This window comes from Capricornis sumatraensis, chromosome 8 (genome assembly GCF_032405125.1).
Source record: "Capricornis sumatraensis isolate serow.1 chromosome 8, serow.2, whole genome shotgun sequence".
In the NCBI taxonomy this organism is placed as follows: Eukaryota; Metazoa; Chordata; class Mammalia; order Artiodactyla; family Bovidae; genus Capricornis; species Capricornis sumatraensis.
Genome location: NC_091076.1, coordinates 87,826,249 through 87,894,513, shown reverse-complemented (window position 1 = coordinate 87,894,513; position 68,265 = coordinate 87,826,249). Strand labels below are relative to the sequence as shown.

Genomic DNA, 68,265 nt, shown 5'->3' with positions numbered 1-68,265 from the left:
AAATACCTACAAGGAATCCAGCAAAGTTCTCATCCCCTAACCCCACCTCCATGATGACTTCCTTGATGCTTGCTTGAAATTTCAAATATCAAGTTTTTCAACATGGTTTTTCATGCCCTTGCTTCACTAATCCTTAGGAATGTGCTTAGTCTGCCTTTGGGTACCCAGAACTGCCCAATGAACTGATTCATATTCCCTTCACATCTGAGGCTTCTATGACCATAAAACCAGATTTCTGGTACTTTCTCCTTCTCTCCTCACCTCCCCAAACCTCACCGACCTCTTCATTATTTTAATCCCTCTGATTTCATGCCAATAGTTCTCTTGCTAATTACCCTATTATTTCCTCAAAACTCCTTGGCTTTTAACAAATGGTTAATATCTTTACTACAATTTATTCTAATTTATTATTATCATTGAAATACTGTTAATGTTATAACATTAAAGGAAGCTCAGAAAGGGCAAGGTGGGAAGCCACCTGTAACTAACAGAGCAACTTTGGCCTTTTTGTGCTTTCTCTGTAAGACTTTTTTTTAATGTGGACAATTTAAAAAGTCTTTATCGAGTTTGTTACAAAACTGCTTCTGTTTTATGTTTTGGTTTTTGGCCACAAGGCATGTGAAATCTTAGTTCCTGGCCCAGGGATCGAACCTGTGTCTCCTGCATTGGAAGGCAAAGTCTTAGCGACTGGACCAGACGGAAGTCCCTTGTATATTCCTTTTTATTCTAAAATTCTAATTATCCTTAGTCTAATTATCCTTATATAATTATATAAGACTTATATAATTATAATTATATAATAAAAAACATTTGATCTGCTTTTTGTCCCTTACTATCATATCATAACCATTCTTTTGGTTGTGGCAAAGTTTACATAGTTCTAGCTTTTCATCATTGTGTAATAATATCCCACTGAAGGAATGTGTCTGAATTTAACCAGCCATTGCAATTAAATGCAGTTTTTGGCAATGAAAGTTGCTTTCAATTCTGCTATTATATAAATAGCTCTAAAATACACACTTTCATGTATAGAAGAGCCTTTATTTCTTTAGGATTATAGTCTTAAGATATTTATCCAGAACCAGAATTACAAAGTTAATGAATACGGAAATTATGTAGCCTCTGATATTTTATTTATTTATTTATATCACCATGTTATTTCCCAGAGGGATTCCAACAATTTCAACTACCACCAGCAACATGCAATTACAGCAGGCTCACCAGAGTCACACAACCTCTTGGGAATCACCTCCCCTCTATAATCAACCTTGCTAATTCCCGACAACTTCGATACCTTACAGCCATGTTTTATTTAACATTATGATACCCTGCCACCACTCTCCATTTCTTTTTCAAACCAAAATGGGGGAGGGTGCTCTAATTCAGGGGCTACCTATGAATAATTTAATAATAAAACCCTACATGGACATAATTCCTTAGGTTTTCCAAAGAATTTTCACATACACCATCTCACTGAATGCTCGTAGCCACCACTGAGAGGAACAGCAGAGCTATTAAGTGGCCAAGAACTGCCCCGTTTCTCTCTCTCGCTGAAGAGGGCTGTTCCTCCCAGCCAAGCCATCTGTGGTGACGCCTGCCCTGAGCAGGGGGAGAAAGGTTGCACTCAGTGCAATTAACAGATGAAGCCTGGGCATTGTGCGTCAGTTTTTCTCTGTGAACAGGCATATTCTTGGAAAAGTTCAGGAGGACTGCAGTACATGAAATCTTGACCTTGGACTGCTCGCTTCCTGCCAGGTAAACGGCCGGCTCCCCTCCCCTGGCCTCCACAATGGCTGCTGTTTACCAAGCCCTCTAGGAGGTGTGGCTCCGTTTACCTAAAGGTTAATGTTAACTTGAGGAGGGAAAACTGACCCTGAATCTGGCCTCTGGAGTTGCAGGTTGTCTTTGCCCTTTTTCAAATCCTTGCCCAAGTGGTAAAAACAAGTCATGGTTGCTTGTATTTGTCTGCCTCAAAGAGAACAACGACCCTCCCCGACCAAAAACTAAAAAGCCAGTCAAATTCTGTTTACTCTTGCACAAGAGAGCCTCGGGCACAGAAAGCAAGGAAGGGACGGAGCTTGTGTAGTTCTGTGGGTTCATCATGGCAGACCTGCCCACCCTCCTCTGTAAACTAGGCTACATAAGACACACTTGGAAGGCACCCGAGACATGCAAGACAGCAGACAACAGTCATTGCCACGTCTGACTATTTTCGCTTTGTCTTTGGGAGCTTTCTCTTCCCCCAGCCCTCCTCTTCCTGTTTCATACCCAAGGCTAAATCCTGTTGGCTTCTCTCCAGCCCCTAAAAGAGAACAGCTCACTCAACATTTGTCACCAGGGTTCGCCTACTGAATCTCGCCTACAGAAACGTTTACTTGTCCCACGGTGGTGGTCATCACTGTTAGAGGTGTAAGACAGGAGTAGCTGCCAATAACTGGGAAATGTAGACCTGTCCTGAAAATCTAGATGTCCAATTGCTTCAGGCCAGCAATCAACCAGAACTGAGCAATGGCTCCCTCTCTAGACACTTTCCAGTCTGCCTCCGTCCCTATCATTCCCTATTGTCTCCCTGATTCAGGAGCCAAGTGACAGTTACCCTCATGTTATTGTTCTCCATTTAGCAGCATTAAGAGAGAGAGGAAACACCAGATCACTTCTCTTTCATTTAGGCTCCATGTCTGACCCCACAGACATCTGAATTTACTCAGACTCTGTTAGCAGATCTCAACTTTTCTTTCCCAGTCTCAGCAACTACTCCCTGTTAACCTGGGGGTTCCTACCTACTCTCCTGTCTTAAAATGTGGTCAAAAGCAATCTTGCAGCCTCGAGAAATCGAAAGAGGTGAGGCCACAGATTTAAAGAACAAGGTTAAGGAGAATACAAACAAGGGAGAGGGGCTGCTACTAGCATCCTGAAATACAGTACTTATATCCCAGTGGAAGGGCCTGTGCCTGATGCTGAAGCTCCAACGCTTTGGCCACATGAGAAGAACTGACTCTTTAGAAAAGACCCTGATGCTGGGAAAGAATGAAGGCAGGAGGAAAAGGGGATGACAGAGGATGAGATGGTTGGATGGCATCACCAACTCAGTGGTGGTCCGGGAGATGGAGAAAGACAGGGAAGCCTGGCATGCTGCAGTCCATGGGGGTCACACTGAATAACTGAAAACAACAACAAAGGGCCTGTGCAGTCAGGGATGTGGCTTTAAACCACTTACTAAGAGGCAGCTGTAAGGAAGTGGAAGAACTCAAGATTCTGGAGTCTATCTGCCTAGATTTAAGTCCATGCTTTGCCACTTCCTAGGTGAATGACCTCAGGCAATTTACTTATCATAACAGCTTAGCTTCCTCAGCTGTAAAATGGTGTACCCCAGCCATGAGAATTAAATGCAGTAATTCGTTTGAGTTAATACAGTATGCTTAGGAGAGTGCCTGGCACATAGCAGGTGCCCACTATTTGCTATCATTCTCAGCTGTGTGGCCCTGGACTGTGACTTCTCTGATGGAAGAGGCTATTGTGAATTCTCAACGCTTGCCACAGTGTCTGGCACGTAACAGAGATCCCTATGCTTCTTGAATGAATGGACTGGAAGGATGAATAAATGCAGAAACTAGTTTCACCTTTCTAAGGTTCCTTTTCCTCATCGATAGAATAGAAATGTTGTGTGAGCATAAAAAGTAACTCGTAAAGCATTGACTTTGCATCCTTTCATATAGCAGGCATTTAAAACAGTTTCATTCACTATAATAGTAAATACTATTTACAACCTACTTACCAAGAATGCATGCATGTGTGCTAAGTCGCTTCAGTCCTGTGTGACTCTGTGTGACCCTATGGACTGTAGAGCCCACCAGGCTCCTCTGTTCATGGGATTATCCAGGCAAGAATACTGGAGTGGGTTGCCATGTCCTCCTCCAGGGGGTCTTCCCAACCCAGAGATCAAACCCATGTCTCTTATGTCTCCTGCATTGGCAGGCAGATTCTTTACCACTAGCGCCACCTGGGAAGCCCACTTACCAAGTATAACAGGTATTAATTATACTTACCAAGTATACCAGGTATTAATTATACTAAAGCACTTTACATACATACTGTCTCATCTCATCCTCATAATATCATACCATAGATACTCTCTTACTTCTATTACAGATGAGAAGGCTGAAACACAGAGAGGGTAAGAGGCAGACCTGGGATTAGAAGCTATATTCATATTCATCTGACCCCACGGCCTGTCTCTCCTCTATACTCCATCCACTGCCTTTTCCTCTCTGCCAACCACCCGTAAACGACCGTAACCATAAAGTGAAGCGACTGATTTCCTAGCTCCCAGAAGCAGTCTTGGTGATGTTAGCCTCTTAAGAATCAGCTGGTCCCACACCATTTTCCTTTAAACCAAATATTTCCAAATTCCCACTTCCAACAAGGGACCTGGATCTCCCCAGACCTGACATAATCTGAGACCAGCCCTATTGTTCCTACTGTATATGTATTACTCTGTTTCTTTCCCTTCTTTTTGCCAGTGTCCACACTGTACCAGGGCTCTTATTTGAGTGTAATTAGAGCATGTTCCAGTGGAACTCCTGAATATTACAGCTGGGAGGAACCTTGGAAATTGTCCAGTTCAGTCTGTTTGCTTCTTAGAGGTTTTGAAATCCCCTTCCCAGCTAGCGGAAAGGGACAACTTGTAGAAAGCCGGAGAGAAGTCAGCAGAGCCAGGATCAAAGCCCCAGCTTCCTGCCCTTCGACATAGCTTTCCATTATGCCAGTCAGTGGGCAGGCAATATAGACCAAGGGACTTGGGGAGTTAAAGCAAAAACAACATAGATACTATGCTGCACAAATATATGTAGCAAACATAGCAAATATCATCTTCAGTTTTTCTTAATGACACAAGACACAGTCAATTCCCCTTCCCAAGTAAAATAGTTAAGACCATGAAAAAAAACCTGTTTGCATTTTGGTATCGGATTTGATCTTAGGATCTTCCAAGTAGAGGTTGCCAACCAAAGCCCAGTGACAGCATGAAAATGACTTCCATTGGCCACCAGGGGGAGGGGATGAGCACTGGGAGAGCTCTACGCAAGCAAACACAATGCAGGGTACTTGGAGGGACTCATTTCCACTTCTCAAAGACGACACATGTTGACTACTTTTCTGGGCCTGAGAGGTGCTACAGAAGGGTGGGAAATGTTTAGTGCTTTCCTTTGCTAGGCGGAATTAATATGTTTAGTTGCTCAGTCATGTCTGACTCTGCAACCGATGGACTACAACCTGCAAGGCTCCTCTGTCCATGGGGATTCTCCAGGCAAGAATACTACACTGGGTTGCCATGCCCTCCTCCAGGGGATCTTCCCAACTCAGGGATTGAACTCAGGTTTCCCCCATTGCAGGCAGATTCTTTACCATCTGAGCCAGCAGGGAAGCCCGAGAATACAGGAATGGGTAGCCTATCCCTTCTGCAGGGAATCTTCCCAACCCAGGAATCGAACTGGGGTCTCCTGCATTTCAGACAGATTCTTTACCAGCTGAGCTACCAGGGATTAATATGGGGGTCTGTAAAAGGGAGGAAAGAATCATTTGGTTGTTAAGTGTTTCAAATGTTAGCCTAGGTTTTCTAACCCTGACCTTCACAACCCAGGCTTTTCTTTTGGTCTGTAGGAATTTATTCAGCACTAAGAGTTTTCCTACTCTGTGTCTGTCTGTGATTTCCTTCTCTTCCTCCAAATAACAGGTTTTCCTGCACTCCACTCACCTTTTCATCTTTTGGTCCTCATTCCCCTACCAGAAGCATAGAACGCCTCTGCTAGCTCTTAGAAAAGATAGGAGATAGGGCAAAAAAAGATATGGAGTAAGATCTCTGGATCTTGCTTTTAGCTTTGCCTCTTTGACATAGGATATCATATTTAGAAGCCAGTGCTTGTATTTGCCCTCATTTCCTATCTTTTCCATCATTACAGAATCACCAAGAAGATAAAAGCTTAATATCCAGGAAAGTGCTTTGAACTTTGAAGCAGGCAAGATAAAATAAAATGCCTACTATGGTCCTCCACTCCTTCCCCTACTCTAGCAAGGTTTTTTCTTTTTCTTTTTTTCTGCCCCTTGTTACTAGAGTCAATTTGAGCACTATTTGGTCTATATTTTAGTATAAAACTATGACTTCAGAAAGGAAGGGCTTCCCTGGTGGCTCAACTGGTAAACACTCTGCCTGCAATGTAGGAGACCTGGGTTCAATCCCTGGGTTAGGAAGATCCCCTGGAGAAGGGAACGGCTATCCACTCCAGTATTCTGGCCTGGAGAATTCCATGGACTGTATAGTCCAAGGGGTCACAAAGAGCTGGATGCAACTGAGAGACTTTCACTTTCACTATGGTCTTTTGGCTTTTCATTCTATCCACCCTTTGAATTTCAGCACAGGGCCTGAAGGGACCCTTAGCAAAACACAGACTAACAAGGGAGGCACTCAACTATTCAAGGGTTTTGCCAATAAGTGCTGAGAATAACTGGCCACATTCCCTGCGAACAAGAAACTTGCTGACTCAGACGCCATCTTTTATTCTGCTAGAAATCAAGGCATTCTGTAAGACTGGAAGATGCAATTTTCAGGCAGGCTCATACCCAGTCATTTTCTCCACAATAAGCAGTACATAACTAGCAAAGACAGATTGGTTCTGGATCCAAACCCCACCTCTACCGCTTACTGTAACAGAAGGGTGACTGTGGGTGAGTGAGTCTCTCTGTATCTCAGTTCCCTCGTAAGTAAAATGATATTCACCTCATGGGGTTGCTTTAAAGATTAAATGAGTTAATATTTCTAAAGCTCTTAAAGTAATGTTTGGTTCAAAATAAGGGCTATTGTAAAATGAAAATATAATTGTGGCACTGGTGTACACAATAAATAACTTAAGTGCCTAGCACATACTAGGGTTTAGTAAACTGTAGCTCCCTTCCCAAGTTCATTCCTATTAATAAATATGTTACATTTTTCCCTAGGGTTCAAATCCCAAAGAACTTTCCTCAAGCCTAGAAGGGTTTTCCTTCAGGAAGGTGAGAAATAACGCCTAGAAGTGAAAGAAAAAGGAGATAGGTTATTTGGAGAGGGCTGGAAAGGAGGTAGGTTATTTGCAGGGGGCTGCGCTGCCACGAGAAACAGAAATGTCTTTCTGTAAGGATTCTCCAGACAAAGGAAGAAAGGTGATCAGGAGAAGGATACGAGGATGAGGAAGGAGGAAAGGGACAGAGTTGTGCGATTCCCAGGGATCTCTGGTATCTCAGGGGCAGCTCCCTGGGGGCAAAGGTTTGGGGAAATCCAGGGAGGGCAGGAAGTGAGGGTGCGCACAGAGGGTGACCCAGGTTTGGGAGGAAAGGTAGGTTAGGAAAGAGTGAGGAGCTGGGAAAAGAATGGTTGGTGTATGAGAAAGGTCTGGCATGGGGTCCTGAGGACGAGAAAAGGGAGTGAGAATATTTTAGCAGTGAACTGAGTATGGGGCGTGGAAGAGGGCAAGCGATACCTAGACCTGCAGAGAAGAGGCGGGCTACAGCAGAACCGAGAAAGCAGGGGCGTGCGGGAGGCTTTTGCCACAGAATGCCCCCCAGGGAAGGGGAGAGGGGTATCCATGGGAAACTGGGCACCGTGGGGGACCAGGGGGGCATGTAGAACCCGGTTTTCACTGGGGAGGCACTAGGAGGCCGCGGCCTGGGGGCAGCAGCGGGCTCTGGGGCGCTCTTACCCGCAATTCCTATTCCCCCGTCTCGCCCCCGCTCTGCCGCCCGTATAGCTCGCAACCACACTCGTGGGTCCCCTCCTCGAAGGAGACACGCTCCCTCTGGCTGCCAGACAACCCCTAACCCCAACCCGAGCCGCTCCTAATTTGGGGTCCGCCCGGCCCCCCTATTTGCATATAGGGCTTTCCAGGCCTTCGATTGGCCCCTTCGGTAGTTGGCATGCCCCCCGCCTCCCGAATCCAGTTAAACGCTCGGAGAGAGAAGCTCCCGAGGTCGTCCCGGGAGACGCCGAGGACGCTGGGACGCGGGGCCGCGCTCCCGGCGCGCGAGGCGCAACTACCGCTTGCCTTCCGCGGGTCCCCGCCTTACCGGATCCGCCCAGCCCTCCCCGGTCCGCCCCGCCCCCGGGTCCTAGGCGGACCCGGCCCGCGCCGTCCGGGCGTCGTGCGCAGGCGCGGCTTGAACGTCGGGGGCCCGAGCGAATCAGAACGTCTGATTCTGGAGCTCCAGGGCCGTTAGTCGGTCCCAGCGAGGGGCGCCTTGGGCCTTAGGCACTCTGTAGAGGGTAAACATCCACTACCCGGAGCAGGAAACACCGAGCGGAGAGGGCTAGATTGAAACCCAAGTCGAGATCTCAGGTTGCCTGTGTAACCTCGGACAGCCGACGTGACCTGAGACTTAGCTTCTTTAGCAGTAAAATGGGTATCACAAGCCTGTGACGAACCGCTCAGGCTTACTGAATCATGATACATCAGAGGGTGGGGGCGGGGGGGCGTCCTGACCCCGCTACTGAACTGGCCAATAAGAAAGAGCTACCCAGGGCTCAGGGGATTTGACTTCTCAAAATAAGACCTTGACTGTTCTCAGGTGGAGAATCAGAGTAGTGACTGGGTTCAAATAATTGTGGTTTCCTAAAGTTTCCAGCTGTCTGAGCTTAGAGTCCTGCCTGGAAAGGATCGGCAGCCAGTAAAGAATCGCACGACTGAGAGACTAAGCACAGCACAGAGCTGTTTTTGCCTGGGTTAATTCAGATTGGTGAACGATTGAGCAGAGGATTGCTTTTAAGTTTGAACCATAGCGATTCTGAGAAACTCCCTTACGGATTGAACCGAGGGGGGATATACGTCCCTCTTCGTTCTTGAAATTTTTCCAGATGCTTGACTTGATGCCACTGAAATGTAACTGCTCCTGTGAAAAAAGATCGTTTAGTCCCAAGGAATAAGATTTATGTAAGACTTGGATCATTACTTTCTTTTCCAGCAATTGAGGGGAGACATGTAAGAAGGCGAAAGCCTCCTAAGAAAACCTGTAGTCAAAACAATTAAGGGAAAAGACAAAATCCACATCTGTGATGTGAAGCATGCTGAAGTTAGTCCAGGAGCTAAGTTTTAGCAGGTTCACTGGGAACTTTGTGCCCAGGACTTCGTGCCATGCTGTGACAAAATACTGGAGAAACAGCAGGTGAATGGACTTAAAAAAACAAATACCTTCAGGAGAGTTTTTACTTTAAGTTGGAAGTATTTGGGCTACAGCCGATGCAGAAAGAAATCCAATTTGAACTTCCCTGATATAAATAAACCAGAGTTTTCCAAACACCAGTGGTCACAACCCGGCAACCCCCTCCACCGGTCCAGGAAGATCTCCAGTCAGGCAGGCACCACCCAGCCATTTGGAATGTCCATTTTCTTGGACATTCCAAAAAATTGTGTAAACAAGTCTCATTAGAGACTTCCATCTTTTGAATCCCTAACCACCCCCACTCTTATTAAACTGATGTCCAAACCTTAATCCCTAGCTATTTGGGGTAGTTACTCCTGAATGCTCTGGTGTACCTAAAAACTTTGTTACCTTTCAGACCTAAATTGGTAGAGGAAAAGTTTTCCTGCCAACACAGGACACCACCCCTTTACCTGCTGATCTGCTCAAGCAGGAGGCTAGAGGCAAAGGCATAGCTTAACCTGAAGCAGACACTAAAATCCTGCTACTTGGTGCTTAAATTCACACTGGAGGGCCCGAGGTGCACCCTTCCAGAAGCCTCTCTGCCATCCTGTTCTCTTCCTTCTTCCCACCAGGTGGGAAGAAGGGCCATCTTGCCCTTCCCCCTCTCCAGGGTCTTGGGGATCAGGTGACCATCATCAACTGGCCACCCAACAGATGCTTCCCTAAGGCCAACTGTCCCAGCTCTGTTCCCCTCCCCCATCCTGCCTCTTTCTTTCCCCAGTGTCCTACCAATCTGCTCTGGCAAGCTCACGCTTGCTTTGGTCTCCGGTCCCTCTGGAGTAATATTGTGATGGAAATGAGAGAGAGGATGCAGGAGGGAGCCACAAAGATTTACAGCTTCCAGAGGGCTTCCATTAAAATCCCTGACAACGGGTTATTTATGAGAGGGTTGGCCGCAGTGGGAGCTAATAGGCCAGAGCCTGGCACTGCTGTCCTTTCAGGGGTAATGACAGGAACAAACACAGGGTGAACAGTAGAGCTGCCCCCACTGGAGAGCAAAGCAGGGTTCAACCCCCTCAGGCATCCCCTCCAGGGCCAGAGAGTGACAGCCAGGAAATCTGAGAGCATCAGCGATTTGTAGCAGACAAACCAGAAACAGGAAAACCCACATGACAAACACTGGGGTTTTCTGAGCCTAGGTGTGAAGGTTAAAGCAGTGTGTGAGAGGGTCCTTGCAGTCCTCAAAAAATGTAAGCTATGTTCCCTCCTCTGAGCTCCAACTGAGAAGCAAGAGTGTGTGAAAAAATACAGGTCTGAAGCTGTTGTTTGCACTTTTTGTCCTAAGGCACCCACCTGACTAAATAAATCAAAGACAATAACAGAACCCTTAGAAGTTTATTTACAGTTGACACACACTGTTTCCCAGTTTGAGACACTTCCTTTAAGTAATTAATGTAAAAAGATAGAGTATCCTGCTTTTGGTCCCCTGATCCAAGATCCAGCCTAAAAGCCCCTTCTTCTTGTGCCAATCAAAAGAAAGTACTGGTATATGTACCAGGGATGAAGTAGGAAATAGAAATGATGTAACGTATTAGGAAATATTATAGAGGTATGTCCAATCACAGAAGTCTTGTGAAATCGGAAGAGATCTTAAAGACTCCCCTGGTATATCTCTTGTTTGCAGATGAGGAAAAGAGAGGCCTGGAAGAATATGATGCCTTGGCCAAGGCCTTGCAGGGTTTCATAGAGAACTGCTCCTTCCTTCACATACTTCTTAGTACTGTTATTGGTGAAAGAGAAACAGAAATTGCTGTCCAGCACCTCTTCTGATGTCTCCTGTTTTGGTATGTATCTGATAGGGCTCAGAGAGGCCCAGGGAATAGGGCTGCTTGCCCAGGAGCAATGGAGCTTCCAGCTTCTGTTTTCATTTTGTCCTTTTTCATCTTCCCTCTGCCTTCTAGGGGAAACAGCTTTCCCTGAAAGGAGCTATTATTCATGATTGTTTTCACGGCACCCCTTATTTTTGGTGCAGATGCGTTTAGAAACAAATTCCATAGAAAGTGGCCCTGACTGCAGAGGAAATAACAGGTACATTACTTGAACACTTTATGTGTGCAGGGCAGCTTGCTAGATGCCTTGGAGACACCAGACGCACGTATTTGTAAGTACACCTCAGTAAAGTGAAGTCGCTCAGTCGTGTCCAACTCCATGGACTGTAGCTGGCCAGGCTCCTCCGTCCATGGAATTTTCCAGGAAAGGATACTGGAGTCGGTTGCCATTTCCTTCAGGGGATGTTCCTGACCCAGGGATCAAACTCGGGTCTCCCACACTGAAGGCACTACTACATGTAGCAAAAGGATCCTGTATAGTCAGAGTTACCTTTTTATTTTCCTTCAAATTGTTTGGAATACTCATTTCCCACTAATACCTCTTTTATAGACTCCAGACTATGTACCCATGTATGTGGGTGAAATGAGTATATAGTATGGAGCCCTCTCACCTACACACTGGTATCATTTTATATGACTTCCCTGGTGGTCCAGTGGTTAAGAATCCACCTTGCAATGTAGGGGACACAAGTTCCATCCCTGGTCAAGGAAGTAAGAGCCTACATACCACAGAGCAACTAAAGCCTCTAACACAGTTACTGAGCCTGCTCACCACAACTAGAGTCCACACACCGCAACGAAAGAGTCCACACGAGGCTACGAAGATCCGGGATGCAGCAACTAAGATCTGACAAAGCCAAATAAACAAATAGATACTTATTTATTTATTTTAAGAAATAGTAATGATAGTCAAATTCAAGAATTTCAGAAGGAGTTAAGCAAATGCAGACTCTTTGCTTTTTAAAAATTGTTTAGGGAGTTCCCTGGTAGTCCAGTGGTTAGGACGCCATGCTTCCGCTGCAGGGGTGCTGGGTTCAGTCCTTGATTGAGGAACTAAGATCCTGTATGCTGCACAGCATGGTCAAATACTAACAATAATAAGTAAAGGTTGAATAACTTAAATATTCAATGGTTAGAGAATGGGGAAGAAAGCTATAGTAGAATCACTTATGCAACAATAGCTAAAAACCTCCCAATCATTATGAAGCTTTACAGCAGTATACTAAAGTTTTTTAACTGATAATAGTAACTGAAAAAATATTTATAAAGACTATGACTACAACTATGTCAAATATGTATTTGCATGCACTAAAAGTTTAAAATATTAAGAAAATGTTCACCAGAAAAGGTAAAACCATGATTCACACAGGTATAAAAGTGAATTTGAACTCATGTTAAAGATTTTAGCTCATTCAGTGAAGGTAGATGGCTCAGCTAGTTCAAAAAAGGCAGCACAATTTGTCTGATTAAAAAGAATTGCCAGTGTAAATAATCAATAACCAAACTATGATAGGAATAAAAAAGAGTTATATTTGAGCCAACCAAGAGACAGATAACTCTGAGAAAATTCTCAGATAACTCTGATGAACTTCTCTGGAGAAACAGTGTTATATCTTTTCAGATCAAAAAAACATCAAACAAATCAGGGATACATTCCTTCAAGGTTTAAAAAAAACAAACAAATATCAGGATGCACGCAGCAAATCAGTATGACCTTGGCACCTGGGAAGGGAATTTTCTCATCAAAGGAGTACCAGCATTGTTCCAGGGACTTTACTTTTAACATGTGCTGCGCTTAGTTGCTCAGTCATATCCGACTCTTTGCGACCTCATGGACTTTAGCCCACCAGGCTCCTCTAGGAAAACAATAATAATACATACTATGACAATAAATCAGATAGTTGTCTATGAAGCAAAGTGGAAAAATTGACTATTCCTGGGGGGAGCCAACTAGACAGATCATTTAAAAAGTCAGTCTTTCTTGCATCTTATAATCTTATAATTTTGCCTTTGTGGGAAAGACTGCTGAGAACCTAGGAGTTTCTAAATTCTGCAGGGATCAGGTAAACAGAAAAGTGCTTTAATTCTGCTTCAATTCAGTTCAGTTCAGTTCAGTCGCTCAGTCGTGTTCAACTCTCTGTGACCCTGTGGACTGCAGCACACCAGGCTTCCCTGTCCATCACCAACTCCCCGAGCTTGCTCAAACTCATGTCCGTCAAGTCAGTGATGCCATCCAACCATCTCATCCTCTGTTGTCCCCTTCTCCTCTTGCCTTCAACCTTTCCCAGAATCAGGGTCTTTACCAATGAGTCAGTTCTTTGCATCAGGTGGTCAAAGTATTGGAGCTTCAGCTTCAGCATCAGTCCTTTAAATGAATATTCAGGACTGATTTCCTTTAGGATTGACTGGTTTGATCTTGCAATCCAAGGGACTCTCAAGAGTCTTCTCCAACATCCAGTTAAAAAGCACCAATTCTTCAGTGCTAAGCCTTCTTTATGGTTCAACTCTCACATGAATTCTGCTTATAAAGGTATAATTTACCAAATTGCTATAAGCCATAATTAGTTTAAGGAGAAAAGTTCCCTTATATCTGGAAAACAAAGATTAGGAGTCAGCAGTATTTCAGACAAAAGTCACAAAAATCATAATCACATTTACCAATTAGTCAAATCCTATGTAGCTGATTTTTTCCCTGCTTGAGTTTAGTTTTTCCTTTAGTTTTGTTGAACTTGTCTGGTGATTGAGGATGATAGTGACAGTAATAATTTTAAGAAGTTTGTGAGTTTTTTTTTTTTTAAGACTCTTATGTTGGAAATTCTCTGGCAGTCCAGTGGTTAGGGCTCTCTGCTTCCACTACAAGGGGCATGGATTAGATCCCTGGTCAGGGAACTGAGATCTTGCAAGCTGTGCAACACAGTCAAAAATAAATAGAATAAAAGAGAAGACAACTATGATTTTCCCAGTGAAGTAGGTGCCTTGATCACTGGTAAAAGCATACTCCACATGGAAAATACATTTTCTAACAGTTTCTTTGTCACTATGAGGATGTCAGCCTTGCAGCAAGGGAAGAGTTTAACCCATCAAGCAAAAATGGGGCTTGCCAGGGAACCAGGAAGAGCCGAGCCGCTGTATTGGGTTTCCCATAGCCTCAATTGTTTAATTTATAGCTATTGTTTACCCATCTTAATGTCTCTGATTTGGGAGCAGACTGTTGTCATGTTCCAAGGACATCAGGATGGCAAAAGTTCAACAATGAAGGGTTCATTTTTACGAAGGTAGAATGGACTTTATCTATAGTGCCATAACCTTTACAGATTCTGTTGTCTTTGCCTTTGTGTGAAAGTCATTTCCCTAATACTTGGGTTCAGTCCCTTTAGTGCAAGCCTTAGTTTTGATGACAAATGGCATTTGAAAAAACTTTTAACTGTTAAATCTGAATGAGCTCCTTGCTAAATAGAATATTCTTGGTTGTAGTTTCTTCCCTTTCATCACTTTAAATGCCATTCCCTTCTGGTTTGTAGAGTTTCTGCTGATAAATCAGCTGATAAACTCATGGGAGTCCCTTGTATGTTGTCATTTTTCCCTTGTTGCTTTTAATATTTTATCTTTGTCTTTGATTTTTGTCAGTTTGATTACTATGTGTCTCAGTGTGGTCTTCCTTGAGTTTATCCTGCATGGGACTCTCTGTACTTCCTGAACTTGGTTGACTACTTCCTTTCCTATGTTAGAGAAGTCTTCTTCAGCTATTATCTCTTCAAATATTTTCTCAGGTCTTATCTCTCTCTCTTCTTCTAGGATCCCTCTCATGCAAATGTTGGCATGTCCCAGAGGTCTCTTAGGTTGTCTTCATTTTTTTTTTAATTCTTTTTTCTATATTCTGTCTGGCAGCAGTGATTTCCACTGTTCTCTCTTCCAGGTTACCTTTCCAATCTTCTGCCTTATTCTGCCACTGGTTCCTTCTAGTGTATCGTTCATCTCCATATGTCTGTTTTTTAGTTCTTCTAGGTCTTTGGCAAACATTTCTTACATCTTCTCCATTCTTTTTCTGAGATCCTAGATCATCTTTACCATCATTATTCCGAATTCTTTTTCTGGAAGGTTGCCTGTTTCCACTTCATTTAGATGTTTTTCAGATTTTATCTTGTCCCTTCATCTGGGACCTAACCTTCTGCTTTTTCATTCTGATTAACTTTCTGTGTTGTGGTTTTTGTTCTAGTTGCTGCGGGATTGTGGTTCTTCGTGCTTCTTTTGTCTGCCCTCTGATGGAGGAGGCTAAGAGGCTTGTGTAAGCTTCCTGGGGAGGGCCTGGCAGAGGGAAAAACTGGGTCTTGTTCTTATCTGCTGATGGGTGGGGTTGTGCTCCCTCACTGTTCATTGTTTTGCCTTAGGTGACCCAGCCCTGGGCTCTAACAGGCTCTGTGGTAGAGTTAATGAAGACCTCCAAGAGGACTTAGACCAAGGGGCACCTTCCAGGACTACTGTTCCAGTGCCCCCATCCCCATGGAGAGTCACTGCCGACCCACACCTCCACAGAAGATCCTCCAACACCAGCAAGTATGTCTGGTTCAGTCTCCTGTGGGGTCACTGCTCATTTCCCCTAGGTCTTGGTGAGCTCAAGATTTTGTCTGTGCCTTCGAAAGGGAAGTCTGTTTCCCTTAGTCCCGTGGAAGTCCTGTAATTAAATTCTGCTGTCCTTCAAAGTCAGATTCCCTGGGGATTCCCAGTCCCTTTGCTGGATCCCCAGGCTGGAAAGCCTGATGTGGGGGTCAGAATCTTCACAACAGGGGGAGAACTTCTTTGGTATTATTGTTCTCCAGTTTGTGGGTCACCCACCTGGCAGGTATATGGGATTTGATTTTATCATGATTGTGCCCCTCCTACCATCCTGTTTGAGGCTTCTGCTTTGTCTTTGGATTGGGGGTATGTTTTTTGGTAGGTCCCAGCATCCTCCTGACAGTGGTTGTTCAACAGCTAATTGTGATTTTGGTGCTCTTTCCTGCCTAAAAATTACCCCTTGGTCCCTGCCTAGGAATTTCCCCTATGACTTCTGTCTAGGAATTCTCCCTAGTTTCCTTTCACGCAGGAAATGAGCTGTTACCCCTTAAGACTACAGATCTTAAGATAACAGCTCAAATAAAAGTCATGGACTATCATTTAATACAAGGATATCCAGATATCAGGGAAAACTCACCGAAGCATCTGAAGAGTGCTGGGAGGCAGAGATGGGGTGGGGATGGGGGTCCTCAAGGGGCTTGGTACCAAGCACCAGCCCCAAGTAGGATAGAGGTGACCTCAGGCCAGCTTTTCTGATATCCTGCCAACTACCTCAAGCATTGTCAATGTAAATAATTAGTAACCAAACTGTTATAGGTATAGAAAAGAGTTATAGTTTAGCCAAATTGAGGACTGTAACCCAGGACACAGCCACTCAGATAACTCTGAAGAACTGCTCTGGAGAAGCATGGTTTTCCATACAGTTTTATATCTTGTCAGAACAAAGAATATTAAACAAATCATCAGGGATACATTCCTTCAACTTAAAAAAAAACAGATCAGCACTTACACAGCAAGTTGGTATGGTCTTGACACCTGGGAAGGGAGTCTTATCATCAAAGGAGTTCAGGCATTGGTGTCCTAGGAAGGGAGGCACTTAATTTTTATGGACATTTTAAACTTTTGGTCACTATACCATTTTCTTTTATGGCAAAACAGATATATAAAATATGTTTAATAGGCCACAAACAGCATAAAGTTCAAGTTAAATCATCTAGAAGCCAGAATGATCTCCCCATACCTCAATATGTGAAAATATCTTCCATTAGAATATTGAAAGGAGTTGCAAGCAGAGGCAAAACTGATTTTTTTTTCCCACAAGAAAAGGTGGGAAAACAATCAAACCTCTATCAGACAAGTCAAAATTACCTGTCCACAAATTACTTACAATTTACAGAATTGTGAAATAATTCCTATTGAGTCGATTTGAATCAGCTAATTAAAGGAAAAGTGTGCAACAGACACATTTTTCTCTACAGATGGCAGTCTTGAAAACATGAGTGGAATTACAGAAAAATTTTTTTTTGTTTACTTAATGTACTTTGTAAACACAAATATATGCTTCCCAAAATTTTAACAGGACATTCCAAAGCACCCTTAAATATTAGCATCCCCTGACGTTCTAAGTAGGTGATTGGTTTGCCAGCACATTTTAGAAACACCTGATTAATGTGGGGCATGCCTGGTTCTGGTTTCTCTTGAAGTTTATGAAACACCGTACTTGACATAATTTTTAGTTGCCTTCTTGCCATTGATTACTCCTTCTCTTTCTCAAACCTGGGCATACAAGCTATCTCTACATTGTAAGTCATCAAACTGTAGAGTCTCTAGATGGTTACAGAGATAGCAAGCTTCAGGGATAAAATTCCTCTCACCTTCCTTTTCCGTGGAGTTGACAGTCCAAAGGCCAGAGGAGTCACTGGTTTCTGGATAGGACTGGGCAGGACTAGAGCTGAGGGTGAAGGTGAGAGCGGCAGGAGCTAGTGGGGCACCTTGAGGTTGCCCCTGCTTCTATTTTCCAAAGTCCACAGCCCTGTCACCCAGCTCCAGCGGATCTGCACTAGCTGGGACAGTGGTCACATAAACCTAGTTAAATTTACATTAAATAAAAATCCGGTTCCCAGTTGTAATAGCCATATTTCAAGTGTTCTATGTGGTGTACACGTGGTGAGTGGCTCCTGGACCCAGTAGTGCAGATAGAGGACATGTCCATCATCACAGAGAATTCTGGTAACAACGGCACCACTGCTGTTGGCCAATGGCCTCTCCCTCCCTCCATCTCAAATTCCCCTTCCATCCCTTTTTCTGCCTGCCACATTTGTTATTCATATAAATCAAGCATCTAACCAACACACTCTCTTTCACCAAACTCTGCTTAGGCTCCTCTGAGCCCTTTTCTCAACTCGGCCTCATACTTGGGCTTCTGTGTCTATCCTTGCCAAGTCCAGTTTCAGCAAAAACCCTAAGTTGATTCAGAAAGAATCCTCCACCCTGATATCTAATCAGTTCCTAGCCTGACCTCGGCAAAAATCCTGTTAAGTCAGTTGAGCCAGAAGCCTCATTACTCTTGGTGTCAAATCCTTTTAGTAGTTTTGCATCTACTCACCCCTTTACTCTGCTTAATGGCTATGAATTCCTATGTGTCCTTATTGTATTTGGAGTTGAGCGCAATCTCTCTCCCCTGTTGTAATGTTTCTATTGTAATAGCTCTGAATAAAGTCTTGTTATCATTTTAACAGACTTCAGAATAACTTTCTCTTTAACACTTCTTTGAAAGCTTCCTTCTTGGCCCTAGGAAAAACCAATTTTGTTTTAGCACCATAACAATTCTCCTAAAGCCAATATCATGGTATTAAACTCATTTATGTGTTTGTCTGTCTTCCCTTACAGATTACTGAACTTTCATGAAAAATACAGTGAGTATAGTGATTGAGTACACTGGAGTCAGAATGCTGGGTTCAAAGCCTTCTAATGGCACTAACTAGCTGTGTGACCTTGGGGCAAGTAACTATTTCTCTAAGGTTCAATTTTATCAACTATAAAATGGGGATAGTAAAAGAACTTCTCTTATAAGGATTAAATGAGATAACCCACTGTGTCAGGCACAGAGTAACCTAATCTCCAGTCTTAGTTAGCCCCCATATCTAGCAGTTGAAAACAGAAGTGGTAGATTTTCTTTGTAGGTCTAAATATAAATTCTCATTTCTTTAATATTCAGTTATAAAGGATTGTAGTTGCACCCTTCCCTTGACACTTATATTGGAAACATCAGACTGATCTTTTTCTTCTATGCAGTCTAATTTAGCTCCCCAAACTATCAAGAAAACAACCAGTTGATAAGATATAACTGAGTTTATTCTTACCGCAGTAAGGAAGACTACCACCTCAACAGTAAGCTGTGTGTGTGTAGGAGGTGTCAACTCTTAGTGCATTTCAAAAGACTAGTAAGTAACATTAATGGAAATATATCCAGGATTCTGAGATCACTCACCACAGCAGACAGAGTTTTAGATAGAAGAGTATTCTTTTGGTAACTCAGAGGTAATTAGAACTTGCAACAGAAACCCCACTCTTGGGTTTACTCATCATTTCCCACCATCCTTTCATCTCAGTTGAGTGCCAGGAATCTTGTGAGAAGGCAGAATTAGAAACACTCATTCTCCTGCCTGAAACCTCAAGTGGCTTCGGGGGCATAAGTTCCCTCGTTAAATGACACAGAAAAGTTACCTTTCAGATTTAGACAGATGCTGCACCTTGGAGAAGGGGCACTTCTGAATTTAATCTTCTATAGTCAGCATGTTCCATGTTAAATAATTATCCTGACATGATAAAAGAGGGACTTTATCCAGGACTATTGCAATGTGTACATTACACTAAAGGAGAGAGATTGCTGCTGCTAAGTCACTTCAGTCGTGTCCGACTCTGTGCAGCCCCGTAGACGGCAGCCCACCAGGATCCGCAGTCCCTGGGATTCTCCAGGCAAGAACGCTGGAGGGGGTTGCCATTTCCTTCTCCAGTGCATGAAAGTGAAAAGTGAAAGTGAAGTCGCTCAGTCCTGTCCGACTCTTCGTGAGAGAGATTGCACTAGACTCCAAATACAATAAGGACAAGTGGATGGAAAATTACTAAGAAAAGATAAAGGTGGGGGGATTGTTGCCAAACCTACTTACAGGATTCTTGCTGAAGACAGGCCAGGGTTTCATCAGATATCAAAAAGTGGGGGAATTTTCTCTAAACTGACTTAGCAGGAACTCTTGCTGAGTTTATTCTTAACCCAATTAGGAAGAGCACTACTTTGACAGCGTTAACATTAAAGAATAATTTCTTCCTAGAGGGGAAATGATGAACCACAAATTAGGGCACCCAGGGAGATTGCTGGGTCTCCCCGGGCAGGTGGGAGGCATGATTAAATGCCAAAGGCATTCTCATCTGTAAGACTCTTAATGAAGTATTTTGTGGAGGCAGGAGAAAAATAAAGATGATTTCAATGGCCCTTCAAATCTATGGAGCTTTCTCATTCAAAACGGAAAATTTTTTTTTTTTTTTTAAAGTAAATGTCTCGTCCTAGGGGAAGAAATAAGCTCCTTCGGATGTGATTGCTGCTCCGGAACAGACAAGGTGACGGAAAACTCTGGAACCCATGCACCTGAGCACTACAAGTCCCGTAAAGCACCGCGGTGAGGGCGGGACTTGCTGACCGTTATGACGCGATGGGCGGGGTCAGACAGGACAGCTCGTCCCTGGGTCTTTAGCCCCGCCTCTGTTCCCCTCTGTGCCCTGTTGCTGTAGTGCTGCCGCTGGCTGCAGCCCCTGGTGAGTCTCTGGCGCGAAGGTGGGCAATTAGGGACAGTTGGGCCCTCAGATTCTCCGACTTCACACTTTCAGTCCTGAGAAAGGGCCATGGGCTGGCGGATGTGCGGTTGGTTTCGGTTTTCACCTCCTTTCATCCTTCTAGGGTGACCGTAAGTGGGTGTGACGTCATGGGCCCCCTGGAGCCTCTCCGCGGCCTTTGGAGGGTTGCGGGCAGTTTTCTGCCGAGGAGGGCAGGGCTTCAGTGCCCGGGGCCGCGTGGGCGGTCCCTGGGACAGAAGGAATCCTGTGACCCAGTGAGGGTCTTGAAGTCACGGCGTCATGCCCCGCTCGCCGGCCGAGGTCGTGCTGGCTCCTTAATTCCCGTGCTTGACGTCATCGTCATCGCGGTCGGCTTGGTGGCAGAAGCAGGACCCTGCCCAGAGACCCTAGGCAAGTTACTTTCTCTTTGGGTCTCAGTTTCCCCTTCCTGATCACTGAAGCCCCCTTCGTTCAGTTGCCGTTTGTAATTGGAGATGTTCTAGACAGTTGAGAAGAGAGAGCAGCTGGAATGCGGTGACCTGCTTTTTTACCATCGATCTCCTGTAGTCCTTCACCCCCAATACTCCCCCCAGTTGAGTTCGGGGGCTAATGTTTCCAGTTTTATTTATTGAGTTCAACCCTCCTGGACATTTAACCTTTTTTCTATCCCTCGGATTCTTTGCTTCTGATGTAAGCCAACAAGTAGCCATGGTTGGAGCGGAGTAGAATACTATAAAAGCTATATAACAACTACACTACTGCAAAAACCTTTAAAAGCAAAAGACTTTAATACAGTAGGCCTTTGTAGATTATGTAGATGATTAAGGAATATCTTTAATGATTAACGAATATCCAGGTGACTCACTTTCACAGATGCTTTCAGAAGGCCTCTATCTGAAAGTCTACCCTTTTGCAGAAATGACATCTATGGAGTGGAAAGGACTCTGAGAAGGGTAGTAAGAGTTACACAGCACTAACACATCCTGCAGACTTTGGAGTCAGAGGACAAATAGGGCTCTTCAGAATTTTTGACTGTGCTTATTAATATAATACCATGCTTCCTCATTTTCTTATATGAAGACTGTTAAACTCTGTCTTCACTTCCTTCTTCCTTCACCTGGGATCATCATTATAGCCAGAAAGTTTCTTAGAGATGTTCTTGCCCGATCCATGCATTTTTACAGATGAGGAAACAGGTTTAAAAAGTAGTGTGACTTGGCCAAGATCTCAGAGCTAGTTAGTGGCAGAGCTAATGGACCCAGGTCCCTTGGCTCCTAGCTTAGTTCCCTTTCTGCTACACATCAAACACTGTCACTACCCTTGTCACTTCAAGGGTTAGCATAATCACCCTCTTCACAGAAAAAGTATAAAATCTCAGTAAAGTAAAATGAAAGAAAATGGAGATTGAGTACACATTGAGCTTTTTGCAGTTTCTTCTGGTTGCTCAGAACTGTTTCTCTGTTTTTTCTTAGTACTTTTGGCACAGTGATGTGGTATAAGGGATGAAGGCTGCTTAGAATAAGCTGGGTAACAAATCCAAAGAATTATTAGTGAATTAGGTATTAAAAGTCTCCTGGGGGTATGAAATTTACTTGTCACTTGAAAATTTTAGGTAAGGAACTAGAATGAACTTGGAAAATTTGGATTAGAGCAAGTGGCTGTAATAATCTGAGGACCGGTAACTATGTATCTTTGCTTTTGTTCCCCATCTCAGGGCCATCTACACATCCATAATAGCTATTGTCAGTGTTCTCTAAAGGGTAGTTTTGTGGAATCATCTCTTCCAGGGCCAGGGGGAATAAGATTCAAATCAGTTCATCCATTTTGCTAATTGCTAATACTTTAGAAAGTTAAGTAAGCAGAAGAATGAAGGAATTGGGTTGAATGTGTGTTTTGTTTTTAACTATTCCCAAATGAAGAATTGATTAGCATTTCTCTCTGGGCTTCGGATGCATTTGCTTTCTGTGAACTAATCCAGGGAAACTTACCTATAGTCTTCATTTCTCATGAAACGTGCCCACTGGTATAAAAAGCTAACATAAAAATGTTGGACATTTGTGTGGTAGAATTTTAGTTTAGTTTTGTTTTTTAAATAAGGTTATTCTTCCTGATTTAGCATAATGAGGAAAATTCTTTGGGAAAATTGGTAAGATGATTTGGTTGAATATTTGCATTGTTAGAACCTAATCAGAAAGTTTAAAACATTTTTTAATTTTTTGCTAAAAAGTGTTAGCAGTGTAGTTTACAGATTCATTCAGAAAGAGCAGGAGTAGAACTGGCTTTTTTGTTCCTTTTCTTCAGGGAACTATAAGAGAATCTGTGCCCTCATGGAACAGTCCTAGGAGATGTGTATTAATCTTGAGATGCTCATTAGATGAAAATGTGTCAGGTTTTCTTAGAAGCCAGGAGCCAGTTCAGGAGACTCATTTTAAAATACATTGCCTTCCTCCTCTGAGAACCTTAATCATTTCAGAAACTGAGATGAAAAAACCAAGTAACTATGTCAGAGTTCCATCTATTGGCCTTGAAATCAAAAGGCTTGCTCCTTGGAATAAAAGCTATAGCAAACCTAGACAACATATTAAAAAGCAGAGACATTACTTTGTTGACAAAGGTTCATATAATCAAAGCTATGATTTTTCCAGTAGTCATGTATGGATGTGAGAGTTGGACCATAAAGAAGGCTTAGCGCCAGATAATTGATACTTTCAAATTGTGGTGCTGGAGAAGACCCTTGAGAGTTGAGTCCCTTGGACTTCAAGGAGATCAAACCAGTCAATCCTAAAGGAAATCAAATGCTGAATATTCATTGGAAAGACTGATGCTGAAGCTGAAGCTCCAGTATTTTGGCCACCTGATGCAAAGAGCCGACTCACTGGAAAAGATGACTCTGGGAAAGATTGAGGGCAGGAAGAGAAGGGGACGACAGAGGCTGAGATGGTTGGATGGCATCACTGACTCAGTGGACATGAGTTTGAGCAAACTCTGGGAGATAGTGAGGGACAGGGAAGCCTGGTGTGCTGCAGCCCATGGAGTCACAAAGAATCAGACATGACTTAGTGAAAACAAAGATTCCATTGGCTCAAGCCTCAGAGCTTGAGCTCTGTCATGTCATTTTGTATACATATGCTGTCATTTCTTCAGTGTTCTGTTCTGAGCTAACTTATAGATTGATTGTTTTCTAGTAAAGAAAGAGAGGCAGTACCAAACTCCCATACCCTTGGCTGGTCCTGCCTTTCAGAGTAGCATACATTTGCAAAACAGCATGCCAGAGTTTGAGTGTGTGGAAGGCAGGTAATGGAGTGTGAATTTTATGGGTCCTTAAGGAAATCAAACCTGTGCCTTTTATTTTTTTGGCACCATGCCACTTGAACCAGCTCTGCCCGCTGAACCAGCTATACCGAGAACTGACATAACACTTGGAGATTTTCATCTCTTTACCCTACTTTATTTTTTATTTTTTTGGCCACATCATGTGGCTTGTAGGATCTCAGTTCCCCAACCAGAGACTGAATCCCGGCCATAGCAGTGAAAGCCCAGAATCCTAACCACTTAGCCACCAGCAACTTGCTCCTCACTCTATTTTAGAAAAGAGAAAACTGAGAAACAGCAGCTTCTCCAAAGACGCCAAACAAATTAGGAGCAAGGCTAATAAAGACAAGAATAAGCGCCACCATCATACACACCATTGTTTACCTACAAAGTTCCTTCCTTTCACTTTTTGATGAATTACATGCATATTACATTCATTTATTCTGTGAGTTCCTAGTTAGTGGTTACTATGGGCTAGCATTAGTGTTGTATATACAGTTAAGATAGTGTTATGAAGGAAAAGAGCAGAGAGTATGATGGTACTTAGGTTAATTGAGAGACGGGGCCTGAAGTCACTCTTACTGGAGGTATTGATCATTATCCACGGTAAAGCACAGATCAAGTTACATGCTCGGATAAGTGGTGCTCCAAGCTTAGGACCCAGTGGCTATGCTGGCCTCAGTGGACTGAAGTCCATTAGGAAAGATGGGTCAGCAAGTTGAAAAATCTCCCTGCCCATTCTCCCGCAGCGTTCATCAGATCAGCAGGCCACAGCTTATCAGGAGGAACAAGTGCTGGCCTAGATTGGAATGTGAGCTGTCCTTTCCTTAGAAAAACTGATCTGAGTTTTGACATTGAGGATGTGGCCAAACTGTGTCACAAACCAGAAAGCCAATACATTTCTTAGCTCCTCAGTTCAGTCCCAAGAACAGACAGTTGAGTACCTCAAAGTCCTCTTGCCTTCTCTGTGAAAAAACTTATTTCTGGGGGAGCTGGAAGAGAAGGCCTGTTTGCTTAGAGTTCAAAATAAAACCAGGAAATAAGTGGGTGGGGCAGAGCCAGAAGAGCAACTGTGTTTTTTGGTTATTGTACTTACTGTTCTTTTAAGTTGTGTTTGCATGTGTGTGTATACAATCTTCCAGCATGTGCTAGCAGCTGAATCTGTAAGGTATTATGTCGTTTTTGCATATGTACAGCTCTTTCTTCATCTGCTGTGTAGAGCTGCAGTATTGTTCTCATTTCCCAGTACAGCTGAGGGTTGAGTAACATGGACTCACTAAATGTTAGACCAAGGAGGCATTTAGAACACAGGACATGTGACTTTTGAAGGGCAGGAAGTATCAGGTCCTGACAGTTCTAAAGACTTTGTTTCTTTTATGTATTGTTTCTTTGTCTTCAATAGTTCCCCACCCTTGATCACATTTTATGTGTACTATGACCTCCAAAGGTGAAATCAGCTTAGTGTCTCCATTTTGTAGAGATCCAAACTTGCTTGCTGTCCTCCAAACATGGACTGCATTTTTCTGTTTCTTTGCTTTTATGCATGCTGTTACATTCATCTGAAGTTTCCTTACCCCCAACACACTTGTCAAAACCCTAATCTTCTTTGAGGATTTACTCACTGCTCAAAGCTTTTCTTTATTTTCCTAACCAGTTTCATCTCTCTCCCTCTTTTGAACCCAGGAGCATTTTGCATGTATTTATCCATTTGGCAGTCACTTAAATTGTCATCTAACCTCCATATCGGATTGCAACCCTTTTGAGGGCAAAGACTGTATGCCAGAAAAGAGAAAAAAAAAAAAAAAGTAATAATCACATCTGTTAAGCCCTCTCTTTATGCAGACTTTGTCCAAGTACTTTATTCTGTCACTCAACATGACTTTAGCAGTTTTCCAGTTGCCTCAGTGATAAAGAATCTGCCTGCCAAGCAGGAGATACAGGTTCAATTCCCTGGAGAGGGAAGTGGCAACCCACTCCAGTATGCTTGTCTGGGAAATCCCACGGACAGAGGAGCTTGACAGGCTACAGTTCATGGCATCGCAAAGAGTTAGACATAACTTAGCAATTAAACATGCCTTTACTTTGTGTGAATTGCCTACTCTATGACAGGCACTAATTTAAGGACTAGTCACTGTCTATTATAGGCATACCTAGTTTTATTGTGTTTCACAGATACTTTTGACATTTTTTTTACCAAATTGAAAGTTTGTGGCAACCATATCTTAAGGAAGTCTGTTGGTGCCATTTTTCTATCTGCATTTGCTTACTCATGTCTCATTTTGATAATTCTTCCAATATTTCAGACTTTTTCATTATTTTTATATTTATCATGGTGATCTGTGATCAGTCATCTTTGATGTTGCTTTTGACACTTTTTAACAATAAAATATTTTTAATTAAGGTATGTACATTGTTTTTTTAGACATAATGTTACTGAGCACTTAATAGATTATAATGTAAACAGAATTTCTATATGTACCGGGAAACCAAAAAAAATTGTGTGACTCAATTTTATTCAGTATGTGCTTTATTGAGATGGTCTGGAACTGAACCTGCAATATCTTCAAGGTATCCCTATATTTCAGTTAATGCTCACACATACACAACAAAGAATGAGGTAGATGTTATCAGCCCCATTTTACAGATGAGGAACCATGCGCAGAGTCCAGTTAAATAAATTACCCAAGGGCATGCATTTTATAGGTGGTGAAGCTGGAATTTGAACTCCAGCATTTTGATTTCTGAAACTGTCCTGGTCACCACTGCATGTCAGATAATCTCCTCTTATGCCTATCTTTCTGCACTCATTCCCAGTCCCTAGCAGAGGGCTTTAATATTAAGAAGGATCTGATAATTATAGGATGAATGGAATTGAATAGAGAAGCTGAAATCTAGAGAAATTGACATTCCCAAAGTCACAGGGCTTATTGGGATAAAAAATCTAGAATCTAAGTCTTACAGTTCCCAGCTCAGGGCATTTACCTCTAGGCTGCCTTACTTAAGGCATTTAGAAGAAAGGGAGAAAATTAGCTATGAGCAGAGGATAAGGATATAATGAGGATGGTGGTGCCTGTGGTGAAGAGGTCAAAGATAGTCTCAGAAAATTCTTAGAGCATAGGAAGTTGTGAATACAAAGTGGCTCATAGTGAAACAGAAAGCAAGTTGTGTGAGCTCAGTACTTGTCAGGCTTTTGCTTTTCCTGACTTGCCCTGAACGGAATGTTCCCTGGCTGAGAGCCCAGAAGTTTCCGGCATTTCAGACAACCCTTTTGAGCCCTATTGTGTTCCATGTCTCTTAACAGGACCCCTACCATGGAAGAGACAGTAGAGGATCCCCCCACATCAGCCGTCTTGCTGGACCACTGTCATTTCTCTCAGGTCATCTTTAACAGTGTGGAGAAGTTCTACATCCCCGGAGGGGACATCACGTGCTATTACACCCTCACCCAGCATTTCATTCCCCGTCGAAAGGACTGGATTGGCATCTTTAGAGTGAGTGTTAATTTAGTACCAAATGGTTAGGAACCAAAAGTGACTCTTAGTGACCTGAGTGTGTGTCTGTCTCTGTATTATAAGCATTTTGCATATATGTGTGACCAATGTTAACATCCTGACCTCAGCTCCCTAGCACTTCCCCCTTCACACATCAACAGTGCTATAGGACTCAAATTTTAATTTCAGTCTTAAGCTAAAATAAGATAGCAAATCATACAGTCCCCAAGTTTTATTATACTTTCAAAGACCAAATGTAAATATGTTTTAAATTAATATTCATTTATGACCTGACTGGGGTAGATGGCCTCTTACATAATTTCTGTGAATTAATGTCACTTGCTTACTTAGTACAGTGTTTAATTTTTTTTAATATGAGTATTACCAATCTGGAAAGGATGTTGAAAAGTTAATACCCTGCCTCCAAGAAGTTTGTTCCTGAATAAGTGTGTCTTGCTTCTTTGTGAAGATTTCCAAGAACAGAAAGTTTATGAGCTCCTTTGGTTTCCTCTTCCAGTGTCTAATCACCATGTCAGTTCAAGTACAGAAATGGTACTTTTTTATTATAGTCAATTTATTCTCTAAACTTCCCCTTCTTTCCCACCATGTCTCTCTCTATCTCTGACATTCCCCCTGCTACAGACACATACACTCACTCATTTACTCACATACCATAATGACAAATTGTCCTATTTCCAGAGACGGGAGATAAAGGTCAAACATACATTATTTACACTGCAGAGTTCCAGCATCAGTGACCTTTGTTTTGACACCTCAGTATGTCATGTGCTTCTTTGCCAACACTGTTCGTCCTGAAATCAGACATCATTCTTGACTGCAGTATATAGGAGCTGGTGCTAATTCACATCCCTCATCAAATTCCTTCTCTTAATTGTTTGGAATTTCAAGCTAAGTGAAAGAGTGATGGAAGCTGGAGGTAACAAGGCTGGTATTTAGAGGTGGGGATAGTGGACAAGCAGAGGGACTCTGGTGAATATCATGACAGCTCCTGAGACTGCAGGACACTGACTCATTAGACTAAAGGTGTCCTAACAGAAACCTGACACAGCAGGATGTTTTCTGTCTTGGAAAGAAGATGGCAACTGTTTTTCTTCTTCCCCATATGTATCTAAGGTGTCCAGTAGAACTTTCTATGATTAACACTGACAAGTAGAATTTCTAGAAAGGAGCTATACTGGCTGCTTCGGTGTCCAGCATAGTAAGCTCTAGCTACATGTGGCTAATGGCACTTAAAGTGTAGCTAGTGTGACTGAGTAACTAAATTTTAAGTTTTATTTAATTTTAATTTAAGTAGCTTCAATATGCTAGCTAGTGGCTAGCATATTGAACAGTACAGGTATATATAATTGAAAAAAAGAATGATTAAAAATTACTTACAGCTTCTCAGAGGTAATCTAACTTTTTATTTCCATTTTGCTCAGGCTGATTGTTTATAATTCCCAAGCCTTAGCAACTTCCAGCGAGGATGTCACTCTAAACCAAATGAAAGGATTATACTTTTTAAAAACAAATGTTTAAAAGCATTGTTTGTATTTTTTTTAGATCATATTTTTTTGGCTGTGCCACTCAGTTTGCAGGGATCTTAGTTCCCTGACCAGGGATTGAACCCAGGCCCTGAGAATGAAAGTGCTGAGTCCTAACCACCAGACCACCCAGGAATTCCCTAAAAGCTATTGATTTGCCACCTACCCTAAAGCCTGAAGGGCTTCCTTCATAGCTCAGTTGGTAAATCATCTACCTGCAATGCAGGAGACCTGGGTTCAATTCCTGGGTCGGGAAGATCCCCTGGGGGAAGGAAATGGCAACCCACTCCAGTATTCTTGCCTGGAGAATCCCATGGACAGAGGAGCCTGACAGGCTACAGTCTACAGGATCACAAGAGTCAAACACGACTTAGCGTCTAAATAACCAATCACCACTACTAAAGCCTGAAAGAAAATTTTAAGAGTAATAAAGAGAGAACACAAACTTTTTGAGAACATATGATGTGCTAGGTCTTTGATGGGGTTTTCTTTCCTTCCTTCTTTCTTCTTTTTGTTTAGTGTGTGTATGTGGGTGTGTGTTTTCTAATTTAATCCTCGCAGCACAGCAGCCCCCTGAGGTGTAAGCAGTTTTATTACTTGTACACCGATAAATAAAATGAATATACTCAACGTGGTGATTTTCCCAAGGTCTCCCCGTTTGGAGACCTTTGTTTGACTCTGCTTTGCTTCCTTTATTCCGCTGAATTCCTTTGAACAACAGATAGTAAATTAGAGAATTAAGGGCTGAATGTGAAGCTTTGTCCTTCCTTTGTTGTTGTTCACTCATCCAGTTGTGTGCGACTCTGCGACCCCATGGATTGCAGCACACCAGGGCTCCCTGTCCCTCATCATCTCCCAGAGTTTGCCCAAGTTCATGTTCATTGCATCAGTGATGCCATCCAACCATCTCAACCTCTGATGCCCTCTTCTCCTTCTGCCCTTATTCTTTCCCAGCATCAGGGACTTTTCTGATGAGTTGTATGTTTCCATCAGACGACCAAAGTACTGGAGCTTCAGCTTCAGCATCAGTCCTGCCAGTGAATAATCAGGGTTGATCTCCCTTAACATTGACTGATTTGATCTCCTTGCTGTCCAAGGGACTTTCAGGAATCTTCTCAGGCACCACAGTTCGAAGGCATCAATTCTTTGGCATTCTGCCTTCTTTATGATCCAGCTCTCACAACTGTACGTGACCACTGGGAAGACCATAGCCTTGACTATGAGAACCTTTGTCAGCAGAGTAATATCTCTGCTTTTCAGTGCCTGTCCTTCCTAGCTCACTTCTAGAATGTTCCTGGTGTTCTTTCAGTGTAGTCTTAATCCTGCTCCTCCACTCCTCATCTGCCCTAACACCACTGGTCCCTGGCACCCACGGGGCCTTCACAGAATGTTTCTGCGTGTGCAGCATGCTCCATCTTCTCCATAGAGTGAAGGCTACCACCAATGATAAAAGCTAAAGTGGTTGGGAGTCAGGTTTTCTTCCTTCAACATAGAGCCCTGTGCTCCATGCTCTCCTTTACAGGCTCTTATGCCGTGTTCCATGGTCATACCACAAGAGGCAGGCTGGGACAAGGACTCCTGAGATGGAGGAGCCAAGGACAGAAAGCTCAGGTGACTGGAAGTTGCTTCCTTGTTCCAAGGCAGTAGTAATTCTCAGGCCCTCCCAGATGATATTTTAGTCACAGTGCATTAAGCTCCAGGATGTGAATGAAGACTCCATAAAATTCCTGCTTCCTGTTCCTCTGCAGGCTGCAGTGGCTCAGAGGTGCTCACAGCAATGGGGTGTGTATTAATGAGACACTAAAACGTGCCTCAGTATGTTCTGATGAGCTTATAGCCTTTTCAACCATGCTCTGATTCCTTACTATATAAAAATAGGATTTATTTTTAGCTTCTTTTCTTCCTCCTGGGCTCAGGCAGAGTCAAAGTATGGCAATAAATGTCATTTTGCTTCTTATTTGCTGAGTGTTCACCCTTTGAAGACACAGTGACTCCCTCTCTGTTCTCTGGTATGCACTTACCTTCCAGATATGATTTGAGCATCTTTTACCCCTTTTCACACTTAGTGAGAATATTTCCCACTTAGCCAGCTTTCTGCTCTGAGGCAAATTTTACAGTATCCTTATATCTTATGACTTACTACATTTCATACCTAGAAGAGGCCTTTATGACTACCAGATTATATTTTTTATCTTTATCACCAAAAAGTCTTCAATAAACATGTATTAAGAAAAAACACCGGAGCAAGAAAATCATACAAACTGGACTTAGTTATCTGGTGCCTCCTAATCTAAGAACTCTCTTACCCATCCAGCCCCAACACACACATTATTTTAAAAAGCCATTTTTAAAGGCAGTGATGTAACCAGGTTGGTATAGGTGACAAGACTGAATTGGACACAGGAGAGGACAAACCAATAGAGAGGGCAGATCAGAAGTGCTTCTTGATTAAGAAGTTCCAAGTATACCATTGTAAGAAGATAGCAGAATCAAAGCTCACAATCCCACAACTTTTTTCCCCAATCATTCTCAGTACTGTATCTGACTTGGAGATACAATATTTGGCACTCTTATCCTGGGTATTGAGTGGCCAGTTTTTGTTTCCTTCTAAGATGAGTAATTTATGAGTAACTGGTTTATGTGCATACATACCAATTTTTAATTGTATATGTAGTTATCATAAGTCACAAAGATTTGATCCATTGTGGGAGATCTTTTGATAAAGAACTTATTCTACTATAATTTTAAAATAACGAAAGGTGCATATTCAGAAGACAGAGCCTAAACCTGAGCACTTTCAGATGCTGAACGAGCCTCTTATCATTGCAGGTTGGATGGAAGACAACCCGCGAGTACTACACCTTCATGTGGGTTACTTTGCCCGTTGACCTAAACAGTGAATCATCCAAACAGCAGGAAGTCCAGTTCAAAGGTGAGGAAAATACTAGATCAAAGGTATTAAAAACAGCAACCCAGACTCATTAATTCTCTTGAGCTAGAGCCTTCTGGGGTAGATAAAAGACTTCTAGATTTTTAGTTTTCTGAATAGACCTTGAGTGAGTGAAAGTCGCTCAGTCGTGTCCGACTCTTTGCAACCCCATAGACTATACAGTCCATGGAATTCTCCAGGCCAGAATACTGGAGTGGGTAGCCTTTCCCTTCTCCAGGGGATCTTCCCAACCCAGGGATCGAACCCAGGTCTCCCGCATTGCAGGCAGGCATTTTAACCTTTGAGCCACCAGGGAAGCAATATTTTGCCTTTAAAATCATGTTCTATTTCCAGCTTATTACCTGCCCAAGGATGATGAGTATTACCAGTTCTGCTATGTGGATCAGGATGGGGTGGTCCGGGGAGCAAGTATCCCTTTCCAGTTCCGTCCAGAAAATGAAGAGGACATCCTGGTTGTTACCACTCAGGTCTGTAAGCATCTCATCTCAGTCCCTTCCTGCCATTAAGAGTAGCAATTCCAGGGTAGGGTAGAATTTTAGTCAGTAAGCATTTATTGAATGTCTAACAGATACTGTTGTGAAATTTTTACACAGTCCCATTCAAACCCATCAGAAGGGAATGACTTCAGAATGTTGATAAGAATCATAACAATAAGTGATTTCTCCTTTCTCTAAAACGTCTGTAACTCACTTGGCATTCAGTTATTCCCTTAACTTTCCCAGGTACTTAATTTTTGTCATGTATACATCTTACCACTATAGTAAATTTTATAAGCTCCTTTGAGGAGAGACACAGCAGATATTCTTGTTTGTATCTTTCAGTTAGATTCATTTACTTACTCAGTTATTTAACAGGACATCTGGTTCCCTTCAGCACTCTGGTGGACACTAGGGATGTAATGAAGAATCTGTTAAAACCCTATTCTGGTCTCACATAACTAAGTCTGATAGGAGAAATAAAGTATTTGCACGAAAAAAAATTACAGTCTTCTGTCATTTCCCCTTTTAACTTTTTGTGGCTTAATTTTCTTTGTCTTTTCTTTCTTGGTAATGGCAGGCTCAGTGCTTATGGTAGACACATTTCTCTTCCCCCTTCCCTACCTACTGAGGGGTTGCTTCCACTTGGGGTACACAGATGTCACTACAGTGAGTGGGGATCAGCTAGACCCTCACCATCCCAGCGTATGAGACTTTCATGTCAGCAGGACTTGAATATCCATTGAGCTATAAGAAGCCAAATACGTGTTTATGGAACGTTCTTTTGTAGGGTGAGGTGGAGGAAATTGAGCAGCACAACAAGGAGCTTTGCAAGGAAAACCGGGAGCTGAAGGACAGCTGTGTCAGCCTCCAGAAGCAAAACTCAGACATGCAGGCCACGCTCCAAAAGAAGCAGGTATGTGTGCTTGTTAAATGTGAATGGGGGTGATGGCTCCTGTCCAGCACCCACTTTTTCGTGTGATCTGACTCTGTTATACTAGTATCTGGCACAGATTTTAGTATATTAGATGTTTCTTTTTTATTGTTTATGTATTTAAATGATATTTCAGATACACTGGATTAAATACATATACTATTAGTAAAATAATTTCATGTCTCTTTTTGCTTTTTTAATGTGACTGCTAAATTTTTAAAATTATATATATAATGACTTTCCTGAATTTCTTGGACAGCACTTTTCTAGGAAAAAAGAAATTTTATTTTGTCCACTGCTGTGTCTGCAGTGCCAGAACAGGGTCTGGTATGTATAGGCACTCGTTAAATATTTATGTAATGAGTTAATGGACAAATTATAAGCTCCACTAGAAGAGAAATTAAGGTAGATGTATTTTTTCCTTTCTTTTTTTTAATTTGAAATATAGTTGATTTACAATGTTGTATAAGTTTCAAATGTATAGCAAAGTAATTTAATTATGCATATATATATCTGTTTTTAAGATTCTTTTCCCTTATGGTTTATTATAAATGTTGAATATAGTTCCCTGTGCTATATACCAGAGAAGGCAATGGCACCCCACTCCAGTACTCTTGCCTGGAAAATCCCACGAACGGAGGAGCCTGGTAGGCTGCAGTCCATGGGGTTGTTAAGAGTCAAGAACGACTGAGCGACTTCACTTTCACTTTTCACTTTCATGCATTGGAGAAGGAAATGGCAACCCACTCCAGTATTCTTGCCTGGAGAATCCCAGGGACAGAGGAGCCTAGTGGGCTGCCATCTGTGGGGTCGCAGAGTCAGACACAACTGAAGCGACTTAGCAGCAGCAGCAGTACTATATACATAGGCCCTTATTGGTTATCTATTTTATATATAGTAGTCTATATATGTTAATCCCAAACTCTTAAGATAAATGTATTTTTAATATGGAAAGAACATATTAAGAACATTTTAATATGAAAATCCTTTTACTTGGATATTTCATTCACTGCTGTGCGTATATGCTTGACATATTATAAGTGCTCAATAAATATTTGTTGGCTGCCTGAGATACTAAACACTGCCTTAGAAATGGTCAGTCCCTTTGGCATTTCAATCTACAGGAGGAGCTGGAAACCCTGAAGAGCATCAATAAGAAGTTGGAACAGACAATGAAAGAACAGAAGGACTGTTGGGAGTTAGAGCTGCTTCAGTGAGTCTCATTCTTGAACGGGAGGAGCTGCTGTATTACAAACACCCTTAGGCAAGGTCAGATTAGATTTTTAGAATTTGTTAGTGCAGTCTTCCTGTTAGGACAGTGATAGGTATGATTCTCCCTGTTTGACTCATGAGCTCTTTGAGTCTGGGTTAGAGAATTCGAATCAAAATGGTAAAGACAAATGACCTGAATTCAGGTATTAGTTTTAAGCAGTGAACACTTGGAGTTTGAGATCAGGAAGCCAGAACGGGACTGAAGAAGACACTAGTGGATTTTAAAATAACTGCAGGGTTAGGGCCAAGGCAGCCTTAAATCATTTATGGTCTGGGGTAGCTCAACTAGAATCAGCGTAATTTTCATTTAGTCGTCTCTTACCTCCACAGACTGAAAGAACAAAACCAGAAGATGTCCTCAGAAAATGAGAAGATGGGAGTCAGAGTGGATCAGCTTCAGGTAGGTTATGCCAAACCTTTGCCAAAGTAGATTTTCTTAGCCCTCACCACCACTCCACTCTGGTGATCCAGGAAGATGCAGAGCGTTATAGTGGGTGCCTAATGGTGGACTTCTCAGAGCATCAGATTGAAATTTCAGAGTGTGTGTTTTCCATTCTTGACCACCACCCCGCCCCCAATATCCTTTCTAATTTTTTTCTTTTAGCTACAAAATCTTTTCCAGCAAAATCTTACTAAAATGATTGGATAAGCGGGTAGAAGCAGAACTGCTCTCATTTTTAGGAGGCTGTGCCTTAGAGAGGGGCTTTAAAGGGTAGTTTGTCAAGTTTTACTCAATTTGAGTCTTAGATTCTTAGGTGTAAGGTGCTGTGCTTAGTTGCTCAGTCGTATCTGACTGCACCCCGATGGACTGAAGTCCACCAAGCTCCTCTGTCCATGGGGATTCTCCAGGCAAGAATACTGGAGTGGGTAGCCTTTCCCTTCTCTAGCAGGTGTAAGGTAGAGCTGAAGAACACAGAAGTTGATAGGAAGTTGGAATTGCTGGGGAAAGCACATCTTTTTATGTTACTGTACGTTTCAAAGCATTGTTCCTGTTTAGGTTTCCTTCTTTTATATCTTGATTGTATTCACTTCTTTTGCTTTAGGCTCAGCTGTCAAATCAAGGGAAAGAAATGGAGAAGCTTGTTCAGGGAGTTCAAGACAAGACAGAGCAGCTGGAGCACCTGAAAGAGGAAAATGGCCAGCTCTTTCTCAGTTTAACTGAACAGGTAGAGTCATGAAAGAAAATAATATTTTTTGACCGTTGTGAAAAAATATATGCATTGTTCTTTCTTTCTTGTATATGTGGGTATCACAGACTCTGGGAAAGGTTTCAGGGGAAGCCATCTAAAATGAGGCATCTCATGGCTTTTCTCAGAAGCTAATAAGAGAGGATTTGCTTTTCCCTCTCTTGCTCATTAGCTTAGCAGGCCCTTCCCCAGTGCATGCATACTTGTGCTTATGCATGTGTGTTTTCCCAGCAGTGGTACTCAGAATCTGTTTTTCTGCAGAGGGAGCACCGCAAGAAGCTCGAGCAGACAGTGGAGGAGATGAAGCAGAAAGAAACTACTGCAGCGAGGAAACAACAGGAGTTAACGGCATGTCTGTCTTTGAATGGCTATGTGGGAGGGCGCCTAAGGAAAGGAAAGGATAGGACCTATTTTCAGGTGATAGGGTAAATGACAGATTAGAATAGCATTTACCTCTGGACTTCTTTCTCTGTACCCAAAAGGACAGAGAATCTGACTTTTACAAACTATTTAGGAGAGCTGGGCATTTCTAATGTGTGATGAGTGACAGAGGAATATTCTGAGTTAAACTTCATGGCAGGTTGTAGTAAATAGAGCCTTGGGTAAGGAATCACACAGAATAACCCCTGCCCCCTTTTCAAAGAGTTACTGTGGGGGCAGACATATTAATGATTATAAAATGAGCTCTAAATTAGAAAATATTACAGTAGTCAAATTTTGTTATAATTAATATTAATATAATGTTAGCAGTTGTCATACATTATTCTAAGCTATGCAACACAGTGATGAAAGCCTAATTGACTAATAATTTCCTGTAATATATTGTTATAGAAGAGGCCTTGTGGTGATAACAAGTGCTAGAAATCCCATTTTCTGAGCTGTTGTGAAGACCTGAGAAATCCCGATGTGTGGAAAATATCCACTTATTGGGAATGTAACTCATATCATTCATGCATCATTCATTCAGTCAGTCATTATCCAATCAATGATTGAGTACCTACTATGTATGTTACTGTGTATTTTAGCTTGATGTACTCAAGAATAGATTCAACAAAATTTGAAAATCAGCAACTCACAGATTAAGTATATTCCATATAAATGTTTTATTTGTTCTAAATAGTGTCTTTTTAAAAATTGATTTGCTTATCAACACTTAAAAATGGGAATATTTCCCATTTTTTAAAAAATGGTATTTCCAGCTTCTTGGAAGATCAGAGGCTCTGGCAACATTTGGGCCAACATACCTGTCCAGCAGTGGTGTCTGGAGCTGACTAACTGCTGACCGTCTTGGTGGGTCCTGTATGCCCCACGTGGCTGCAGTCTCGCTGTTTCATGGCATCATCCCACTCCTCCATTCAATTATATTACTTGCCAGGCTCCTGTTGGCACTTTTGAGTTTGTGACCTCTGATGTGGCAAAGAAATTACTGTTGTTTGTAAATAATCTCTAGCCATTCAAAGGTTTGGACCTCCTTGTGGCAGATATGGGTTTCCTTGGTTTTCATGGAATACTTTTCAAGACCCAGGGGGGACCCTAGCTGTCTGATAGCATTCTTTATTCCTCATGCATTCAAAAGGCCCCTAACTCTGAGGACTACGTATCTTATGCTTCAGGAGCCTAGGAACAAGAAAACAGCAGTGGAGGAGCAGTTAGTGCAAGAGGTGGAACACCTAAAGGCAAAAGTAGAGGCCGGGAAGGCCTGTTTCTTAGAGAAGTACAAAGAGTGCCAGCGTCTCCACAAACAGATCAGGCAGCTCAGGGCTGCCACACGGGTAGGTGACAGAGATGTGGGGCCCAGGAAGCAAGGGGTGTGAAGGTTTGTGGTTCCGGGACTAGGATTTTACACCCTTGTTACGGAGAGAGATTTATCCTTCTGCTAAAAAGAGGAGGGATGGAGTATGCGGCCAGAAACCAGTCTGGGGATCCCTGGAAGTAGAAGCCTCAGCTTAGCCATGGGTCTCAGGGTAGGTTTTTGTAACCACTGAGTGGGTTGCTGTGCGGACTCAGATAGTCCTTTCTTATTTCTGCCTTTTGAGGAAGTGAAGCAGGACCAGAAGAGCCAGCAGGAGCCAATGGGGATGGGGAGCCAGGAGCCTCCAGTCAGCACTGTCATCGGGTAGCCCCCTCTGGCATTACTTCCTCAGGGTCGGCTAGAAGCGCACAGCATTTTGGGCACCAGCATTCAAATAAAAAATCTTGAAAAAAAAAACCCACCCACAACTAGTAAGATTAGCTTAAGTGTTTCTGTGAGGTATGCGCATGTATACGTATGTAGGTAGGAGACGGGAAGCACTGAAGCATGCCTATGACTTTCGGGTCCATGAAACTAGTCAGGTGAACCCATCGTACTGGAAAGCCCAAGACCCCAGTCTGGGTTCCTTGTAGCCTTCGATTAATGCCATCCAGGCTTCCTTCTTCCTTGTAACTGGAATCCACATGCCTGTCCTCACACTGGGAATCACACCAGCCTAACTCAGTGCTTCACTGTGCATTCAGTGAGGTGTTCATTCAAGACAGAGATGATTGTGTCCATGGTTGGGTAGGGTTTCCTTCCCTCATTCTGATAAGTCAGTCTTGAGGTTTCCCCCAGGCTAACTCTCTTTGGCCACTGACTCCCAGCTAAACCAAAAGAAACGGGCGTCTTGATGCCAGCCCAGGCCTTCAGGCATTTTGCTCGGCCCCTTTTCTGCAAGTCTGCATCCCCTCCACGACACCGCTCGCCCCCTCCCTGGCCCCTTCCCCCCACCTCAGTCCCACCACTTCGGAAACCAGGTCCTCTTCCATCTCCTTGTTGTACCCCACCTCGGATCCAGACTCCGATCTGTGATCCTAATCTAACTTTTTTTTTTTTTTTGATAGGACCAGAACATGGACCTGTCAAAAAGACTGAGTGAGAACAAGATAATATGTAATGTTCTTCAGAGAGAGAAAGAGAAAATAGAAAAAGAAAATGATGTAAGTGTGTAAAAGAGTTTTAAAGGGAAGGAGAAGGATGACCCAGAGTTGTGGTGATAACATAAAAAGTTCAAAGAGCTCTTTCTGGGACATTGGATGAAACAGTTTCCCTAAACAAAGAGTACATTTCATCTGGTTTCCTAATCTACCGCAAAACCTACTCTTTGTTCTGTAACTGAAACGTGCTTGGCATGGCAGTAGTCAACTTGAAAGGAACAGCCTTGATGAAGATCTAAGTTAACTATTTTTGCTTTTAACTCCACAGCAATCAAAAGTATTGTATTTAGGGAATAATATCCTACGTCGTTTTTATGCTATTTAGCCAAAGGACCCCTTTCTTTCTGCACAACATTTTTCTTTTTCTCTGCTGCCAAACTAGGAACAGAAGTGGTGATCTGTACCAGTGCTGGACCCATGGTAGGCCCCCCCGAAATACTGTGCATTCACTCATTCATCAGTTCATTCATTCATCCAACCGGTGTTTTCTGCTCTGTGCTAAACACATTATTAATTGATTGACGATGATGGCAACAAATAAAAAGATTGAACTTGAAGCCATTCTCACATACTTGCTAGCATCAAAGAGCAGGTGTCCATGCATTCTGGCTCCTCCTCTGATCTACACCTCCAGCCATTCTTCATCTCGCATCCCCTCCCTCTCCATAACGCTTCTGGGCTGTGCCTGCAGTCATCCCCCTACCTTTGATTGCATCATTTATGCCAATGGGCTTCAGTTTTGCAGAAGGACTTTGGGGTCTGTTTCTGGTCCTGTCATTCTCATTCTCTTGATTTACTTAAGTACCTTGACTTTGAAATAGTCGATAACATGGGTGGGCCTTTGGGGAGGGGTGTGCAGAAGATGGGAAAGGAAGAATTCACACCACTTACAACAAGAAAAACATCTGATACTTGGAAGCTTTGTTAAGAACTATAGTAAAGCCCCCTTAGGTTGTTAAGAAGTTTACTAATTTTCTTTCTTCTGAGAACTTTAAATGTCACCTGTCTGCCTTGCAGCTTGCTTTCTTACATTCTTCCTTGCGTTCCCTCCATCTCTTCCTTCCTCCCTCTCACTCTGTTAGCCTATCCATTTGATGGGATAAAACATGAAGAGGGGAAAATTATATCAGAAGAACATTCACAGTGTGTAAGAAAATTGTTCTAGGAAGGGGACTAAAAGAAGCATTTTGCTCTCAATAATGTACAACAGTTTTAGTCTTAATATAGCTCCTGTCGCCCTCACATATCCACACAGCTTCTATACCCGCTTCAGTTGGTATGTGTTTAAAGATTGTAAATTCCTTTTTGCATTGGTCTAAATAAAATCCTGTGTATATTTAAATTTAGATATGAATACTTAGATTTGGGGACTTCCCTGGTAGTCCAGTGGTTAAGACCTTACTTTCCAGTGCAAGGTTCAATCCCTGGTTGGGGAGCTAAGATCCTACATGCCTTGTGGCCAAAAAAACAAAACAGAAGCAGTGTTGATAACAAATTCAAGAAAGACTTTGAAAAAATTGTCCACATCAAAAAAATCTTAAAAAAAAAAAAAAAGACCTCATATCTTTGGCATATTGAGGATGCTGCTTCCCCTTTTGAAGAATAATGGTTTATCACTTCTTGGACTTCGCTGGTGCCACATTGTTAATTGACAGCTACCTGTAATGAGCATCCGTGGCCAGTTCCTTGTGGCCATTCTTTGTTGTTGTCTTTCAACATATCTCTGTGAATACTCTATCCTTAGTTTTTGAAGAGAGAGAACAGCAGTCTGCTGAGTTACCTGAACTGTGACTCTTTGTCGCATCAAGTGCCCACTTCGAGTCAAGGAGGTACAAGACAAGACCCGGGACTTGTCTTTGGAAACCCATATTCTGGTAAGAACTTTGCCATTCAAGCTGGGAAGCCCCTGCCTGCATTCCATTCCCCCACTGAATTTTTTTTATCTGAGATGCTAATTAAGACCAGCCTCATTGTTAAGACTTGCTGGGCAGAAGCTGAGTACCCAACAGAAAGATTGCCAGGCAAGAAGTGTTAATTGAGAAATAAATCTGAATCTAGAAGTCGCAAATCAGATCATTCGCCTGGAGGCAGCAGACACAAATTGAGTCCCGTGGCTATATTCCAAATATATAAATCAGAGAAATGTCTCTGTGCAGAAGATATACACAGAGCCAAGGAAGCTAATTAAGATTTGGAAATGGAAGCACGAGAGGCGGGCTCTGCTGCCCAGGATGGGCGGTGAGGCAGCCCCCCCGCCCATGGCCTGACCAGGGGCAGCAGGGGTGTGCTCCACAGAGACCTCTGGGTGGTTTGGAGGACAGGAAACGCAGGGGGTGGGGAGGTGGGTGGTGACAGCCAGTCTTGTCATTTATGGACCTGGGGTCAGATGTCCTTGCCACACAGGGAACTTTCCTGCTTTTTTGTCTCCAAAAGCAACATGAGACCTCATTTGCTTTTTAGGGACAGTTTAAAGCAGTCATATTTTTTAACAGTTACAGTCACATCTTTGCAATAGACAGTGGTACGAGTTTATTTTTCCTTAAAACTATTTTTAAGCATTTCATTAAAAAAATGACTTCATGTGCATTTGGTCTTAAAATCTATTCTCAGACTATTTTCTTGCTAAATTGTTACTGTTTTCATTAAAATCTCATTTTCTCCATACTGAAAACAGGTTTATTGTTTTTTCTGATTATATAATGGCCACTGAAAATGCCGCTTCATTATTTTTTCCTCTTTTCCCTCATTGACTTAGATCCCCTCTATCAAAATAGATGATATATGTGAGAGCTAAAGAATCAGAAGAGGAATGATGAGGGTTAAAGAAAATAGCTGCTAGAACACAGCTGGAGAAAGCGTTCTAGTGCATAGATACTTTTTCATTGAATGAAATCTTTTTTATTACCCTCAGGTATCCAAGAAAGTTCTGCCCCAAGCCCGGTAAGTATTTGATTCATGAGATTGCCCACATCAAAGCTTTGAGAAAATTTCCCTTCCTGCTCCATCCAGTTTAGGGGAGAACTAGGGAGACTGTTTCATTGTGATAACTCCTAAGTCAGCAAGATAAATTTGGTCAGTGCCAAGAGCTAAGAGAGCCTGTTCAGGTGGAGAGAGAAAAGCACAGTTTATTCATCATTGTTCTGTTCAAGATCTCTACCTGCAAGTAGAGTCTGGTAGCAGGACTGGGGAGGAAAGATGAACCAGGCAGGTAGCCAAACGAGGTATACCCAGTGCTTCCTTTCAATCCTGGGGTTAGGGAAAGCCCTAGTGAGTATCTCCAAATGTGAATTTGCTCATTCATCTTCTGTTTCTTGATCACCTACCATCTGCCAAGCAGTATGCTAGGTGCTGAGGATACAGTAGAAAGACAGACACGGTCTCTGCCATGTATACATGGCATTCAGACTGACCTCTTTGTTCTTCTTCCCAGCTCTCCATCAAGAAATGCCCCGTCTGCAAATCAGACTTTCTTGATGATGGTTTTGATCACGACTTGGCCTTGGAGCAGCACCTGCAGACCCTTAGTTTGAATTGTCCAATATGTGACAAGACCTTCCCAGCAAAAGAGAAGCAGATCTTTGAAGACCATGTGTTCTGCCACACTCTCTAAGTGTCCAAGCCTCTTGGATCTATACTGTACCTGGATTTTATACAGTAGAACCTTCGCTTCTTCTATGAGTTATGACCTAAGATCCTGCCTAACCTCAGTTATTAGGAAGTTACTTAGTCCTGCTGTCCTATAGGTGGAGTCATGTCGATTATCTGAAGCATAGTGTTAAGGGCTGTTACTTCCATCCTTGTGGGTTACCACCTTTTAAGTCACATAACTCCAGCTATGTCAGCCTCTCACCTAAAATGCCTATTCTTGTGAGGGTCTCTAGCATAAAGGCCCTGCCTGCGATAGGGCTGACCTGGCTCTTCACAGCCGGCCTGACTCAAGTGAGTAGTTTCCCAGGTTGTCCCGCTGCCGTTCAAGGTCAGACCTTGAGTATGTTTGTACTTAGTCCTCACTCCTGACCCTGGGACTGGCGACTGATCTGGAATTGAGAATTTCTTCCTCCTCCTCAGGCCTAGCCCAAAATGGCATGGCAGAGAACCCAAACATCCAATTTGGATACCAAAGTTTTCTCACCTTGATTTCACAGCTCCCAACAGAAGCATTCCTGAATCATGGACATGAAATATTATTTAAATCCCAGAAAGTCTTATTTCTCTTTGTATTATACCTCTGAATGGCATTTTTCTACTCTGGTTTTCCATGTGCACATAACTTTTATTGTTATAAGTCCTTTCTTAATGGTTAGTGGGACTTGTTAACTTTCTGAGCAAGTGAGTTTGAAAAAGGATAAGTCGGAATAATGAGAACTATTGTTCATCACTTTAATACTAAAAATAAACTAGTCCTCTACTTCAGGGACTTTGGTAATTTAAAATAAACCTTGAGTTCATGTTTTTTTATTTTTAAGCTTATGGGGAAAGTGTAATCAAAAGGAGTGTGGGAATTATAGACCCCACCAAAGATTTCTCTTCACCTGTCTTAACTAGTTAACAAGAATATCCTGGCCGTTACCTTGAGGTGGAGACGGAGTTGAGGAAGCATGAGCTTGAGAAACTGGAACCTTGACTCATTGCTCTAACTTTATGTGTATTTTTTAAAGAGTGTGGATTCTGGCACCTTTTGTGAACTAAGTTCAATTCCCTCCATCCAGACCTGCCTACTTGAACCAAAAGAAAGCAATTCCATTTTCTCTACCTGAGAGACTGAACAAATGGAAATAACCCCCAGGCAATCAACCAGCTGGTCACTAGAAAGGCTTTTATAGGAACTTTTGAATGATATGAAATATTGTGAATCAGATTGAGCCAACTATAGCTGTGCAATCCTTCTGAGGTTTTCCCTGGCATGACTGGAGTTGCGCCTTAGACTAGCTATATTATGTTGGTCACAGCTCCTGGCCTTTATTTCTCCTTTGATAACAAGAAGATGAAACTATACTCCCCCCTCCTTCTCCTGTATCACCATTTCAATAGGATGTCTCTTGGACTCATAAGTCTTTGCCCCTTCAGAATCAGATGTGACATTAACACAAAGTCTAGAAGAGAAATATAATAGAGAGTAATGTGGTTTTTCTGGCATATACCCCTCCTCCCTGCAAAATTTCTGTTACTCCCCAGATAGTTCCAATGAAGAATTGCAGTTTCATTTATTTTGTACTAGTCAGCTCTTAATTAAGCACATGAATGGAGAGGAGCAGTGGTGCACATAATCCAAATCAGTGAATACCATTTTCTGGTGAATTACCCACCCCTTTGCCCCTGCTACCCTGAGGGTTACCGTGATTATCAACAGCAGCAGGAGCCTTCCACAGGCTTGGTAAAAAAACAGTTGAGGTGTTAATGATCCTTTTTTCTGGATGTAAAACAAAGCATCTTTTAACCACTGTTCATTATCCCCAGCTGCTCTTACCAAGGCTTTGAAGGGGAAACTATGCTCCAGGCAGTTACTAGTGGTAAAGGAAACAGTCATTCTTATATAATCCAGTCATCACCCCTTTAATAAAATGAGGATGAAAACTAGAAGATCACCCCAGCCTTTCCCCTCTGTGGTTCTTGCACCCACAGACTTTAAAGCTGTAAAATGCCTCTGAAAAATAGCAGGTGGTAGGAGTAAAATGGTGTCTACATCTAAATTGGGTTTTGGAATCTTTGTACTTATTATGGCAACAAGTTATCCTTCTTAGTTCATTTTCTCTTTTTTAATATTAAAATGTTTTTGCATTACCTTAGCACATGTACTTGCTAAGCAGTGGGGAAAAACAAAAGTCACCCTGGCATACATGAGTGTGAGTAGTAAAGGAAAGCGAACCTAAAATCAGAGAAAGGGGGAGTTGGCAAGATATTTGGTAAAGCAAGGTCCTTAGGAACACCTGTAGCTTCAGCCCTTTTCCCTTGACTTGCTAAAAATTGGGATGAAATGGAACTGCCTTGATGTTTAAACGGCCTATGATTCTGGTGATTTTCTACATTGCCTTGTGGATTGCACTGAGCTAAGCATTCTCTAACCTGGTCTCCTAGCAACAAATGCTAATGAGATGATAGGCTGCGGCTAAAAGATACAGTCCATTACCTAGGAAAAAAGGCAAAATGGACTCAATGTAACATAGAGATCAAACCCGAAGAGATAGCACCTAATTCCCCTGAGTTAACCAACAATAGGCCACAAGCTCAGGGAAATTACACTGGCCCCAACACTCCTTAATTGATCTCATATAAATATTAAAATGATGTCTTTACATGTATGTAGTGCTTTATAGTTTAGAATGTATTTCATATTTTCCATGTGTACTTTCAGTAATCCTTTGAAACAGACAGCTGCTAATTCCCATTTTTATGGATTAGTAAGATGAAACGTGGAGAAATAACCTGCTAAGAGTGAAAACAACCCAAATGTCCATCAGTTTATGAATGGGTAAATATGGCACAGCCATAAAACAGGATATTATTTGGCATAAATAGGAATGAAATACTGATACGTCACAATATCTTGAAACCTTGAAAATTTGGTAATTGAAGCTAGTCACAAAAGACCACATATTGCAAGATTCCATTTATATGAAATATCCAAAGTAGGAGAATATTCTATGGAAACAAAATAGCTCTTTTCCTGGAGCTTCCCTGGTGGCTCCGTGGTAAAGAATCCCCCTGCCAATGCAGGAGACACAGGTTCGATCCCTGGGTCAGGAAGATCCCCTGGAGAAGGAAATGGCAACCCACTCTAGTATTCTTGCCTGGAGAATTCCAAGGACAGAGGGAGCCTGGCAGGCTACAGTCCACGAGATCACGAAACACAACTCAGCAACTAAAACAAAAACAGCCCTTTTCATAGGGTTGGGTGTTGGGGGGAAATGGAGAATGACTGCTAATAGGTAGGAAGTTTCTCTTGAGAGTAAAGAAAATGTTCTAAAATTTATTATGGAGGTGGTTGCCCAATTCTGTGACTATACTAAAACCACTGAGTTACACACTCAAACTAGGTGATATATATTCCATATTGTTTATATCTCAAGTTGGTATGTTTTTAAAAGGTTAAAAAATGGTAAGGTTATATATGGCATATAAGGCTCATAGCAGGATGTCTTTTTTTTTTTCCCGCCACACCATGTGGCGTGAAGGATCTTAGTTCCCTCAGCAGAGCTAGAACCCATGCCTCCTGCATTGGGAGCACAGAGTCTTAATCACTAGACTGCCAGGGAAGTCTCTAGGATGTCTTAAACACAGATACACAACAAGTTCAACACAGTTGACCTTGGTTAAAGCACACTTGCAGTACAACCCCTGCTTCCGCAGTGTTGGATTCTCTTGGGCTGGAGGCAGTGCCTCATATGTGATGAGCAGTGCGTATGTGCATGCGTGCTGAGTTGCTTCAGTCGTGTCTGACTCTTTGTAACCCCGATGGACTGTAGCTCACCAGGCTTCTCTATCCATGGGGATTCTCCAGGCAAGAATACTGGAGTGGGTTACCATGCCCTCTTCCAGGGGATCTTCCCGACGCAGGGATTGAACCCGAGTCTCCTGTGGCTCCTGCGTTGCAGCCAGATTCTTTACCGCCAAGCCCCAGGGGAAGCCTGTGATGAGCAGGGTTAGGCCAGTTAATGGTAGCCCATTGTTTGGCCAGTAGCATTAGCGGTCTCCGGGAATATCTATTCTGTGGAGATGAATGTACCCAATAAAGTTGGGGGAAAGAGTCACCAGCCCACAAGTTCCAGGTAATCATATTAAGGGATCCAGCCTGCTCTGCTGAATGTTATTACTTTCTCCCTGTGGAAAGAAAGAATATGACACTCCAGGGGACTAAGTCTATCATTTACCCAGTCAGTCAACATTTATTGAGCACCCACAGTGTGCAGAGCTAATATAGGGCCAGGATTTCCTTTTAAAAAACAGAAGATAAGTTCTTCCCTCAGGGATCTGCAAGATTAATGAAGACATTCCTTTTTCTGCCCTGCTGCGGGGAGAGAGCCTTTGGTTGCAGGGATCTCCTAATCTGTTGGGGAAACGGGAAAAACACCCCCAAAAGCAATGTAAGGACATGAATATAAGGGATATCATCTTCCAAACTGAAGACAGAAGGGCTGTGGGACCTGAGTGTCAAGATGTAAGCAAAGCCCAAGTTAATGATGTCTTATAGGAGTGTGCTTTGGAAGAAGTGAGGGACAAAAATGGCAGACCAAAACAGGGAGGGTATCCTGAGGGTCTCTATAAAGGGGCAGAGAGAAGCAGCCCCAGGATGCAAAGAACTTTAAAGCAGAAGTACTAGCATATAAAGAGAAACAAGTTTCTGTCCTGAAAGACACTACAATCTAGTTGAATTCCGTCCAGCAAGCTTATTTGAGCTCAGAAGGGACAAGAGAGACAGGGGTGTAAGGGTATAAGAGTGTCTCAGAGACCCAGACTGCAAGACTCCCAGCCCTTGGGACTGGAGCTGTCATTGACACAGGAACATCATCCCTGCTGTCTCCTCTCTTGTTTCTCTGCCTCTAAGTCAAAGCTTCTCTTTCACTCCAGTCTGACTCTCTGCCTTCCAGATTACATGATATAAAATGGTTTCTGCCTGTCTGAGTTTTTAAGCTACTCTGCTCTTAAAAAAAAAAAAAAAAGATTTGAAAGGAAAGGATGGGAATCTCATTGCAATTCTAGATTCCCTGAGGGAAGACTTCTTGCTCTGCTAGGGTGACCCAGTGCTCCCTGTGGCTAGAGGGTGCAGTCACCCTGCACCAACCTGTCTGCTCTAAGTCACTGGGAGGATGAGGAGGGCTGAACATAGGGAGAGGAAGATACCAGAGATGATGTGAACTGAGCGTACAACAAGTACCTGTGATAATATTTAACAAGTCCTACAGGTGGAAGGATGGGATTTGAATCTGACATTAAAAGATGAGTGACCCTTAAGTGAAGAAAACTGTGGAGGATGCTGTAAAAAGGCACAAAATGGAATGCTACCCACCAGGTTTGTGCCAGGACAAACCTGGCACACGCAATAATTTTACAGAAATCACCAGGGAATTATGCTAAACTTGAAAGCATTTTAATTACATACTATATATTCTGTTCATTTAACCCTCTTGAGGGACTTCCCTGGTGGTCTGGTGGTTAAGAGTCTGCCTTCCAATGCAGAGGACATAGGTTTGATCCCTCGTGGGGGGACTAAGATCCCAACTAAACCCATAGGCTGCAACTAGAGAAAGTTCATGTGCCACAACAAAGACCTTGCACAGCCAAAAAAAAAAAAGCTTTAAAAATTATAGACGTGAAGACTAAACTAGTGATGCTAAGAGTTAGGTGGAGGTAAGAGGAGGAAGGTAGGGAAATGTATGAGGGCTGTACAAGGAAGGGGTCCTTGACTATGGTGGTGGATCCACTACCCTACATGTGATAAAAATGCACTGAACCAACTACGTAATGAGAACAAAAAAACCAGAAAATTGAACAAGGCTGGCAAACTTCATGAGTGTTGATATCGTGGTTGTGTTATTTTACTAAAGTTTTGCAGGACGTTACCCTTGAGGGAAATGACATTAAAAGATGCATTGTAGTTGTCATCCAGTCACTAAGTCATGTCCAGCTCTTTGCGACCCCATGGACTGTAGCACACCAGGCCCCCTGTCCTTGACTATCTCCTAAAGTTTGCTCAAATTCATATCCATTGAGTCAGTGATGCTATCGAACCGTCTCATCCTCTGCCGCTCCCTGCTTTTGCCCTCAATCTTTCCCAGCATCAGGATCTTCTCCAATGAGAAGATCAGGTGGCCAAAGTGTTGAAGCTTCAGCTTCAGCATCAGTCCTTCTGATGAATATTCAGGGTTGATTTCCTTTAGGATAGACTGGTTTGTTGGAGAAGGAAATGGCAACCCACTCCAGTGTTCTTGCCTGGAGAATCCCAGGGATGGGGAAGCCTGATGGTCTGCCGTCTATGGGGTCGCACAGAGTCAGACACGACTGAAGCGATTTAGCAGCAGCAGCAGCAGCAGCAGCAGCAGCAGCAGACTGGTTTGACTTCACAGTGCAAGGGTCTCTCAAGAGTCTTCTCCATCTCCGCAATTCGAAAAGCATCATTTCTTTGTTGTTCAGCCTTCTTTATGTTCCAACTTTCACAGCCATATATGACTACTGGAAAAACCATAGCTTTGACTATATGGGCCTTTATCAGCAAATTGATGTATCTACTTTTTAATATGCTCGCTAGATTTATCATAGCTTTCCTTCCAGGGAGCAAGCATCTTTTAATTTCACAGCTGCAGTCACCATCCACAGTGATTTTGGAGCCCAAGAAAGTAAAATTTGTTGCTGCTTCCACCTTATCTCTTTCTATTTGCCCTGAAGGGATGTGACTGAATGCCATGATATCAGGGTCTTTTTAATGTTTAGTTTTAAACCAACTTTTTCACTCTCCTCTTTTACCCTCATCAAGACGCTCTTTAGATCCTCTTTGCTTTCTGCCATTAGAGTGGTATCATCTGTATACCTGAGGTTGTTGATATTTCTCCCAGCAATCTTGATTCTAGCTTGTGTTTCATCCAGCCTGGGATTTCACACGATGTACTCTGCATATGAGTTAAATAAGCAGGGTGACAATATACAGCCTTGATGTACTCCTTTCCCAATTTTGAACCAGTCAGGTGTTTCATGTCGGATTCTAACTGTTGCTTCTTGACCTGCATACAGGTTTCTCAGGAGACAGGTAATGTGGTCTGGTATTCCCATCTATTTAAGAATTCCACGGTTTCTTGTGATCCACACAGTCAAAGGCTTTAGCATAGTCAAGGAAGAAGAAGTCGTTTTTCTGGAATTCCCTTGCTTTCTCTATGATCAGACAAATGTTGGCAATTTGATCTCTGATTCCTCTGGTTTAACCCAGCTTATATATCTGGAAGTTCACATACTGCTGAAGCCCAGCTTGAAGGATTTTGAGCATAACTTTACTAGCACATGAAATGAGCACAACTGTATGGTAGATTGAACATTCTTTGGCATTGCACTTCTTTGGGATTGAAGTGAAAACTGCATGGGATCTCCATTATTTCTTACAAACTGTACATGAATCTATAATTACCACAAAATTAAAGATTTATTATCTAAAAAAAGAACAGGAGCTTCAAAGAATAGGTCATGAAAAAGGAATTGCAATGATCCATGTGATGAGAGCACAGTGTTCCTAGGAGGGCAGAGTGAGAAAGGAGGCTGAAAAGGTTACATCCCATCTGGGAAGGGCCTTGCAGACCATCCTGAGGAATAATCTGAGCTTGGTCCTATTAAAGGCAATAGAGAGCTTTTGAGATCTTTTAATAGGGGAGTGATTTAGTCAAACTTATATTCTAGAATGCTCCCTGTGGTTCTAGGCAGTGGAACCACTGTGGAAAATGGATTGGGTGTAGGGATAGTAATCAGGGGAAGCCTAGAGAGGGAAAACAGTTAGGAGACCATTATAGTGGTTCCAGAGAGCACAAAGGGACCTGGACCAGAAAGTGGAGATACACAAGGGAGAGAAAGAAGAACTGCTTAGGAGTGGGAATCAACAGGACTTTTGTGATCAATTAGATGCCAAAGAGTGAGGTTACATTAATTTCCATAACAACTTAACACTAACTGGCTGCCTTAAAACAACAGAAAGTTATTGCTTCACAGTGGTAGATTCTGGAAGCTCTTAGAAGTTCAAAACCAAGGTGTTGGCAGGATCACACTCCCTCCCAAGGCTGTAGGGAACGGTCTGTTCTTTGAGTCGGTATCCCTTGCTTGCACCAGCGTGCTGTCCTCTGCCTCCTCGGTCACAATGCCTCCTCAGGTGTCTTCTCTTCCATGTGCCTCTTAAGGACACTCCTCATTGGGTTTAGGACCCACTTAGATAATCCAAGATAAGCTCCTCTCAAGATCCTTAATCACACCTTTCATTTTATAAGGCAATATTCTTTATCCATATAAGGCAATGATTATAAGCCGTGGACATCTTTTTTCAACCGGCTACAGAGAGGTAGGGAAGAATAGACAATGATTAGGCTTCTGACCCAGGCCATTAATATAGACGACACAAAAGGAAGAGTTGCCCTCAGGGAGGGAATTTAAGCTTTAAGCATGTTGAATCTGAGAGACCTGAGGGGACAGGCAGTAGGCATTTGGAGAAATGTTTCTGCAAGGAGATGGGTTGGAGCTGCAAGTTGTTATTGACACAAGGTGGTGTGGCTGCAGCCATGGGAGGGAGTGCTCCAACCTGGAGGGTCAGTCGAGGACAGACCCTGAATAATATCAATTTTAGGAGTTAGGCAGCCATCCAAGAAGGAAAGGAAAGCTGCTGCTTGAAAGCCAAGCAGGAAAACAGCTTCAGAAAATGAGTTTAAGAGAGTCAAATACTAGCAGGTAAATTAGGTCCAAAAGAATCATTAACAAAGGGAAAGAAAAACATACGGAAAGATGTTCAAGTGAAGTATAAGGTGAAGGATGCCTAACGTAGTCAGTTTTAGCTACATCAGCAGGGCTAGAAACAAACCTTTGACTTCAGGAACTAAACACTGACAGGCAGATGCGCTCCCTTGGTCTCTTTAAAAACTAGTATTTTCTCATTAAAGAGCATTTGAAATATACGAAATAGAAACAAAATTATAGTTCCATCAAACAAACAATCACTGTTAACAGTTCCATCTAGTTCTTTCTATGCATCAATTCAGTTCAGTTCAGTCGCTCAGTCGTGTCCGTCTCTTTGCGACCTCATGAATCCCAGCATGCCAGGCCTCCCTGTCCATCACCAACTCCTGGAGTTCACTCAGACTCACGTCCATCGAGTCGTTGATGCCATCCAGCCATCTCATCCTCTGTTGTCCCCTTCTCCTCCTGCCCCCAATGCCTCGAGCATCAGAGTCTTTTCCAGTGAGTCAACTCTTTGCATGATGTGGCCAAAGTACTGGAGTTTCAGCTTCAGCATCATTCCCTCCAAAGAAATCCCAGGGCTGACCCCCTTCAGAATGGACTGGTTGGATCTCCTTGCAGTCCAAGGGACTCTCAAGAGTCTTCTCCAACACCACAGTTCAAAAGCATCCATTCTTCGGCGCTCAGCCTTCTTCACAGTCCAACTCTCACATCCATACATGACTACTGGAAAAACCATAGCCTTGACTAGACGGACCTTTGTTGGCAAAGTAATATCTCTGCTTTTGAATATGCTATCTAGGTTGGTCATGACTTTCCTTCCAAGGAGTAAGCGTCTTTTAATTTCATGGCTGCAGTCACCATCTGCAGTGATTTTGGAGCCCAAAGACATAAAGTCTGACACAGTTTCCACTGTTTCCCCACCTATTTCCCATGAAGTGATGAGACCAGATGCCATGATCTTAGTTTTCTGAATGTTAAGCTTTAAGCCAACTTTTTCACTCTCCTCTTTCACTTTCATCAAGAGGCTCTTTAGTTCCTCTTCACTTTCTGCCATAAGGGTGGTGTCATCTGCGTATCTGAGGTTATTGATATTTCTCCCGGCAATCTTGATTCCAGCTTGTGCTTCATCCAGCCCAGCATTTCTCATGATGTACTCTGCATATAAGTTAAATAAGTAGGGTGACAATCTATAGCCTTGACGTACTCCTTTTCCTATTTGGAACCAGTCTGTTGTTCCATGTCCAGTTCTAACTGTTGCTTCCTGACCTGCATATAGGTTTCTCAAGAGGCAGGTCAGGTGGTCTGGTATTTCCATCTCTTTCAGAATTTTCCACAGATTATGCATAGGTGAGCTTAAAAAAAAAAAGACCATTTAATTGTTTATCTGTGTGCACATGTGTGTGTGCAGCTGCCTGCCTTGATTTCAAACATAAGCATCCTTCTCTAAATCCTTCTGGAGGATCTGTCCCCAAGCAGGGAGCCTGAGTTCTAGACCTTGGTGAGGTTCCCCCAGGGTGAGCTACAGAATGTGAGACTCCTGACCTGGGGCATCTTCCTGTACCTTCTCCCATGGAAACTGCTGCACTGGTTTGGCCTGGACAAACACCAGGCACTTTCCCCTGGGTCAATATTTCACATCCGTTGTCAGAGGCTAGTCCCTCCTCAACATCCGCTCCTTGGGATGTTGTTCTCTGCCCTCCCGCAATACATACACACACACCTCTGACCCTCTCCTGGTCTCTCTATGAGCCCCAACAGCAGAGGTGCTTTCTCCACCTCACTGCTTCTTGCTGTTTATCTTTTTCACCTTTTTTAATCCGCTAGACTTTCCCCGAGCCAATAATCTCCCACAAATGACAGGAAGAAGCTCCCTCAATCTGATAACCTTCCCCGATTACTGAACACACAGATGCCTGGTAGATGCTTGTTACCTTGCGTTGAATTCAGGGGTCCCTGCCTAGTCTGCAGGCAGCATAGTCTAGCCCCGGCCAATGGCCTCTGTGCTTTTGTGGTGAAACGGTCAATGCCCCAAGTCAATTCCCCAGAATCTGCCAGGGGGCCCAGAACACATTCTGATCAAATGTCCAACTTGCCGCTTGTGCTTCCTGCTGCCAGCCTGTGGGAGCCCTGGGGACGCACTTTTATTTGAATAGACAGGGAAGAGAAAACCAATGCAACAATGTGACACAATTTATTGCAAAGAGCAACTAGAAATTCTCTCCGATATTTGTGTTTTGCTCCCCACCACAGGCTGGAAAAGGTATTTTCCAATTGCATTTCTTTTGATTTATGTCTGGCTTGTTCCTCTAATCAGCTGCCAAGAAATGGGACAGACTCTCTTCTCCGTCCCTTCCCCTCAGTGCAAATCTCTGACCCCGGGAGTCGTCACTTGTTATATTATGTATATCCAGCATACAAGGTTTACTGTCAGTAAGTGCTATTGCCATCCTCTTTTACAGAGGAGGGAGCCCAGGTTTAGCGAGGTGAGGACTTGATAAGGCAGGCACAGACACAGGAGATCAAGCCGGACCAGGGTTCAGATATGTAGTACTGAATCCTGCTGTGGGGGTGGTGAATGAGGGGAGACTAAGGCCAACTTCCTTTCACCGGCCATTCTATCCTGTCTGCAATAATGTCCATAGTTCAGGAAATTCCCTACAAGTGACAATGACTCTGAAACTTCCCCAAAGATAAGAACTATTTGACCAGGCCCCACCACCACCACTTGCCACCCCTTAACTGACCTTCAATAACTCATTCTTTGCCAGTAGCCAGGAGGCTTTCCGGCTGCCTCCAAATCAGGACAAATCTTGAAGAGGTCCTAGTGATATCCAGGGGCTTCCTTGGTGGCTCAGACAGTGAAGAATCTGTCTGCAATACAGGAGACCTGGGTTTGATCCCTGGGTTGAGTAGATCTCCTAGAGGAGGGCATGGCAACTCACTCCAGTATTCTTGCCTGGAGAATCTCCATGGACTGAGGAGCCTGGTGGGCTACAGTCCAAGGGGTCACAAAGAGTCGGACACGACTGAGCAACTAAGCACAGCACAGTGATATCCAGACCTGGATCCAAGCCCATCCCCCATTATGGGGGGCCCATCCCTGCCACCCCACCCAACCCACTTATCTCCCCCTTCCTTCCTTCCATCCTTCCTTCGTTCCAGGAGTCTTGCAGCTCAGTTCTCACTCAGCCAAAGAGAAGCAAATACTAATGCTAAGCAGTAAGGAGACTTAGGTAGGGATCCAGAAAGTACTTTTAAAACAGAAATTTACTCAGGTCCAGGAAAGTTAAAAATGCACACCTGGGCAATGCAGGTGCTCCATCTCCTGGTTGTAAACTTCGGGCAATGCCATAGAGAATATCTGTCTATCAACTGTCATAGATTCAGGAAGCCACACATACCTGCCCACCACCAGGGCATCCCCAGGCCCTGCCTCCAGAAATGACCACCCCTGAGTTGAAATCCACTCTTGGAAAGAAACTGTGGAGGAGCTTTCACAATTTGCTCAAGCTTCACACTCTTGGTTGTGAGGAATTCTTTCCATAGCTAACTTGAACAATAGAACTGTTTTTGTTGTTGTCGCCCCATTTAATTTGAACGAGATAATAGGCATTGATTGTATTAATATGTTAAGCACCGTGTTAAGCACTTTGTACATGGTCAGTTTAATTCCCACAACAGGCCATTAATCATTACTATATGAACAGTTAATGAGTAAAATTATCATTAAAATAGTAAACTCCAAGAGTTGGTGATGGACAGGGAGGCCTGGCGTGCTGCAGTCCATGGGGTCGCAAAGAGTCAGACACGACTGAGCAACTGAACCGAACTGACCATTAAAATACCCATTTTAAAGATGAGACAATAAGACTTAGGTTGAGTAAATTACCCAACATCATACAGTAACAGAGTTGGGATTTGAATTCAGATAGTCCAGCTTCAGGGCCCATATGCTTCAATATTAATGCTCTTTCTCCCTACAGTTTCCCTTGCTCCAAATGTGATCCTTCCATCTACATAAACCTGTGCTTATTATTTCCCTTGAGTCACAAAACCTAGAACTGGTCCCAGAGACCCTGAATAGAGTCATATCAGAGACCAGAGCCATGGACGTTTCCCTTTCCAACACCTCATTCAATCTCTGACCTCATCCACACCAGGCTTTCCCCCATAGAGACCCGTCTTGCTAATATCCTCAATAAAGTGGCTCCTGACCTTAACTGCGTGAGCCATTCAGGAAAGCTTCAGCAGACCAATGGCCCTGATCACAGGGAAAAAAGGAACCCCTATTTGCAAAGCAGCGGTATTTGCTAATTAAAAACCACTTCAACAAATTGCCTTACGGGAAAGATACCTGGGGAGGCATTATGTTCTCTGTAGTTTTGATAGGAACTCAGCATTGAATTCCTATTGAGGAAATAGCAGAGAAAAACACTGCGACCAGCTCCTGTGGCTGGGTTCTCCCTCACACACCTCGCAGACCACTGCACCCCACCCTCATGTTCTCCACCCCACTGGGCCTATCGCTGCCCCGGCCCCATAACTTGTGGCCTTATAAAATAGGCAAGCTTGTGGTAAAGAGCCCAGACTCTGGAACCAGACAGCTTGGAAGCAACCGTAGGGAAGTGAAGCAAGTGAATTAGCCTCTCTTGGCCTTGGGTTTCCCCATTTGTGAATGATCATTGCCTCCTTTACTTCAGCTAAATGAGCTAAAATGTGCAAACCCTTTAGAACATGTCTGACACACTGATTGTAAGCACTCAATAAATGTTCCACTCTGCCACTTAATTCATAACCCTGTGAAACTGGGCAGGCCGCTTTGAAAAAGGGCATGATGTAGTGATTAAAAGCATGAGGTTTGAAGTCAGACAGACTTGCCCTTGAATCCTGACTTGCAATAACATATAACATCTCTGAACCTCAGTTTCCCTATCTGTAAAATGAACCTAATAACATCTACTTCTCATTAGGGTTGTTGAGAGGATTAAATGAGACGATATATGTAAGGGACTTAGCACAGGGTCTGGCTGGAAGTAAGCACTCAATAAATGACACTTTTTCTTACTATTATAATTAACTCCTTGAACTTCGGCCCCCTCCGTGTGTGAATTGGAGACACCACTGCCCCAGGAAATCTGTGAAGCCTGAAGGATGTGCCATTTAATTTCTCCTCGGATCTCTCCTACTCTTTTAGGATGTTCCACCTACTGCCTGTGTGACACTCACTCACCTGTCAAAGCCAACTCGAAATGCTGCCTCTTCCCAGAAGCCTTCCTGGGTGCCCATCCAGTGCTTTAGAGCCCTTGACTGGCTTTGACTTGAATTCAGAGTAACTCGGTCACATTCTCATCTCCTGCCCATTCTGTTGCTGATCCAGAAGTTCCAAGGGAAACAGCCTCTTCCCAGTCAACATTTTTCCAGTGGAAGAGCTCAAACCAACCCTTTGTTATCTTAACTTGAGATCAAGAAAGACCGTGGGGGAGGTCAACCTTTGTTACTGACCAGACCTTGGTAGGCGTGGCCCCAGAGCCCTCAGCAGAAAAGGGAAAGGCAGGTGGGTAGGCAGACCTCCAGCCTCAGACTCAGTGGGAAGCTGAGCTAAACAGCAGGGCCCTGTGCCCTCTGGTGGGGAGTCTGGACTTCCAATAACACTCCATTCTGCTTACTCTTTCCCAGGGCCTTTTCAAGAGCATCAGGAGCCCTTGATGCTTTGGGACTGCCCACACCCTGACAAAAACAGGAAGATGCACTCACATCTCACATGAAATATAATTTATACATAAATTATGTACAAGTGGAGCTACAGTTAACCAGTGATGTTTTTATCTTGTGACCATTTATTTAATATTTGTGAATTTTCCTTTTTGCAATTTTTTTTGCTCATTTTAAAACCGATAACTTTTTTCCATCTTTCAACCATAGTTCCTCAGCCCTAAAACGATGTCTAAAGGATAAGGCAGTGATTCTTAGTGATTCCAGTACCTAAATCTGCCTGGTTAGAGTCTAAGATCCCAGGGCTTGTCAACTCCAGAGCTCATCCAGAGCCACCATATCTATCCACCCATCTGTCTTAGGCAGTTTCTCTGGCCTCTGCGCAGTTGCTTTTATTACCTTAGGCAGCTTTTATGATGATGAGCATACCTATGTATCTACCCATCACCGTGCAAGCTGCCTAAAAGCAACTGGGCAGAGGCTAGAGAAGCTGCATGTGGTATGCGACTGCCCTCTAGAGGTTGCTCCAGGAAGGTGCAGGTGGGGAGCCCCTCTTCTATCAGGCTGCAATCAACACCACCGTTCACTCACTGACATTTATTGAGCGCCCACCTATACCAGGCCTCCTGTAGATGCTCTGAGAATAAAGGGTAATAGAGAAGAATCAGTCTATCCCTGCCATATGAGAGGTCACCATTTTTGTAGTGGCAACTACAAACACAAACACACAATTAGAGTTCAGTGCAATGACTGCTGTATTGCATGTGTGTGCCAAGTTCCATGGGAGCACAGGGGAAATGTGACTAAGTCTGGAAAGTAGGGAAAGTGTCACCACAGGGGAGGTGACATTTAACTTGGACTCTGAAGGATGAGTAAGGGTTTTCCTGGCAATGCTAGAGAAGAAAGACATAACCGCATGAGCAAAAGCAATGCACTGTAGAAGTGCGGGCTTGTTGGAGGCAGTAAGACTGCCGTGCAGCTGGAGCCTGCAGAGCTTGGAACACTGCAGGATCCACCTGGAAAGGCAGTGCGGCCAGGTGGTGAAGCTCCCATTCGAAGCTGCCCTACAGGGCAACATGCTGCGTGTTGCCCTGGCCAGGACCCTGTGCCCAACAAGAGGCAAGAAGAACGTGTCTCCATTCTACCCAGTTTGCTTAAGGTCTTGCACTGGCCTCCTTGTTTCTCCCCCAGTCCCCATAGTTCAGTTCATTCTCTCAGTCATGTCCGACTCTGTGACCCCATGAATCGCAGCACGCCAGGCCTCCCTGTCCATCACCATCTCCTGGAGTTCACTCAGACTCGTATCCATTGAGTCAATGATGCCATCCAGCCACCTCATCCTCTGTTGTCCCCTTCTCCTCCTGCCCCCAATGCCTCCCAGCATCAGAGTCTTTTCCAATGAGTCAACTCTTCACATGAGGTGGCCAAAGTACTGGAGTTTCAGCTTCAGCATCATTCCCTCCAAAGAAATCCCAGGGCTGACCTCCTTCAGAATGGACTGGTTGGATCTCCTTGCAGTCCAAGGGACTCTCAAGAGTCTTCTCCAACACCACAGTTCAAAAGCATCAATTCTTCGGCACTCAGCTTTCTTCACAGTCCAACTCTCACATCCACACATGACCACTGGAAAAACCATAGCCTTGACTGGGAGGACCTTTGTTGGCAAAGTAATATCTCTGCTTTTCAACATGCTATCTAGGTTGGTCATAACTTTCCTTCCAAGGAGTAAGCGTCTTTTAATTTCATGGCTGCAGTCACCATCTGCAGTGATTTTGGAGCCCCCCAAAATAAAGTCTGACACTGTTTCCACTATTTCCCCATCTATTTCCCATGAAGTGATGGGACCAGATGCCATGATCTTAGTTTTCTGAATGTTAAGCTTTGGATGCTTCTAATCACAGGGCTGCTCCTGAATTCCACCTGCTTAAACCTCTGCACTGGTATATTAACATGCACAAAGCAAAGGCCAGGCTCCAGGCCTCACATATAAGGGGGTGAACTGTGGGCTGTTTCAAGCAGCAAAGACCCTGGTCACGCAAAAGATCTTTATATAGTGGGGGTTTATCATGAGTCCAGACAGGGAAAGCAGGAGGACAGGAGTCTCAGCCACCAAACAGCCAGGCCATGCAGTGACTGGAAGGTGACTGAGTGACCTGAAGGCAGCAGTGCAGGGGGAGCTGCAGGGGCAGCAGTCTTTTACTGGCAAACAGGACAGGACACATTCCTACAGAAGTGTACGAGAGTGACATACCTGAAAGCCGAACAATAGAGGTGTGTGTTAGAAGAAAGAAAGTTCTGACCCCAGAGAGCAAAAAAATAGTTCAAAAAACCCCTAAATAAGGCCCAGAAGCAGAATAAAACAGTGATGAAGAGTATTGAGAAAAAAACAAAAAGAGTATTGGTCCTGGGACCAGACCATCCTGGCTGCATCAGTGATTGCCTATGAGATTCTGGGCAGATTAATGACTGCTCTAGTTTCCTTCCTATACTAGGGTGCATTCCATCCATTCTTGTACAGGTTACAGGTTTCACACACCTCCTGTGTCTGAAACAGAGTGTACACATAGAAACCACTCAATAAACGCTCTGATTCATGCAGGCCTTGGGGCAGAGAGTACTAACTACCCCTTGAAGTACTCTGCACTGCCTATCCTCCCTTTCTTCTGGTTAGTAATGGAAGCCCCACCCTCAAGGATAAGTGGTAGTCCAGCCAGAGACTACAGTTCATCACCCTCCTTGCAGCTGTGTGGCCACGTGACCGAGTTCTCGCCAATAGGAGGCGAGCAGTAAGGAGGTGCCCAACTTCTGGATCCCAGGCTTAGAAGGAAAAAAGGTGCTTGCCCTTCACATTTCTCCCCTTCCTGCTGATGACAGTTGGTCTAGACAGAGAAGGAAGCACATGTTGAGGATAGCAGAGGCACTCCAAAAGCCTCAGGCTGCTCACCTCTTACTGCTACAGGAGAAAGCATCGACCATCTATCTTACTCAAGCCACTGCATTGCAGGCCCTCTTTGTTACAGCAGTTTAGTGTGCACCTTTAGTGAATGCTGTATCTTTCTCTAAAATAATACTTCCCTGCTAGAAAAGTGGACAAGAGGAAATAGTTTACTTACATATACACACGAAGATCTAAAAATGGCTGTTAAGTATATGAAAATATGCATAACTTTACTCATGAAGAAGAGAAGTGTAAATTAAAAGTACACCATAACCCTACTTCTCATTTATCAGATTGGTAGAAATTCAAAAGCTTGGCCACATACTCTGCTGGCGAGGCTGTGTGGGAAACACACGCTTTCATACTTTGCTGCAATGACATAAGAAGTGTATATTTGGAACTTCCCTGGGTCCAGTGGTTAAGAATCCACTTGCTAATGGAGGGGACATAAGTTCGATCCCTGGTCCAGGAGGATTCCACATGCCTCAGGGTAACTAACCCCTCACACCACAACTACTGAGCCCACGGACTGAGCTTCACAAGAGAGGCTACCGTAACGAGAAGCCCAAGCACCAAATCTGCAGAGTAGCCCCCTCTCGCCAGTAGAGAAAGCTCAATAATCAATCAATTAATTAAAAAAAAAAAGAAATGTATATTTGGTCTCTGCCACTAGTTCCCGACACTGAGCCTCTATAACCTGAATGTAGGAGTGGTAAGCTCCTTTCAACCTTCCCTGAATTTATGCTAAAGAGGTGACTCTTGGAGGACATGGGCTGGTTGCCAGAGGAATCAAAGACAAGATCAGAGGGTCAGAACTTTCAGTTCCACCCCAGCCCCACCTCTGGGGAGGGGAGAAGGTCTGGGGATCAAATTAATTACGAATGGCCTACGTAATGGAACCTTCACTAAACTCCCAGATGAATGGATTGAGAGAGTGTCGCATGGAGGTGTTGCGTATGTAGTATACCTGGAGACGGCGGGGGGGTCTCTGCACATACTTCCCCACATACTTTGCCTTGCGGATCTCTTCCTTCCGGATGTTCCTGAGTTACATCCTTTACAATAAGCCAGTAAGGATATGTAAAGTGTTTCCCTTAGTTCTGCAAGCCATTCTAGGAAATTATTGAACCTGTGGGCTGGGCTGTGGGAAGCCCTGGTTTACAGCTTGTTGGTCAGAAGTCTGTGATGCCTGGACCTACAACTGGTGTCTGAGGTGTGCCTGAGCCCTAACCTGTGAAATCTGCTCTAACTCTGGGTAATTAATGTCTGAATTGAGCTGAACTGTAGGACACCCTGTTGGTGTCTTCAGGGAATTGGAGAACTGATATCAGAAATGTTGTTGGTGTGAGTAGAAGAAACAGGTTTCCTTTAGCTTTCCTTTAGGAAGTGTAAAGTGGTGTAACCCCTATGGAGGAGGATGTGGCAATATCTAACAAAATGGGCTTTGACCCTTTGACCTGGCAATTCCACTTCTAGAAATTACCCTAGATAAAATCCTAAATATATTATGCTGCTACTGCTAAGTCGCTTCAGTTGTGTCCGACTCTGTGTGACTCCACAGACGGCAGGATACCAGGCTCCACCGTCCCTGGGATTCTCCAGGCAAGAACACTGGAGTGGGTTGCCATTTCCTTCTCCAATGCATGAAAGTGAAAAGTGAAAAGTGAAGTCGCTCAGTTGTGTCTGACTCTTAGTGACCCTGTGGACTGCAGCCCACTAGGCTCCTCCATCCATGGGATTTTCCAGGCAAGAGTACTGGAGTGGGGTGCCATTGCCTTCTCCAAAATATATTATATTATTACATAATTAATATATATTTACATAATATTATATTTACCCTAAATGTATTTTAAATATATAAATAAACATATTTAAAACACATCCACGCAAGGTTTTTCAGCATTATTTGTAATAGCAAAGTATGAGAAGCAAATGCCCAAACATAGGCGATTGGCTAAAGAAATCCTGGTATATCCATGAACTGGAGTACTATGCAGCTACAAAAAAGGAGCAAGAACGTTTGTTTTGAACTGATACAGAGTCAGGATGTACCATTAAGTGAAAAAAGCAAGATACCGAAGAGTGTGCAGATACCCCCTACTTCTCAAAAGTTCACTTTATGCCCCTTTGCTTTTCCAGAAGACCTACAGTAGCACCTGTTTTTGCTAACTGAAAGATCTGAAGAGAATTTTTGCTTTAAGAAAAATGGTGGGACTTCCTGGTGGCCCAGTGAATAAGAATCTACCTGCCATCGCAGGAGACATGGGTTTAATCCCTGATCCACAAAGAAACTAAACCTGTATGCTACAACGATTGAGCCTGTGCTCTAGAGCCCGGGAACTGCAACTGCTAAGCCTGCGTGCCACAACTAGCGAAGCCCTCATTCCCGAGCCCATGCTCTTCAACAAGAGAATGCCCCACAATGAGAAGCCCACACACCCCAATGAGAGAGTAGCCCCATTTGCCACAGCTAGAGATAAGCCCACACAGCAATGAAGACCCAGCACAACCAAAAGCGAAATTAAAATAAAAGGTGAAAGGGAGTTGTCTGGAGGCCCAGCGGTTAGCATGCTCACTGCCAAGGGTCCAGGTTCAATCCCTGGTTGGGGAAAATACCGCAAGCCACCAAGCACAGCATCATAATAATAGTAATGATAGCGCTCAGAGTTTGCAGCTAGCTATTTCTGAGACAGCATGCATCCCCGTAAGAGTGGGCCACCAGGCTCCTTGCCGGGAAACTACACACAGCATCTCATCAAGCTACTGTAGCTTTGAACTGTGTCTGTGAGCATCTGTGCTTTATCTCAATTTATTTTGTTCATTCCATTAGCCAGATGTGTCCAGAGGTAACTCTTTCTTCCTTTTACACCATTTCATTTTATGAAAAACCTCATAGGAACTCTCTACTTTCAGACAGCAAGAGAAACTTGTATATACACAGAAGGCTGTTGTTTAGTCACAAAGTCATGTCAGATTCTTTTGCAACCTCATGGACTGTAGCCCACCAGGATCCCCTGTCCATGGAATTTCCTAGGCAAGAACACTGGAGTGGACTGCCATTTCCTTCTGCAGGGTATCTTCCTGACCCAGGGATCAGTGAGTCTCCTGCACTGTAGGCAGAATCTTTACTTCTGAGCCACTAGGAAAACCCATATAGAAGGCTACCTTTTGTATAAAGGAAATATTCTCAACCACAAATGGGATTAACAAATGAGGAGGGAAGAATTTGTAGTAGCAGCTACAAAGAAAACTAAACATGAAAGAATGAGACAATTAATCCCAGGCAAACCAAAACATTGTGTACGAAAGGAAATGTAATTATAATATACCGTACGGCTTAGCAGGAGTCATAGCTATTCAGTCATAACCAAAAATTATATGTGGAGTGTGGAGGAGTGCCAAAGGAGAAATCAGGAACTAAGGGGGGCTGAACGTTCATCTACCATAATAAGAAATAAAACGGATCATGTCTAATGTTAAGAAATTAGGAGTTAACAGTATAAACATTACTTAAAAATATGGTGGTAATAGTAGAGGAAACAGCTTGAAATATTAGATGAGAATAGTGGCCTCTGAGGAGTAGGACTGGGAAGTAGGAAGGGGAATCAGGTCTTTTAGTCTCATTTGCCTTTAAATAGTATATACCAATTATGTTGACTTTTTAAAAATGCTTTTTACTTTGAGAAAAAAATGAAAAGTTAAAAACAGGAGACTCCATACTGGCAGTAAAAGCTAGTAGAGTGTGAAAAGAAGTAGGGGAACCCACTTCCATCCTCACTTTGTCAAACCACATTCTATCCCCCTAATTTCAGCAAACACTGCACAGAGGGGAATATTATTTGCAATTATTGGATCAAATCCTGAGATATTTGGGTTTTCAAAACAGAACAGACACTTCTCTGGTGGTTCAGTGGCTAAGACTCCCCACTCCCAGTGCAAGGAACCCTGGGTTTGATCTCTGGTCAGGGAACTAGATCCCACATGCTACAGCTAAAAGAAAAACTATATCTTGCTTGTGGCAACTAAGACCCCACACAGCCAAATAAATAAATAAATATATTAAAAATAAAATAAAAATAAAAATAAATAAATCAGAACAAAGGACTTCAGTTGGGTTTGCCCGGAAGCAGACCGCAAGCAGTTTTTGAGGACAAATAGTGTTATTGGGTAACAATCCCAGGAAGCATGGGCAGACGGGGGTGGGGGAGTGAAGGGAGGAAGCCAACAAGGGTGAGTTATGAGCTGATGCGGCTGCTGCGGGCAGTTGGGCTCAGGCCTGACCAGAACCCGTCTCAGAGTTCTCCTAACCACGAATGAGACAGCTGGGGTATTTATCCACTAACTCCCACCCACCATCAACTGCGGGCCACCCCCAGAGCTGTTCATTCCCAACCGCTGCCCGTTTTTGGCCCACCCCAAGGAGGCCAGCATGCTTCCACAGCAGAGCGGGTCTCAGTGGGAGGGTGCAGGTGTGTGAGATAAAGAACTATCGGTGTGGAAGGGAAGGTCCATGAGGGCAGAGTGGATGTGCGGGGGATACAGGGAGTGCTGACGCTCTCTGCCTCAGGACTGAAAGGAGCAGAACCTGCCTTTCCTTTGTCCAGGGCTGGTTTCTCAAGAAGGGGCTGGGATGCCCTGTACTGTGTGTCCTCCAAGAGGGAAAAGGGGAGAGAACTGAGGGGGCAGAGGAAGCTGAGTGAGAGGGACCATCCACATTAAATACCCTCCAGTCTAAGGCCCAGGCCGGGAACACCCTTCCCTTGTATGGTCTGAGGGAACACACAAGACAGGATTACTGCTTGCTTTTTCCCACTCTGCTGCTCTTTCGAGCTCCTTTCTTCATTGTGGCCTAGCGTGTGTTTCGTGAAGGGAAGATACGACCACCATTTAAAAGGGGACTTCTGTTGAACTAACCACATTTCTAGGTGGAATATCTGCTAGTTGCCCTCTGCTGGTGTTAGCTTTGCCTGAAGACTCTCTTCTGTCACGGCCGCCGGACAAGTACAGCAGTTCCAGGCATAAATCCAGATGACGACGTCCAGAGTAAGAAAAAGGATTCTTTATCCTTTCAGTCCCAGGGTGGGAAAGATCCCCTGGAGGAGGAAATGACAACTCGCTCCAGGCCTGGAGAACCTCATGGACAGAGGAGCCTGGTGGGCTACAGTCTGTGGGGTCTGTGGGGTCACAAAAAGTCGGACACAGCTGAGTGACTGAGCATGCACACGCACGTCCTTCTTGTGTCTCTTTCTTAGTAATCCACCGGCAGACTTTCCTTCATATATCATGGCCAAATGGGTTTGATATAGAGGGGCCAACCTTCCTGGTTTGCCTGGGACTGAGGTTTTTCTGGGATGTGGGACATTTATGCTAAAACCAAGACAGTGCCCTTAACATACGCACACAAATAGTCCAATTTTAAAATGGGCACACCCCACTGAAACTAGAGAAAACTCAAGCGCAACAGCAAAGACCTAGTGCAGCCAAAAATTAATTCATTAACTTATTAAAATATATTTAAAAATTTTAATGGACAGAGACGTTTTTAAGGAAAAGATAATACAGATTACTGACAGATACATGAAAAGATACAGCATTGCTAACCATCAAGGAAACGAAAATTAAAACCACAATGAGAGATCACCTCACCCCTGCTATCATTAAAAAGCCATCAAATAACAAGTGTTGGAGAGGATGTGGAGAAAAGGGAACCCTCATGTGCTATTAATGAGAATGTAAATTGGTGCAACCATTATGGAAAAAAGTATGACGGTTCCTCAAAAAATTAAAAATAGAACCACTATATGACCCAGAAATTTCACCTGCAGGCATTTACCTGAAGAAAACAAAAACCTCTAATTTAAAAAGATACATGCACAACCTAAGTGCATATATGTTCAACCTAAGTGTCTGTTGATAAATGAATGGGTAAAAAAGATATATATACATATATATAATGGAATATTACTCAGCCACAAAAATGAAATATTGCCATTCGTGACAACACGGATGGATCTAGAGGCTATTATGCTAAGTAAAATAAATCAGACAAAGATAAATAATGGTTGATCTCTCTTATATGTGGAAACTAAAAATAAAACAAAATGAGAACCGACTCATAGATACAAAGAACTAATGGGTAGGACTTCCCTGGTAGCACAATGGATAGGAATCCACCTGCCAGTGCAGGGGACATGGTCGGTTCCCTGGTCTGGGAGGAGTCCACATGCGGCAAAGTAACTAAACCCAAGCACAATGACTACAGAAGCCTGCACACGCTAGGGCCCAAGAGTTACAACTGATGAGCCCTTGTGCTAAAACTCCTGCAGCCCAAGTGCCTAGAGCCTGTCTTCCACAACAAGAGAATCCACCATAGTGCCTGTGCACTGCACAATGCCCGTGCGCTGTGAGCAGAGAGTAGTAGCCCCTGCTCTCCGGAACTAGAGAAACTCCATATGCAGCAACAAACACCCAACACGCAGCCAAAAATAAATAAATAATGTTTAAAATGAATTTTTATATACATAGAAAAGAACAAATGGGTAGTTGCTGGAGGGGAGAGGTGAGGTGGAGTGAAATTAGTACAGGGGATTAAGAGGTATAAAACCCCAGTTATGAAATAAATAAGCCCCAAGAATGTCAGTATAAGGAATGTAGCCAACAATATTCTAATAACTTTGTATGGGAACAGATGGTTACTAGACTAACCACGGTGATCATTTCATAACATATTCAAATATCAAATAACTATGTAATACACCTGAAACTAGCATAATATTGTATGTCAGCTATGTTTTTTTTTAAGGAAAAACAAATAGATAAAACCAAATCAGTCTCATGCAAACGGACAGTAGTCACCCTAATTCCATGCTATAGTACATGGTTTTGGTGCCCTGGGTACAAAAACCCTCTACTGAGCCAGGGGTTCCCCTGAGGGTTGACTACTGATGACCCACAGCTTGTCTCCAGCTCGAACCAGAATCATCTCGCTATCACCATCAGCACCACAGCCTCTCCTCAGGGGAACCTGTAGCCAGTGATTAACAGAGAAGCTGGTACAAAAGGTTAGCCCCTGGTTCCAAGATGGAAGGAAATGTGTGGTGCAATTTACACTCCAGAGCTCTGCATGGACTCACATTGAAGCTAATCTCCAAATGAGACCATGTCCTTGCTTCCCTTTCCCTGCTTCCCTCATTTCCCTTCTCCTGAGGACAGTCCATTCATCAATTACGTGTGCGAGCATCCCTGTCTTAGACTGTACTCTAGCAAACCCAACTGAAGACCCATGACTAGTGCCAAACCAGTCAACGACGAAAGCAATGAAACTGGCCTGATTTACTTCAGGTTCTGCCACTCAAGTTGGGGTGGAGTCCCTTTCTGCTGTCATATATGCCACTGTGGAGAGAAAACACCAGCCCAAACTCCCCTGAAGAAGAAAGAAAAGGAAGACGAGGTTATTAGTTAGGCAATTAATCCAACAGAGGCACTCTAGCAAGTAAAACTCTTGAGGGAAGAAAGGAAGTAATCCCAGTACACCTGGGCTACACACTGTATTACTATAAGAGCAAGTTTGGAGCTTTATGAAATGTAAGCCCCAGATTTTACTTCCTGTGAAACCCCTTTGTATCTCTATAATAAGCTCTCCTATTTTAAAAATTTTGATTGCTGAGGAAGGCTTTCTTATCTCTCCTTGCTGCTCTTTGGAACTCTGCATTCAAATGGGTATATCTTTCCTTTCCTCCTTTGCCTTTCATATCTCTTCTATTCACAGCTATTTGTAAGGCCTCCTCAGACAACCATTTTGCCTTTCTTTTTCTTGGGGATGATCTTGATCCCTGCCTCCTGTAGAATGTCATGAACCTCCATCCATAGTTCTTCAGGCACTCTATCAGATCTATCCCTTGAATCTAGTTGTCACGTCCACTGTATAATTGTAAGGGATTTGATTTAGGTCATACCTGAATGGTCTAGTGGTTTTCCCTACTTTCTTCAATTTAAGTCTGAATTTGGCAATAAGGAGTCCATGATCTGAGCCACAATCAGCTCCCAGTCTTGTTTTTGCTGACTGTATAGAGCTTCTCCATCTTTGGTTGCAAAGAATATAATCAATCTGATTTTGGTATTGACCGTCTGGCGATGTCCATGTGTAGAGTCTTCTCTTGTGTTGTTGGAAGAGGGTGTTTGCTATGACCAGTGAGTTCTCTTTGCAAAATTCTATCAGCCTTTGTCCTGCTTCATTCTGTACTCCAAGGCCAAATTTGCCTGTTACTCTAGGTATTTCTTGACTCCCTACTTTTGCATTCCAGATGCAAAATTAGAGATACCAAGGGAACATTTCATCCAAAGATGGGCACAATAAAGGACAGAAATGGTATGGACCTAACAGAAGCAGAAGATATTAAGAGATGGCAAGAATACACTGAAGAACTATACAAAAAAGATCTTTACAATCCAGATAATCACGATGGTGTGGTCACCAACCTAGAGCCAGACATTCTGGAGTTCGAAGTCAAGTGGGCCTTAGGAAGTATCACTACAAACAAAACTAGTGGAGGTGATGGAATTCCAGTGGAGCTATTTCAAATCCTAAAAGATGATGCTGTGAAAGTGCTGCACTCAATATGCCAGCAAATTTGGAAAACTCAGCA

General features: G+C 43.3%; 1 protein-coding gene across 1 annotated transcript; it reads left to right on the top strand.

Moving 5' to 3' along the window:
* The first annotated feature begins 20,381 nt into the window (after nucleotides 1–20,381).
* CALCOCO2 (calcium binding and coiled-coil domain 2) lies at nucleotides 20,382–44,232 on the top strand. The gene is made up of 13 exons (XM_068976214.1): nucleotides 20,382–20,417; nucleotides 27,049–27,238; nucleotides 31,612–31,714; nucleotides 32,066–32,199; nucleotides 32,999–33,124; nucleotides 34,267–34,355; nucleotides 34,745–34,814; nucleotides 35,458–35,580; nucleotides 35,863–35,949; nucleotides 38,461–38,556; nucleotides 40,298–40,427; nucleotides 41,465–41,493; nucleotides 41,984–44,232. Exons 2-13 carry the CDS (start codon nucleotides 27,059–27,061, stop codon nucleotides 42,161–42,163), a joined length of 1,347 nt encoding a protein of 448 aa, XP_068832315.1. The 5' UTR covers nucleotides 20,382–20,417; nucleotides 27,049–27,058; the 3' UTR covers nucleotides 42,164–44,232.
* Nucleotides 44,233–68,265: the final 24,033 nt, after the last annotated feature.

Coding starts and splice junctions, on each gene's coding strand:
- CALCOCO2 (XM_068976214.1), top strand. CDS start 27,059: ATGGAAGAGACAGTAGAGGATCCCCCCACATCAGCCGTCTTGCTGGAC. Junction 35,950..38,460: donor GGAAACAACAGGAGTTAACG/GCATGTCTGTCT, acceptor TTTTTTTGATAG/GACCAGAACATGGACCTGTC. Junction 41,494..41,983: donor AAAGTTCTGCCCCAAGCCCG/GTAAGTATTTGA, acceptor TCTTCTTCCCAG/CTCTCCATCAAGAAATGCCC.